Here is a 72,089-nt window from a genome sequence, read left to right as displayed (position 1 = left end):
GGGCCACTTTTGAAGAAGAGAAACGGAAGTACGGTATAAATCGGGAGATCATGCGGCATGGATATAATTTACTTTAATCATGTTAATATACTAAGCATAGGCCTATTTCGTCCTAATAATATTTTATGTATTAAAAGGCCATTAAGTTGTGCGTTGAAACATTGGTTGAAATCAGGTTGAAATTTCAACGTTGTATCAACGTTGAAGTTCAACCTGATTTCAACCTTCTTAATTTCTTGCATTGAAAGTTGGTTGAAATCAGGTTGAAATTTCAACGTTGTATCGACGTTGAATTTCAACCTGATTTCAACCAATCTCTAGGTTGAAATCAGGTTGAAATCTGGTTAGGTTAGATTTCGACGTTGTATCAACGTTGATACAACGTCGAAATCCTAACCTGTGCCCACTGGGTATGCTCTCATTGAACAGGCACGGTTCGCAAAACTAACAACGTTGTTATTTGCCAATATCAATTAACATGATCCAAGGGGTCGAACATGAATTATTCATAACGGATCGATAACTGGCCTCACTTTCTAGCTAGTAAACCAGGTTTTGCGTTGCTAATAGAACAACCTTGTTAATAGGAAGGCTTTGGGAAATCGACATAACTTATACCTGGATGATATTGTACAGGGTGTCAAAAAAAAAACCCCAAGAACCCTCATTGCGCCCTCTTTTTCTCCTATTTTTGAAAAGTTTATCAAATACATTTTGGTATGTAAAGAAATCTTGATTCATTAGCTTGAATAAACCGAAAGAAATTATTTCAATCGGCTCATAAATTTTGAAAATATGCTCTTTTAAAGAAATGTACCCGTTTTTCACTCTGTCCACGGAGGAGGGTTGGCTACTTCAAAGATCGAAAAGGAGTACACACGTACCATGCATGAATATCAAGCATTCCTCAATGATAACTTTATAAAATAACAAACTTTATTTATGGAATGGGCTTTACCGGTGGGCCTATGGACTATGGATTGTGTGTTCAGTGTCATTAACTTGTCGGCAATTATATTTCTTACTCTCTTACTTTGCTGTTTCTTACTTTTTTTACAACATGAGTCATGATCATTTTGGGATGAAAGGTAGCCCTGAAAAGGGCGGTTTTGTTTTTCTTTTGTTCTTCTGAAGTGAGTTTGCTGTACGTGCTGTTCTACCCTCTACCTGGTTGCCTCCTTGACGAATACAGGTTTCAGCCCTGGTCCTCATTGCATCGATTGCATTGTGTACCCTCCTTGTGCGCCGGATACTTGCGAATGCAGCAGTAATACGGTTGCGAAGATGTTGGAGGCTAGCTGGTGATCCTCGCTCATAGTGAATGCGTTCCAAAGCCTAATGTTATTATCTTTCTATGTCATTAACTGTGTGTTAATCGTTAATCGTTGATGTAGCCAAACCTCATCCGTGGACAGAGTGAAAAACGGGTTCATTTCTTAAAGAGGGCATATCTTCAGAAATAGGAGAAAAAGAGGACTCAACGAGGGTTCTGTTTTTATTGGGACACCCTGTATTAATAATGATCCTTTCCCTATACTGCCGTATGTGACTCTAGCAGCCAATTCGCTATCGTAGTCCGATGTCACTTCCTGCCGAGATCACAGCTATTTCCTTGGTGATGGATCACGCCGTTTGCATAGCAACGCTATATACGCTGTACTGAACAAAACGACACGAGACGGTCCATAAATCACCTCTGAATTCAACATTTTAGAATCCCGATTGAAAGCCCAATATGGGCTGATGTTATCCATATAATGTTCCCACACTAGTAAACGCTGTGATTGCATATTCTTTCGTTTCCCAAGTCACAGCAAACCAGAGTATATAAATGTGGGTTTTGATGACTCGATCAGAGAATCGCCATTGGTTTGTATGTATAATTCGTAATATCGACTCACCAAAACACCGTTGATGTTCATCTGTTTGAAAGTCAAGTTTTAGCCATTTTATGAGTTTCACTGCCTTGCCAGCTTTTGCAAGATGTTTTTCCTTTGAAATCATGAGGTTACAGGTCTTAAATATGACTGGTAAGCAAAAAATTACGGTCGAAGACGCCATACCGCCCGCCACAGTGAGAGGCAAGACAGGGGAATTCCCTGGTGACGTATGCCGACTGGCTTGTGTACCATGCGTATAGTTGGCCCGTTATAGCAATGAATAGCGATTGTGGCCAATCACGACGGTTAATAAAATGATTTAATTAATTGGAAATATCTTACAATTCGTACAACATTTATCTTTAAAATACAACTTGATATTAGGGTTGAATTTGTTGGCTGTTTTGAACTGATACAACGAATTTCATGAAAATATGTGCTAAATACCATTATATTTATTATATTAATTAATGAAAATCATCTTACCTTTTCGAATAAAACTTTTATTTAAATATTGATTGATTGATTTATGGATTTACTTATTAATGTATTCAATCATTTATTCATTTAATTACTTATTAACTTATTAATTTAGTTATATAATTATTTACATGCTACTGCATGCTGCCAAGTAAAACTACACACGGCATGCAGGAATCCCTGCGAATTCGACGAGTGCTGAGTCGATGAGCACGGCGAAACATTGATACACATCTTATCGTTCTTTTGGCTTGCTTTTACTTTGCTTGTTATTTTGCCACATTTTGGATCAATGTAGGAAACTAGAGCGGTTACCGCACCATAGCTGAACCATGTGACTTCGACAGCATATTGTGGTATAGGCCTAGGCCGATCGGAGCAACTTCAAATCTGACCTGACCTTTCACCTCAGATGACCTTTGCAGTTTTATACTTGTGGAAGTGTCAGGGATTGTTTGCCCTGAGTTACAGCATGATCAGATCAATTTTAAATTTGACCTGACCTTTGACCTTGGATGACCTTTGCAGTTTCATACTCGCTAAGTGTCAGGGATCATTTTCCCTGAGTTACAGCCCAATCGGAGCAACTAAAAATTTGACCTGACCTTTGACCTCAGATGACCTTTGCAGTTTCATACTCCCCAAATGCCGCGGATTGTTTTCCCCCAGTTACAGGCACATCGGAGTGACTTTAAATTTGACCTGACCTTTGACCTCAGATGACCTTTGCTGTTTCATGCTCCCCAAGTGCCGGGGATTGTTTTTCCAGAGTTACAACCTCATCGGAGCAGTTTTAAACTTTGACCTTGGATGACCTCAGATGATGTTTCATGATCCCCTTATATCAAGGATTATTTGTACTAAGTTGTAGCTCAATCGGACATATTTCAAAATGTTGGTAGCAACTATATAGCATTTACCTTGTAGCCTTAGTGTGTATGTATTGATTTTCATAAATGCATCATGGGAAGGAATAACATTTGACCACCAAACCCCTACCACACAAGTATTCACCATTATTGCGCAATCAGAGGCAACTATAGCATTTACCACATACCCTTAGTGTGTATTTTCATAAATGCATCATGAGACACTGTAATTTCCTGTGATCTAAATACTAACCACAAAATGGGCTGAAGTGGGCGATCTTAGACACGTCCAGTTTGGTCCATACTGTGGTTAAGATACTGTTTTAATAATACTTTGGGAATTTCACAATATTTACTTCACTTTCTTGGAAACAATATGCTTGTTATCAAAATAGCAGACAAGCTGTCTCCCAGTGCAAACCTGTGATTTAGTAGCCCAATTGGGCGACTTCTGAATAAAAATGGACCACAACTTTAAAACTATTAGCAGTAGCACCCCCTGTGTTTCTTTATTATATTCTTTAATGTTTTCTCTTCCATTTAACACCACTCGGGGGTTACACCTTCGTGGCATTTCGAGATATGTCCATTTCAGACCAAATGGTTAGTCAGTTCGTAAGCTAGTAAGCTAGTAAGTAAGCTAGTAAGTAACATTCACTCATATAGGCTGATACCATTTCATGGTTCAGCAAAAATACATGATAGAATTCACGTCAATTTCCCCTCGTCAAACAGTTTTTGTGTTTTTGTCGGCGAAATGCTGCATGATTCCATACATTGAAACGGCAATTTGGCTGTGCATGAAAGCGTGATCCAGTCGCTATGGTAACGCTCCGAGGTCACCGATATGACGTGTTTATTAGATTTTTATTATGAGAAAAACAATTATCAACAAATTACAATAATCACAAAAAAAATAAAATAAAAAAAATAAAATAAAAAACAACAACAGCAGACAACAAATTTTAACATGAAAGTACATTTGTGTACATCCACATCAAAAGGATGCACCCGTCGGCCGCCACATGACGTGTTTGTTTTACTAAATGGCAAACACATGCCATCCACACGATCAGGGGCTATATTCAGCGGTGTTTCGTTTCATTTTAGAGGACTACATGCTCAAGTTTTGACAAATTTATACACTCTTTGCACACAATATCCTGACCGTCTGTCAGTATAATATTAATATGATATATGTTTCTTTCTTTCTTTCTTTCTTTCTTTCTTTCTTTCTTTCTTTCTTTCTTTCTTTCTTTCTTTCTTTCTTTCTTTCTTAATTAGCAACAAATAGTTAACAATTGAAAATCCAAAATTTAAGGAGTTCATTTTATATACATTTTAACTGCACGTCCAAGCTTTTCTCAACTTATGGCAACTGGAATTCCAGTCGTTTTCAGGAAGCAAACTTGGATGTCCAGACATTTTAAATCGAATATTTACTCCTTTTAGGTGTGCACTTATTTGCTGGAATAGTAAATTTCTCGAAACGACTATATAAACCAGTGGCACTTCCCTGTATAAACATAGAATAGAGTGATATATGACCCATGGTTGATTGAATTCTGAATTTTGTCATTCAAGTTTGTTGTTTTGTTTACTTCCCTGGTTTAAGGTCGATAGGTATATGCATACAAGAAAAGACAGAAACTTTGACCCCATTAGGCCAAAAAAAAAGTTTGTTTGTCCATAGAGGCTTATGAAACAGTTGGGTCGGTAGGTCGGATTTTTTAAATATTTTTTTACAGATATTGCACTTGAAACTGACAATTTGAAGACTGGTAAATAAGTCAAAACACACAGCACTTTACTGGTTTAACTCTTGAGATGGTTCTGCATGTTATACTGTTCATTTTCTTTACATTTTCTTTCTTTAAATTTATACTAACCACTGTTTTACTAGCACATTCAACGCAAATTAAAAAAAAAAAAAAAAAACACGATCGGGACCAGGGTACACGGTCGGTCGGACGTGAACAAACAATTTTTTTTGGCCTTAGGGTCGTGCGATATTTATGCCAAGGGGAAGTGGGAGTTTTAAGGTGGAATCCGATTTTTTAATTTAATTTTTTACTTGAACCATGAGGGGGAATGTTAAGTTTAAAATGGAGAAATAGGGGAAAACGAGGGAATCTTAAAATTTTGAGCGGACGCGTGAGGGTGGGGGAGCACGAAATATTTTGTCGCTATTCTTGTCAAAACTCCCACTCCCTTGGCATAAATATTGAATCGTCCCTCACGCCCCAGGAAAAAAATCCTGGTTCCGCCACCTGCTCAATTATCAGAACAAATATTGGTAGTACTTAAGCACTAAATTGTTGATTGAGCAGAGACTATTGCATTTTATCATGTTTAATTTTCAGAGGGGGACTTATTTCTTTTGATGTGTTTATTTTATTCTCAGTACTGTATATCTACTAATCTGCTATAGTGATAATATTGCAAATTAATATAATACACCCAATACCAGAAATTATGTAAAATATAGGATATACCCAACGTCTTCTAGAATACAGATACAAACAAAATTTCTAACCAAAAACCTTATTTTTAGGTTAAAATTGCTTGTCACATGTTCTTGACAGAGGCTAGTATTGTTATAGTCCTATAGTAGTAGAAGTAGTAGTAGTAGTAGTAGTAGTAGTAGTAGTAGTAGTAGTAGTAGTAGTAGTAGTAGTAGTAGTAGTAGTAGTACTCCCTATTCCAGAAAAATACAGAACTAATTTTTTTGAATAAAAAAATATTATCCTGTTTTGCCAAATAAAACATAGCTAAATTTTAATATTTAGCCAATTTTTGGAAATAAGGGCCAAAAACATGCGTTTTTAGGGTGTTTTTCGTATGCTGTGACAATCAAGCCCAAAGACTTGTACTAAGACTAATTTCAGTTTATGCATTCTAATTTTTGGAAAAGACATGTTTCATTCTTATAACCAACCATTTAATTAAAGTAACACAGAAAAGTGAAAACTAGAGCAAAATTTCGATTTTTGTGACTCGATTGTCAGAAAACATGCTGAAAATGCATGTTTTTGGCTCTTTTTTCAGAACATTAGTAAAATAGTGAACTTTTTCTTTTATCTCCAGTTAGGACTAAATGAATGATTAGGATTGAGCTATGTTTCATTTGGTAGAACTTGATAATAATTTTTTAATCCCAAAAAGTTAGTGCTGTATTTTTCTGGAATTGGGAGTAGTTAGGCGCACAGGGCAATTTGAAAAAGTTAAACGTTCACAACAAAGTACAAATAAAACACCAAAATAGAACTATGATAATTCATAACAACATTTTTTTTTTTTTTTTTGCCAGTGTGGTCTGTGGAAGCAGGTGCACTGTGGAAAAGAACTGTTCGTCACTCCGGGGCAAACGTATCACACATCCAAAACACGACACTAAAATCTACAGGATCAAACGATGGATGTCCAGGATCCCTTTGTTAATTTTACACGGCAAAAACAGCTGGTTTAATCCATGATTCAAATCCACTGGTCCAAACACTACGCTAAAAAGTACATGATTAAACTAATTACTAATTCTACACGGCAAAAACAGTCCGATTCATTTCAACTGGTAACGAACACAAATGTGATGCGATCAAGCAAAATCAGTCGGAACTCGGCAATAATAAATTTTCAGTTTCTTATAGGATAGTAAAAAGGATTTACAAAGCTGGATTTTGCAGAAACCCCCATTGAAATTGAACATCCAGTTCCAAAGATTATGAGCAATTAAAGCGCTTCCAAAACAGTAGGAAACAAAAGGAAATATTGCCTTTGTTTGGCTATATCTCAAAATCAATATTTCCGAGTTCCGACGGATTTTGCTTGATCGCATCACAAATGACCCTTGAACTCGACCGTGTGCATGTACATTGAATCTGTGCATGCACAATTAGGTTTAATTCACTACTCATTTTACCGATACGCATGGACATTTTGTTACCACATGTTTGCTAGTTTCGAGAGCGGAGGCGGGAGACTTAGGCTAGTAGATGCATAGGTGCTAATCGTTACGCAGCTTCGATAAGCAATGCATTTTCATTTACCAGAAAAAGTTGCTGCATGCCGTCAAAATATAAACAAATGAACGGACTTCGTCTGCTGCCCAAAACAGTGACGTAACCGCCATTTTAAACATATAAAAACATGGTTTATAATAGTAAATAGCTAGTGTATTAAATGTAATAATACATGCTTACGTTTGTATAATACTTTTTCTATGTGTTCTCCATTATTGACCAGCATATTTAAAAATATAGACCATGGGGGGGGGCACAATGACCATTATTATATTATTAGTCATTGATAGATCGGCGCAACAGCGCCGCGACCTCGCGCCTGAGGCTGCACGGCGTAGGGGTGTCTGAGGGTGTTGTGACGAAGATGTAGCCACCCCCTTGGTTCCAAGGGGGTCAGGAGGTTGTCCCAGACAGGGTCGATGTCTATCCCTTTGTCACGGTTCAGTCTGGGTCTTCAACTTTGACGTCATCAACATCTGTGACGTCATCGGAGGTGTCCTAGTACTACATCACTACACTGTAAAAATCGGTGACGTATGACGCGTTTAGAAACTAAATATGTGACATGTGACGCGTTTAGAAACTGAACACAGTGTTTAGCTGGAAAACTAAGTGGTTAGCTGGTAAACACATAAATAAAGATTGATATACTAAACATAGTGTTTAAAATAGGTAACGTGTGACGCGTTTAGAAACTACACATGTGACATGTGACGAGCCTGCACGTGTTCTGTTCAGCTAAAAGACACGTGTTTCGTACATCTACCTTGAAGTTACATCTTTCAGAGGGTAGTTGTTCTGGTTGTAGCTCATAGGTGAATAACTACTTTGCTAGTGATTGCTACTAGGTGAATTGTTACTAAGGTAACTGTAAATAAACATGTTCTGCATGACAATACTTCATCAATAAGCTTATAGAGCAGCCTGATGAATTCTGCAACCTTGTCTTGATAGCCTGGGCTACACGAACTGAGAATTTTGGTTAGGAAAACCGTGTAGTGGCATAGTGCTCCTTATTTAATGACATTCATATTTGATGCATTGTAACTATTTGTTTACCACTGTTTTATTTTATTTTTTAAATTTTTTTTTGTAGACAGCTGTCTTTATTAAAAGTTTCTTAATACATAGTACTGTCACTTAATCAGTGACCTTAAAATACATTAAATTTTATTTATAGTGACATAGTCATTTCAAGTTATAAGAGGATTGAAAAACAAGCAACGAAAAATAAGGGAAAAGAGCAACAGAATGAGCGAATAGAACTAACTGCTGATTATTTTGTACTCAAATTGAGTAGATAACAAAAAACAAACAATCAACAATGAGCTCCACCTGACCCACCCTGCCGACCCCTCCACCACACATTGAGCATGTTGAGCATATTTTACTTTCTTTACTATGGATTAAAAAATACACAGGAATGAAAAATTATATCATAACATTAATAGTTGCCAGGATTGCCACTCATTATTAAACTTTTGTAACTTTAGGCTACATACTGCTTGGTATTTCAAAACATTATAATAACATTTAAGTTCCCTTTTTAAAACATCTAAGTTTGGTCGTTTCTCTGTCATCTTTACTCTATACATATGAAATTTTGCAATAGTCAAAATCAGTGTTAGAATTAAATCATATTTAGATCCAAAAAAAATTAACTGAGGGGTCATAGCTAGATCTATACTGATCTTGTCTTTTATCCAGTCTTTGAGATCTTCCCAAAAATTTCTAGAAAAAGGGCAATCCACAAAGAGATGCTTGATTGTTTCTGGATTTATCTTACAAAAAGTACATAAGTCATCATCACTTATGTTCATTCTTAACAACAATGTACGAGGGGCAGTCAGTATGTTTTAAGAGTGGACTCGTGACATCATATGTGGATTGTTTTCATGGCATTTCTCAATGATTACATAAACACTATACCTTTGTCTTTCAAACAACACATGTAAAAATTATATCATACACATGATTACGTAACAGCATTAGCATAAAATCAGTATACTAGGGACAGTGCCAAATCACGCAAAAAGGCGGGCCTTTTAAATTACAGCAAAGACACGTGTTTACAATGTCCGAGAACAGAAAAAGTACAAGGGGCATAAGGCTAGTTTTTGGCAGGAATAAACATTAGGTCCTCACTTTGCATTTGGTAAAATATGAACCTTGTCATTAAACTGTGGTGGAAATGGGACGTCTGGAAACTTCAACAACTTTAGGGATTGAATGGAAGCAAAATTATTCTGCAAAAATGGCGTTAATGAAAAAGCAGTTATTACAAATGACATTAATTATCTCCAAAATGAAACAGACTAAAATATAATGACTGGTCACGTGTGAGAGCTAGTACTCAGTGCGATGATAACTGGTGCAAATCAAACAATAATCTGCGCATGCGTAGGTAGGATGACCGATACAACATGGTGGAAATGCACGAAAATGGCAAAAATCCATGTAAATAGGGCCTAAAATATTACAAAATGCTATGAAAATTTTAATTTAAATATTTATATGAATTTTTATGGATGATCTCAACCTGAAATGAACAGAAAAGTTTTAAACATAAATTTCTTATTAAAACGATGGACTCTCTCTCTGTACCACTACTTTTTGTATAAATGTAACAATGGTAGAATAACAGTTATATTTTAATCACGGATTCAAATATTATCTAGGGAGACTCCCGTTTTAATATTTGGAGATTAGTCAACAGAACTGGCCAAAAAAAATAAATTTCCACGTTTGCTATTTCTGGCAATATCAAGATTTGTATAGAAAAGAAAAGCCTTGTTTTTGTCAACACTAAGACATATTTGACCATGCATTTTAAACAAACTAAAACTTTACAGCCCAACAAACATGGTTTAATGAACTGGTAGTTTGTGTTCTATTACTGTTCCAAAAGGCAGCATTCTCCATTCTTTAATTCCCAAGAAAATATAAAAAAATACAACAATACCTCATTTCAGCCTCTTATTTCACTTAACAAAAACGACTCAATTTCACCAGTGACTCTAGACCATTGATTTTATGCTAATGCTGTTACGTAATCATGTGTGTGATATAATTTTTGCATGTGTTGTTTGAAAGACAAAGGTAGAGTGTTGATGTAATCATTGAGAAATACCATGAAAACAATCCACATAATAACGTCACGAGTCCATTCTTAAAACATACTGACCGCCCCTCGTATTTGTGCCTATGATACTCTGATTAATTCTGTATTGAAACCATCTCAGTTTAATATCAGTGGAAAATTTGAAATTTAAGGTACATATTTTTTTCCAATCATCATTCTCCATTCCAAATTCCATTTGCCACTTTGACTTACTCATTGTATTCTTCATCTTTGATTCAATAGAAATATCATAGAACATTTTGCACCCTTTTCGTTGCTTAAAAAGTAGTTCCATATTATACGGCTGAAAAGGGGAGGCTAGTTTGGAGCCTATAGTACCATTGTAATTCAAATTTGACTGAATTGCCCTAATAATACCATTGTACTCTAAGAAATTGGTCTTCACTTTATAAAGTTTTGTAAATTCGGCAATCGACAAAAAGGATCCGTTTGCATTTAAGAGATCATTTATAAACAGCACACCCCTTTTTTTCCAATGGGCATAACAAACTGATTTACCACCAATCTTTATTTTATCGTTCCACCACAAATATTGTTTTGCAATACGGTTGAAATCCAGATTATTATTATTTACAATGTTTATAAGTGAGGACCAAGAAAACAGAGTATCATACCAGAACTTATTATCTATCATGTTTTTCATGTCATTAAAACGATACATACCAAGGCAACAAATATCATCACTTATTACATTAAAACAAAGACGAAATAGCTTAACCCATTTTTGATCACCACAGGCAACCCTCCGAATCCAATTTACCTTTAAAGCATTTATATGCATTTCTACATTTGGCATCTTTACTCCACCATTCTCATAATTTTGCACAAATTGTATTCTTTTAACTCGATCTGGCTTGCCGTTCCAAATATATTTATATATCTCATCATTTACCGTTTTGATAAATTCCTTGCTTGGGTTTGGTAGCATTTGAGCAATATAACTTATTTTTGGCAAAGCTAATGATTTCACAACTACAACCCGTCCCAACACCGTTAAATTTCTTTTTTTCCAACTTGATAACAGTTTTCGTATCAAATGAAGTGCTTTATCATAATTATCATTTACCATTTGAGCAAGGTTTGTACTAAATGAAGAAATGCCTAGAAACTCAAAGCTACCATTGAAATTCCATTGTATTTTTAAATTTTTACTAATTATAGTATTTCTGAGACCCAATCCATACTGCAACCGTTTTATCAATATTAATTTTCAAACCAGACATCTCATAAAATGATTGCAATGTTTTAAAGGCACTTTCCAGTGATTTTTCTGTACCATCAAGAATTAATGTAGTGTCATCTGCATACTGTGCAATTTTAAAATTCATATCATTGATGCAAATTCCTGTTATATCCTTATTTTGTCTAATCATTGTAGATAATACCTCCGCACATAAAACGAAAATATATGGCGACAGAGGATCGCCTTGTCTACAACTGCGCTGAATTTGGAACGGTTTAGATATATGTCCATTTATGATTACGGAAGAAGATGCGTTCTTATACAAAGCCATAAACCATCTGCAAATGTCTGATCCGAAATTAAATACCCTTAAAGTTTCAAGAATAAAATCATGCGAAACCGTGTCAAAAGCTTTTTCAAAATCTATTAGTAAAAGCATCCCCGGAATTTCATTAACCTCTGTATAACTTAACAAATCATAAATAAGGCGAATACTTTCACCAATGAATCTATTTGGGACAAAACCTGTTTGATCTTCTGAAATTAAATATGGCAAAACCGATTTTATACGGTTTGCAATACATGCAGAGGCCAATTTATAAGAAACATTTAGAAGCGAAATAGGCCTCCAGTTTTAAGAACTGACGGGGTTTATCTCCTTTTGGCAGAAGAGTAACGTGACCCCTTTTTTGAACTTGAGTAAGAGACCCAATTCTAAAACCTTCATTTAATGATCGAAGAAGAAAACAAGATATTTCCAACCAGAAGCATTTGTAAAATTCCGCTGTAAAACCATCAGGTCCGGGTGTCTTGTTGTTTTTCATGTTTTTCAAAGCATATGTGAGCTCAGAAAGAGTAATTTCACCCTCTAAGGTATTTGATTGCATTTGCGTTAATTTGTTTATGGAAGCATAATCATCAATTTTAACATTATTATTTCCACCTTTTTCTTTATACAGATTTTCATAAAAAGATACTACCTCCTTCTCAATCTCATCTTGAGATGTTGCTTCTGTGTTGTTACCTCTCACAATTCTAACTATTTGTTTGTTTACAAAGTTTCTTTTTTTCAAGATTAAGAAAATATTTGGTGGGTTTCTCTCCCTCCTCTATCCATCGGACCTTTGTTCGAATAAAACATCCTTTAATCTTTCTACTACGAATATCCTCAAGTTCATGTTTAGCATTATCTAACTCATTCTTTAAAATTTCAACATTAGGGCTGTTTTTCAATGATGCCTCCTCGTATGACGTATTTAAGTTTTCTATTAATTTGTCAAGTACTTCTTCTGACTTGTCCATCTCTCTCTTTCTTTTTGAGGAGAATGCTATAGTAGCGCCTCTGATTTCCAAAAGCAGTGCTTCAAAAAAACAGTTGGTCATTAATAGTTAGTTCTAACTCATTTGGATCAATATTGTTTATATTTTCTCTGTCATACGGCGAAGCAGCATAGATTTGTTTTACTTTAGTTATCGAATCCTTAACTACTTTTACATATTCATCATCTTCAATTAAATCGTTATTCAACTTCCACGAACCTCGTCCCCTTTGTATATTATTGCTCTTACTTAGGCCAATGACTACCATGGAATGGTCAGTCCTATATCCTGGTAGAATGTCTGTTTGACCAATTATATTCAAAATTTCAGAAGAAATCAAGAAAAAATCCAGCCTAGCTTGTTTTATGGGATTGTTTCTTCTCCAGGTAAAACGTTTTATATCTGGGTTCATAATTCTCCAAGGGTCACACAGACTCAAATCTTCTTTTATTTTTAAAACAGCTTCTTTTGCCTTTGGATTATTAATATTCAAATAATTAAATGTATCTAAATTTTGATCCTGGACTAAGTTAAAATCACCACATACAATACAATGTGGGTTACCAACGTTTTCGATAACATTTTTAACACGATTATAAAAATCTGGATTATCCTCATTTGGACCATACAGACAAACTATCGTGATATCCATTGACATCATCGTAATATCAAGTACAATCCAATTACCTGTTTGATCCCGCTGAATACTACGCACTTTGAAGTCAAAATTGTTATTCATTAACACTGCCACGCCCCTGGCATTTGTCTTATAACCTGCTGTATAACATTCATATCCCCATTCTGATCTGATCATATTTTCCCATTTCTGGTCCCAGTGTACATCCTGAAGGCAATAAATTGAACATTTCTTTTTCCTTAAATAATTTAAAACATCTCTTCTCTTAGATTTATCACTCAATCCTCTACAGTTTACAGAACATATATTTATATTCTTTAACCATGTAAACATGTTTAACAGAAACCTTCATTTGGTTTTTGATTACAACATACATAACTTGATTCACAGCTGTCTTTTTATGAAAAATATAATACATACCACACACAAAACTATATAAAAGAAGAAAAGGAAAGTTGCAAAAACAAAAAAAAAGCAAGAAAGAGAAAAAAAATCCACTGTTTTATGGTAAAATTCTGAAGAAATGTGTTAAAACATGGAAATGGTTGAAGAAAGTAATGTGTTTCTGAAATTTGGTTAATTAATAAAATGACAAGGAAAATGAAAGTTTTTTGTATGTTTGTATACAACAATTGTAGCACTAGGCAGTGCATCAATGACATGATCATATTTTACGAGAAATGGTGTAGGAATGAGAAACTATCATGTTTTGGTTGAAATCACATTAAACATATTACAAGAATAGGTATGTGATTGAAAATCCTAAACACTTCTTGGCTAAACACATTGTCCTAAACATACCATGTGTTGATTGTGTTCAGTTTGAACAGTCATGATTGTTTTAGAAACTAAACACTATAATGTCCAGGTCAACTAAACATTATATTGTTTAGTTTCTAAACATGGTGTTGATTGATGTAAAAACTAAATGTGTCATAGTGTCTAATAAGTGTTAAAAAAAAAAGGTGTTTAGAATCTAAACACTTGAATTTTGCAGTGTAGCAACAACAATCTTCAGCTTGTGACTTTATAACTAAAATGGGGAGTGGGGGGGGGTGGGTGGTCATTTGATATTTTGTCCACCCTCACTTTGAAGTGGGAGGGGGCGTGTTCCCCTGTCCCCCACCCGATTTACGCCCTCGGGTTATCGCATGCGCGTAATTTGGGGGGCTTTAGCGCCAGCCCCCGGGGTAAAATTAGGGGGCGGCAAAAAAAGAAGGGGCGGCGGAAGATAAAAGGGGCGGCAAAAAGAGTAACAAAAGAAAAAAAGGCGGTATTTAAGGGGCGGCAAGAATAATTATGAAGAAAAAAGGGCGAAAAATTATCGAAAATTAATGAAAGTTTACATTTTTGACTGTCAACATGGTCAACAGGGCGACAGCTCTAAGCTGTGCGGCTGATAGGGGGTGTAACACTTGTGAAATGTAACTTGGTGAAAATTTTTTTAGCTCCTACCATGAACACAAGGAAAGCCCAAATGCAATAGTGGTTAATGGTTCAAAACGTAGACGGGTCTTCAACAATGATCAAGGCTCAGTGGCGTGACCGTTTTAATGACTAACGGTCATGATGCAGTCATGTCTACAGTAGAATTCGTGATCGTGATGTATCATGGGAAAAGGTCGACATCAAAGTCCGCGCAATACGAATATTACCATGCTATTACATAGGAACACGTGACAATATTTTTTAGTTTGTCAATATAACGGTATTACACGCAAATCGATAGAGAAAAAATTAATTGTGCACATTTCAAATCACATTATTAAGTATTATTGAGTATCGATTCGCGTGTAACACCTTTATTTTGACAAACTAAAAAAATATTGTCACGTGTTCCTATGTAATAGCATGGTAATATTCGTATTGCGCGGACTTAGATGTCGACCTTTTCCCATGATACATCACGATTACATCGCAAACTGCTGGCGGCGCCCTTATTGCGAATAGCGAGAATTATATTCCCATATTCACCGGGATAGGGTACTTCCATAAGTAGCTATGGGGAGTGCACCGTTACTGGGTCCTTCAAATGTTTGATATAAATATTACAAAGATATAAATTTCATGGTTTAGTCCATAGCGTCAACCGTCATTTATAAATTCAACTCTTATAAATTCAAATTTGTATTATTTATTAACCATTTGGAAAACAATGTTCACGAGTGAATACACGCCAGTGAATAACTAATTTTAATTAAAATTACTTCGCCGAGTTGGGCGGTGTAATGTATGAAGATATGTGCGCCACACACGGAGCCTTGTGGTACTCCATATAGCTTAATATTAGGAAATTTTCGATTTCCACGACGGATGGTTCTGCGACGGTAAAACATCAAACGTTGTCGTCGTCGCCACGATGCGTCGTGACGGCTGTCAGACTCTTCGCGTGTTGTAGAATTTGGACGACGATGCATTACAAAGTCGACGACGACAAAGTTTGGTGTTTTACCGTCGCGTCGTAGAACCATCCATCGTGCAAATCGAAAACTCCCTATTGATGTCACGACGACAGATAACCAAAAACAGCTGAATACCACCATTACATTATTTGATATATTTCATAAACTCCGAGACACGATAATTTTTCGTTTCAATGTTCAGCTTGCCGCACACTTCGCTCAGTTTCTGTCGGCACTCGTCGACATTGCAACCCTTGACACCGATGTGCGCAAACGGCTTTCCATATTGCTCGGTCTTCGCATCGTTTCTGAGTTTAGCTTCATCCTCCATCATTATGAAGTTCACGTCACCGCTAGCTTGCAGATCGTCAAGAACCTTACGCAGGTTGCTGTTGGTCATGATACAAAAGTGTTCTGACGGAATCAGAAAAACGCCCAAAAGAAACTCAGTCGGGGGCAGTTTTGGTACGTAGGGCTTGATGCCGCATGAGATCATCATAGCGCACTTCACGAGATCTACGCCATACAGACGTTTGATCCAGATGGGGATGTAAGCGCCGGCCATCCGGGCGTTGATTTCAATCAGTTTGGGTCCAGTGGGAGTCATCTTCATCTCAACATTGTACACACCGTTGGAGAGATCTAGAAGAAAATACAAATTGATTTGTAGTTTAGTCGAGAATATCAATGTAAGTTTGTACGTGCTGGTGAATTTATACTGATTTTCAGAACAACAAAATTCAACTAACCTTGAATATTTCGACGTGTGACACACATTTTTATCAGAAGTAGTCCTATGATGTTGAAATGAACTTGCCCTTACACAACGCCCCCATTCGACCAATAGTCGCCATTGGTCAACAAAGGGGTAATTCCAGTTAATATTATTGGACTACTTACGATGTAGAAATGTATCACACATCAAAATTCAAGGTTAGGTGAAATTAGTTGTGCTGTAAGTCAGTTAAAACTTTTGGAAACGAGCTTTAGTATTATTTGAAAAAAAAGTGGGGTTCAACATTGATCGGGGTAGCTTTGCTCCAAAGCCGACCTATTTTCCATTCAATTGAAAGAAAAAATGAAAAACCATGCCATATGCCCCCTGAAACTATAGTAAAACCGGCCGTGAGCCTCGGTGAGTGGACTTGAGCGGTTGGTGGGTGGGGTAGACCAATATATGTGGGTAGACAGTAATACTGCATAGTAAAGACCGTCCGTAGCTTTGCTCCAAAGCCGACCTATTTTCCATCCAATTGAAAGAAAAAATGAAAAACCATGCCATATGCCCTCTGAAACTATAGTAAAACCGGTCGTGAGCCTCGGTGAGTGGACATGAGCGGTTGGTGGGTGGGTAGACCAATATCTGTGGGTAGACAGTAATACTGCATCTATGGTCCTACTTGTTGGTGACAGGGAAGTGCTGCAGCTGGTTGGTGACTTATGTAGCTTGCCTAGTGATAAGCAAGCTATGTACTAGGAGTGGTATTGATTTTTTTACAGAAAATTGGGATTGGCCTTACATTTTCTTTACTAGTCACTTGCTTGGGTTTATTTTACTCAAGGATCACTGGATCTTCTAGGGTACTGCGAGGGCTCTGATCAAGAGCTGTGATCGGGGAGTGGGTATCATGGTTATGGCTTTTTTACAATGCCCTATCAAAGGTATCCCAAGACTTTCGGCTAGGATTGTATTTCGCTTGAACAGCGCCACGGGGGAACCTGTCTTTAGGGCGACCAGACTCGGTCTGATCTAAATAGGCATTGCTGGCATGATTCATGATTCATAATATTTTACTACTACAGACCATTCTCAACCAGTCAAAATCCACGTGTTTTGTATGCTGTGAATTCTCGCATATTCATGAGGGCCGATTTTTCCATTGTGCCGTGTCTAAAAATCACGACAGCGTTGCGTGCCTTCACGCATACGTGATAGAGCTTCGTGTGTCTTCGCCTTTACGCGAAAGACCGTAAAAATACTCGGTACGTGTGTAGCAGTTTCGCCTGTCGAATTTCATGGAACAATCGGCCCTCATTATCGGGTGATGCTGAGACTGTGACTGGTTGCGAATGGTCTGTATTAAAGTTTGTTCGGCTTATATAAGGCGGGAATTATTCGGCTTTTGTTACTGCGCGCGTCAATAAAGTCCCAACTCACGCTGGCGTAAATTCACATAAGCGGGCGCCAGACACGCATTACACAACGCACAACTAGCGTAAGCACTGCGCCAACAGCGTGCACGCCATTCTATATCAATACACAATGTTATGAGTCTTATTTTTTCCGCCTTATATAAACCGAACAAACTTTAGTCTGTGGCCATAATAGAATAGTATCAGACTGCGCATCGCGTGCGCTTTCGATATTGATCGCAAATGACCAATGACACGCTTTTTGATTTAAGCAAGGTGTGGCTCAATATTAGCCTGGGGACGTGTTAAATGTTGAATAATAATTGTTTCAATGGAATATACTGAACTTATACCTATCTCGTTACAGCACTGGTAAGCAGCTGTCACCAGCTGGGCCTGTTTATCCGAGGGCAAGTTTGAGGGCATCAAGGCTACCGTGTCTGTAAAATGTATAATTTAGTACGTAGTAAGTACATTGACAAATGACAACTATAAAATTACAAATCATGTAAAAATTATGTTCACATGGTGACGGGGTTTTTGTCCAGAGAGTGCGTTTGCTGCACCACTTGCACTTTGGAGTTCATGACCCCGGTTCATGACCCTCAATGATTAGGTAAAACACAATGCCTCATTTTTCGTTTGTTTTGTTTTGTTTTTGTTCTCTTAATATGACTTCTCCGGAAATACTCTAGTTGGTTGGACCGGTAGCTACAGTGTTCTGAGTGGTATACTGATAGCACTTAAGCATTATACCTTAAGGTTAGCAACTATTTTAAACTGTTACGATTTGGTAGTTTACAGCATCACGCGAATGTGTTACGAGTCGTACTTGACTCAAGGGCAAAATCACCTTTTACCCGAACTCACACGAATGCACAACACAAATACACTGTTTGATTAAGCTAACAAAATCTAAGTCTGTAATTGAAAACAAAGTATGCTTGGTACACATAACAACAATTACAATAAAATCACACAATCAGTTTTATTCTATCGGTACTTAACCAGCGGTCTTCTTGTTGGTGATTCTAGAGTTCTTGCAATGGTAATGTTCTGGACGACTGATGTAATATATCCTTATTCACTTGTCCTGCGAAAATCAGCGAAGTCCAGTGTACACTTGCGTTTATAAATATCCTTGCGTATGAAATCCTAACACGAAAATGATGCTGCTTTCTCCAATCACTTTTCTTCTTGCGCTGTTTTCTCCACAAATATATTTCCTTGCGCTGCTTTCTCCAAATATTAAATCTCCTTGCGCTGCTTTCTCCAAAAATGGTGTTTCTTTCACCAATCACTCTTTCTCCAGGGAACAGGTTTTTTAACACAGCTCCGCTGTATTTGACAGATGTGTGGTTTTCATAAACCCAGCAAACTCCAGCAATTCGACAGAAGAACTTTAATCCTTTGATGAGGAAGAGCACATTTTGTGTGCTCGCAATCTCCTTCGTTGCTGTATTAAAATAGCTCAATTATTGGCTATGTAAACTGGTTAAAATGTACTTCTTTTTTGAAGCACGAAGACCATCACACACATGTGGAGTTTACAAACTCCCACGATATTCTGTAAATTCCAAACTCAAGCCTCCAGCTTTTTATACCAGTGCAAAAACCCATCATCTATTAATAAACCATCATTTCATTCACATCTTCACAGATGATGCAAGCTTGGGATTTCCCAAGATTAATCATACACATTAACCTTTCTCATTACATCACTTCCTGGGGGTTTCCTGATGATGCAATAATGCACAGAATATTGAGTAATAATTTATGGAAAATCCCCTATGACATTAATAACCATAACACACAAACTAATGCATGATTGCTTCCAAGGTGTTTTCCCTTGTCTCACACTTCTCATGACATACATTCAGCTTGTAAACAAAGTTAAATAATTAAATTAAATTACTGAGGGCACATCACAAATGGTAGTGAGCTTTGGCTAAAATTGCATTGACCATTTCATAGCGAGTGTGTAAAAAAATTCAAATATCTTAGATATACTTTTTGTAGGTCTTGTGGTTCTTGAGTTACGTTGTAAGGAGGGCTGAAACAACAACACTTTTGTAAAACGTACCTCACTCATTAACAACAAATCAAGTAAGTTTTCAAAGTATATGATTTGTAGAATGAATTTTTGTAAAACATCAAAGTGTTTTTATTTTCAATATATTTATTGATTTAGATAATGAAAATCGATTTTTTTGGCTACTTTGAGTGTGGACATGATCATCATAGATCAATATTATAAGCCCAGAGACCCAAATGTTTAATCAATAAGCAGCTTCGGGACACTTATAACATAGCCGTATTTGTTTGCAAAAAGGCCTCTAGTTATTCATTCTATCCTATAGCAGTACTCGCCGTACGCCAGAGTGTCTAGAATGCTGCTAAAATAAAAGAATGTATGTATGGCGAAGAGCGGTGTGATTCTATCCCTTCAGCCGTCATATCCTGGTGAAGCTATTCAATCTCTGTTCGAATTTCTATCCAGAGGCCTATCAAAAATACTATTCACTTGTTAAATGCTTGGTGTGGATGAACACGGAGTGTCAGTTAAGTTTACAACTGTGATCTTGATCGATCGAGAACAAAAGCTATACCTGTACAGTATTGCCAACGCCGCGATTAAGCCACCTACTTGCGTTAATTCACTTTACTAATATAGCATCAGATCGTTTACCACAGCTTCACTCCGGGCTTCACCAAAATATATTTAACACTAGATCCCGGTTTTGGATATTTATTGAATTGTTTTTCAACGAAGTGTTCCTCCGTTGGTAAAACACAACATTTTTTTGTAAAACTCGGGGACATTTGGCGCGGACTGGGAGGTCGATTGTTGATTCACTACGCCTTTATGCTTATAGGGTATCGGCAACACTGACTGATATTGAAATGGGTTCAAATAAGGTTTTATTGAGAGCCCGGATTGCGAGGTCAAACAGACGTGGTCAGGCCCGTACGCAGGATTTTTTTGGGGGCTGATTTTGAAAAAGTGGACGTTTTTCCAGGGGGTGCGATTTTGTGAAAAGTGGACTTTCTTCACAAAATTTGGACCTTTTTTGACCAAAAAAAGCGTAAAAACCTGATATTGGGGGGGCGCACCCCTGCGTTCGGGCCTGGACGTGGTTTATAGCACATCCCCGTATGGTCGTATGAGTAACCCCCTCCTGAAGCTTAAGTCATACTCATTTTTATCATTAATTAAATTGTTCATTTTATACGAATCCAGGTATTTAATGTTAACGTAAGTTATCACTTATTTATGGCACGTACCATTATAAGCTGGATAGTTAGTCAGGCCGTTGTCGGTGACAAAGGCTGCGACCAGTTTCCTTTCGAAGATGATGACGTCAATATCATGCTCCGAGCCGTCGAGGTATTCCATTAGTAGCATGGTGCTGCCATCATGATAACCGAGTCCGATATTACGGTACTCTGCTTCCATTGTGGCGAGACTATTCTTGAGAGCGGTGTACGCGTTACGTACGTCGTCCTCGTTTTTGCACATGTTCACACCGACGGCCTCGCAAGCGTACTCAAGTTTGAGGATCGCTGGGAAGCTGACACTGTGGATAAAGAACAAAAATTATATGATAATGTCTTCATTTGCTAACAAACAAATTAGTTAACTAAAGTATGTAAGTGACAAAATATAGACAAAAATATAGTCAGGCGCGAATGACTATAATGGTGATATCTTATCAAGAAAAGTGCAAGTGAAGTACTGGTGGCCTGCGACCAATGCCAACTGATGTTAAATTTGGTGGTAGCGGGAAATTGGCTTATCTGACCGGAATTTAACCTTTGGTCAAATGAATGGATTAGCGGGTCAGAGGTTATTGGAATTTGGGACGGGGTAAAAATCTTGGTCCGGGAGGACAATTGTTTACGCAAAGGTATCAAGGGAGCCATCCATACAAAAGACAAGTGATGGATATGAACACAGACATCGTGCGCCACCAGAGTCCATCCACATAATGATTCACTAATCCATTCGTGTGACCATCGTGGCAAGATGTTGAAGTTCTTTGCTGGCATACTCCAAGGAGACACCCTATCTCCCCAGCAAACACAAACACGTTTTAAAAACGTTTTAAATAAGTTATATTTTGGCTTTTGGTTCAGGTAAAAACGTTTTAATAACATTAAAATGTCGGGTTATATAAAGGTCATGATAACGTTTTAAAACGTTTTGTATGAAAACACACTACAACAATATTTTTAAATGTTTTCAAAAAATGTTATTGTAAACTATTTTTGCAAACATTTTTGCCAAATATTGTGTCAATACTTAAATAACATTATGTTAAAATATTTGAACCCAGCAAACACAGAAATGTTCTTAAAATGTTTTTTCAAAACCTTTTAATAACATTTAAATGTCGGGTTATATAAAGGTCATGAAAACGTTTTTAAAACGTTATTGAAAATATTTTAGGCAAACATTTTCGCAAAATATTTTTCAACCCCAAAATAACATTTTGTTTAGAATGTTTTGTATCAAGTTTTCAAGAATGTTTTTGGAATGTTATTAAAACGTTTTTATATTCTTTATATAACCCGACATTTAAACGTTTTCTGTAAAACATTTTTGTTTGCTGAGCAGTAGATTATCAAAAACTGTGTTTTAAGGTTATGAAAACGTTTTATACTCTTAATATACTCTTTATATAACCCGACATTTAAACGTTTTCTGACAACCTTTTATAACCTTTTGCGAATGATGTCGAAAACGTTTTGTGTTTGCTGGGTCCATAACTTGTTTGTGGTGATTCTTGATTTTGCTGTGAGAATGGCAATTGATGGGAAGGAGGAAGGGCCTGGAAAAGCAGAAGAGTTAGGCCAGTGATGGTGCCAGACTTTAACTTTGCCAACGACATTGCACTTTTATCCGAGGAAATATGGCATTCTCAGGAAATGTTCCAAAGAGTTGAAACAGCAGTAGCAAAAGTAGGGTTGAAGACGAATGCCAGCAAAAAATTCAAGTCATAAAACAATGAGGAAAACATGAGGACCAAAGATGGCAAAGAACGGGAAAGTGCAGAACTTGTACCTAGGTGCCTGGATGGAGAGTACAGAAAAGGACGTCAAGATACGAAAGGCAGCTAGCAGAGCTAATAAAATCTGGAAGTCAACTCTACCTAGGAGATTTAAGCTCCGATTTTTTGTTGCGACAGTCGAGTTGGTCCTTCTCTATAAATGCGAAGCATGGACTGTCACACCAAAAATTGCAGAAGATTTGGATGGTTGCTACACCCGCATGCTGAAAACGGTTCTTAATGTGCACTGGAAGCAATACATGATGTACTATTCCCAAAATCAGTGATAAGATAAGGGAGAGAAGAACAAGATATAAAGGACATTGCTTTAGGAGTGAAGAGTCAGCATCCAAACAGCTGAAGTCAGCTGGATACCGAAGCATGTTAGAAATCATCCTCAAGAAAGACACAGGATTGGAGGTAGAAGTTTTAAAGATTGCGATGCAGAATAGAAACCTATGGAGAGCCATTGTAATTCGGGAAAACAACCCGCCTTAGTTGTAGTAGTATATCTACCCTAGTCCGAAGAAAGTCCGAAGGCGCTCGGCTAGTGGACTTTCGCCGCTTGGGTGGGTAGACAGTGGTCTTTGCTTCTAGGCTCGCTTCGCGAGCAGATACCAGCAGTGGTCATGGAAAAATTATTACTTCAAGTCTCGCTTTGCGAGCCATATTTGGTGGTCATGCTTCTTACTTCTGTCATAGTCCTATGCTTTTCTATATAGAAGCGAGTCGTGGTCATGGTGGCTTTTGTAGAATGGTCTGCTTTGTACTTTGTAGTTCCGCTTCGCGAGCCATGCTTGCGCGTATCATATCTCTGCTCCGATTTATTTTACTCGGGTTTACTGGTCCCTCTTGAGGGCAGTTAGGAGTTAAAGATTCAAAGAAGGAAAAAAAAGTAATTAATATTACTCACGTCTTGCAAGCTTGGTCAATATCGGCCTCCGAAGCGATGTGACAGGACGCAGCGGAGTATAGATTGGCAATGGGCCAGTGCGGGATGTCCGCGTTACGTGTCCGTATGGCGGCCTGCGTGTAGCTCTTCTTCTTTCCGATACAGGCTGCCGCATAGCTTGCACCTGGAATCAGACAGATAAACATTGTATAATTAACATATGCCTAACAACAGCGCCCTACGCGCGGCGTGTATAGGCCCTATAGCGCAATTGTAAAAATAGAAATTGCGCTTTACAAAACAACAAAGAATACAGCAGCAATTTACTGGCCTTCAAGGTTGTAAGTCCTGTATTTGTGTCAAAATTAATTTTAATAAAATTATTGAACAAGCTGTTTAATTCATACGATCAAATTATAAGCCGATCTTGCGTATGTTTGTACGTACAAGGCGTACACGGTATTCATAAAACTGCTCGTAAATGCATGACACACGAGACGTTCATAACACAACAAGCGGGTCGGCCTCAATCACGAGCAACGGGCCAAAAGTTGCAAGTACGGTATAACCATCTTAACTGTATTCAAATTATGCATGGGGTATTTTTTTTCACTAAAAAGAACAAAAGAGAGGATGGACTGTAAAAAATCAAAACTTTGTTTTGCTAAGAATAAGCCCGGGGGGGGGGGGCACTCCAACTTTGGAGGTGACGCGTATGTAGGGCTGTTAAGACCCCCCTTTTCAGCATCGCTGTCACCCAAAGACCCAATATTTTTTTACGAACACATGCTCTGTCATCCGAAGACCCCTTATTTTTCCATTTGATCTGTCACCCAAAGACCATTACAAGTTCAATTTGAACAGCAACTTTCATTTATCACTGATTTTGTTACTTATTTTGAAAAAACAGAAATTTGAAGCCATTTAGAACTAGAAATTCGATTTTCGAGATTTCTGAGGCATTGTTTCGGTTCTCACCCAAAGATTTCATTTAAAAAAAGGTCATGTTCTCACCCAATGACCCCATATTTTTTACATTTTGCTCTCACCGAATGCCAAAAATCATGCTCTCACCCAATGACCCCATATTTTTTACATTTTGCTCTCACCGAATGCCCCTTAGTGCGAAAGTGCCAGCCCTACACCTATATCCATTTCAAATTGAAGTGCCCCCGGGAATAAACCCAGACTGATCATTAACAAAGGGAAGGAAAAAACCCGCTTTTATACTAAGAGGGAGAAAAGACGAACCAAGGAAAAGGAGATAAAAACATCTGACAGAACCTTGTAGGCTATAAAAAAACTGTGGAAGAGTGATAATAACCACATAATAAAGTAATACAGGGTGTCCCAGATAAAAATACCGGGCAAATGAAATTGGACGTAAGTCGAGAAATTGACATCAAAATCCACAAATCTAATTCTGCATCTTATGCGCTAATTTTACTGGAATCGGTTGACTGATTGCGAAGAAATGAGCGATTACATAACGCATGCGTCAATTCACTTCATTCCAAGTTTGAAAGAAAGATCATTCAACACAATGAATGCGCCGTAGTGGTTAACTGTCAATTGGCTTCATATTTTGTACCATGAAATCCTTTTCGCTCTTTTTAAATAATATGTTTCTTGCAAAACATTTAATTAGGTTTTGTTCATATTTGAAAACCTGCACGATATTGAAAATGAAAGCTTGCATGTAAGTTGATCCTCGGTACTTGTAAATATCTTTCTTCGTAAATGTTGACATAAATGTTGCATAAACAATTCCATCTGGCTTAACAAAATTCTCACACACATTAATGTTTTTGAAAAAAGCGCTTGATCAAACTTGGAATGAACTGCATTGATGCTCGCATTATGTAATTGTTAATTTATTCGCAACCATTCAACCGACTCAAACAAAATTTTCGTATATGATGCAGAATAAAATAGGCTATGCGCTACAGTTTAATTTTTTGATTATGATGTCTAGTTCTCGACTTACATTCAATTTTATTTACTCGGTAATTTTTTCTGGGACACCCTGTATAGGCTACATAAAAATATTAAGGTAGCTGTGTACTCTCAGGCATGCATGTAGTAAAAGTGCCATAACGTAAATATTCACGCAAGACATATAAAAGTAGACATTTTTATAAAGGCAAGACATCAATAATATAAATACAGATTTGGTGTAAAAACAACAACTATGAAGAAAGATACAATGTCGAGAGTATACATCCACGTTAAGTAAAACTATACTAGTACAGCAGAAAAATATACTAGACTTAGCTGTGGTCTAAGACCACGAACACAGCCGTGTTGTAACCCCCAATGACCTTTGACCCCAAAATATATGAAAACCCCATAGACATTGGCTAATGTCAATGTATGGGTGCACGTGGCATCACTTTGCTATGTTATTTGTTGCAGAAGGGGCATTTTGAAGGTTTTTCGTCTCAGGCCGGAAGTGACCCCTTAATGACCTTTGACCGGAAAAAAATACCACATATGAATTGGGTAACCACAATTCATGTGTGAACATACCGTTACTGTCCTATGTTTTTCTTAGCAAATAAGACATTTTGAAGGTTTTTCGTTTTATACCGGAAGTGACCCCTTAATGACCTTTGACCCCAAATCTGTGAGGACCCCATAGACACTGGGTAATAACAATGCATGTGTGCAAGTGGTGTCACTGTCTTACGTAATTTGTGGGAGAAGAAGCATTTTAAAGGTATTTCGTTTTATACCGGAAGTGGCCCCTTAATGACCTTTGACCCTAAATAAAAAATACCACATATACACAGGGTAACTACAATTTATGTGTGAACATACCGTTACTGTCCTATGTTTTTCTTAGCAAATAAAAAATTTGACGGTTTTTCGTTTTATACCGGAAGTGACCCCTTAATGACCTTTGACCCCAAATCTGTGAGGACCCCATAGACACTGGATAATAACAATGCATGTGTGCAAGTGGTGTCACTGTCCTACGTAATCTGTGAGAGAATAAGCATTTTGAGTTGAAATCACGATTTTGACCCCTATGACCCCTGCGTGACCTTTGACCCCACAAGTTTCATATGACATGTAGGGGCATGGTCAATGATGGTTGTGACCAAGTTAGGTCAAAATCGGTGTAAGCATGTAAGTGCTAGAGCAAATGTAGTGGTCGGCAGAAGAAAGAACTAGACTTAGCTGTGGTCTAAGACCACGAACACAGCCGTGTTGTGACCCCTTAATCACATTTGACCCCAAAATATATGAAAACCCCGTAGACATTGGCTAATGTCAATGCACGTGTCCATGTGGTATCACTTTGCTATGCTTTTTGTGGCAGAAGGGGTATTTTGAAGGTATATCGTTTTATACCGGAAGTGACCCCTTACTGACCTTTGACCCCAAACGTGTGTACACCATATATACACTGAGTTATAACAATGCATGTGTGCAAGTGGCGTCACTGTCCTATGTAATTTGTGGAAGAAGAAGCATTTTAAAGATATTTCGTTTTATACCGGAAGTGACCCCTTAATGACCTTTGACCCCAAATAAAATAATACCACATATAAACTGGATAACCACAATTCATGTGTGAACATACCGTTACTGTCCTACGTTTTTCTTAGCAAATAAAATTTTTTGAAGGTTTTTCGTTTTAAACCGGAGGTGACCCCTTAATGACATTTGACCCCATAGACACTGGGTAATAACAATGCATGTGTGCAAGTGGCGTCACTGTCCTACAGAATCTGTGGAAGAAGATGCATTTTAAATGTATTTCGTTTTATACCGGAAGTGACCCCTTAATGAGATTTGACCCCAAATAACAAAATACCACATATACATTGGGTGACTGCAGATCATGTGTGAACATACCGTTACTGCCCTATGTTTTACTTAGCTAATAAAAAAATTTTGAAGGTATTTTATTTTATACCGGAATTGACCCCTTAATGACCTTTCACCCCGAATCCGTGTACACCCCATAGACACTGGGTAATAACAATGCATGTGTGCAAGTGGCGTCTCTGTCCCACATAATTTGTGGAAGAAGATGCATTTTAAAGGTATTTCTTTTTATACCGGAAGTGACCCCTTAATGAGCTTTGACCCCAAATAAAAAAATACCACATATACATTGGGTGACTGCTGATCATATGTGAACATACCGTTACTGTGCTATGTTTTACTTAGCTAATAAAATAAATTGAAGGTTTTTCGTTTTATACCGGAAGTGACCCCTTAAGGACATTTGACCCCAAATCTGTGTACACCACATAGACACTGGGTAATAACAATGCATGTGTGCAAGTGGGGTCGCTGTCCTACGTAAGTTGTGGGAGAAGATGCATTTTAGTTGAAATCACGTTTTTGACCCTGTGACCCCTGCGTGACCTTTGACCCCGCGAGTTTCATGTGACATGTAGGGGCATGGTCAATGATCATTGTGACTAAGTTAGGTCAAAATCGATGTAAGCATGTGAGTGCTAGAGCAAATGTAATGGTTGACAGAAGAAGAAGAAAGAAAGAAAGAAGAACCTGTAAGAAAAAAGACACAGCCGTGACGTTAACGTCACGGCTGTGTAAAGAAGAAAGAACCTGTAAGAAAAAAGACACAGCCGTGACTAATGTCACGGCTGTGTAAAAATAAAGAGATATAAGTGTTAGAGTTGCTGATAAGCCTCCAGGATGAACTGTGCCGAGCTTAAACATGAGTCCGTGGTGCGGTTCCATTGATTCATACTGCAGTCACTGTCCGTTTTCCTATACACAATACACAGGGATTCAATCATGTTTCACCGTTGTTCATCACCGATTAACAACGATGCGTCCGCGTCGTCTGCGTGGTTAAACCACGCAGACGCGCCGGACGCGAGTTGTTAACCACCGATTAACAACGATGCGTCCGCCGGACGCGAGTTGTTAATCGGTGATGAATGACGATTGAATCCCTTTTAACAACGAAAAGAAGCTAAAGATCGTATAATTCACGATTATTTTACGAGGAATGTCAGTTAATAATTGCCACTCAGCCTTACAAAAACTTAGATGATTACTCTTTTGATATCAGCAATAAAACTACAGAATAAAACGGCAATGTTTAGCCGCTACCTGAAAAATACTGAATTCAGCGCGTAAAGTCCAGTTCTTACTCCACATCGCAGCGCGATGCGATGCTGCGATGCTATAAAAACTGTAATCTGAGCCAGGTTTTTACGAGCTCAGCAGTGAAAATTCTCATCGCGCGATGGAAATTTCGGTCCGCGATGGAGTTGGATTTTGTTCAACTTTATAGCCTCGCGCTGCGATATCGCAGCCTTGCATGCTTGTGATTGGCTGCTGGAAAATCAAGGTCGGCAGAATGACCATAAATGGAGATGCAGACCCCACATGCTTTTAAAACATCGCAGCATCGCGCGATGAAATTATAATGTACATTTTAATTTCATCGCACGATGCTGCGATGTTCTAAAATCATCGCAGCATCGTATCGCGCTGCGCTCGCGTTCGCCTAAACGCTACAGTAAAAGTGTGGATTCATCACGGATTAACAACGGTTGGCTCCTGTACAAAGGTATATGAAGAGTTGTTGAAAGTGGCTATTGAAGAAAAAGAAAAACTATCATGAAAGCTCAAACAGACGGTCATCATGGTCCTAAAGGCTACGAGCCGATGTCTGAAGCATACCGTCAAAACTTGGGTCAAAGGAAGCAATTTAGTCAGTGAAATCAAGAAACATGAATTCCCACAAAAGGGATGTGATACAAAAAAGTGTGTACAGAATTTGAACCTTAGTGTTCGAGAGATTAGTTTCACTTGGTGATAAGAGTAGTCTACAGCCCATAAAGATTGTGCGAGATACGTATTTTGCACGGTCTATGATTCTGGAAGGAACTTTGTCCTTTAATGAGGATAGTTCAGCAGGAAATGCATTGATCCAGTGTATTTGGATGAAATTTCCCGGGGGGGTGTTCTTCCTAGTTGAAGGTATAGAGGGATGTGCCACGGTTAAAAAGCGAAAAGTAGGTATAGAGAAAGTCAGCATCCGTAAGTCTGCGTGGCACGTCCCCGTACACAATTTTTCGAGGACCCCACTCACAAGGGAAATACTTGATGTACCGCTCCACCAAGGTAACTTGAAATCTCGGTTTCTGGCCCTGTAACCATGTGAGTTCCAACTTAATTGCCAGTGAAAGGAGTTTCCCTGCTGTTATAGGAAATGATGGGGGGGGATTTTCCTGACCTAATTGTCACAGATACTCAGGAAAGTGAGATATTTGCTTGCACAGTAACACGGGCAATGAGTAAGGCCTCCTTCAAACAATTGAGGACAATCAAAACTAATATTGATGACGGCTACAATTTGGAAGACACATTTGTGTTGAATGAAAAAGGAGATATACTTTACTTCCTCCTTGCATTGATATCAACCAAAGGTATTGAGCAGTATACCTTAAGTGCTTATCCAGACTCACAAGATGCACCAGAAAGGTTCTATCAAACTTTAAAAAACATGATCAGGACATACTGTTTGGAATTTCAGAAAGTTTGGGACGAGCGAGTACACCCCGGGGGAGTACACCTGTTATTGTTTGCTCCTAGGGAGGGAAGTTTTTCAGGAAACTTTAGTCCTTTTGAGTTAGTATTTGGACACATAGTAAGATTAAACTTAAAAGAAAGTTCTTGAAAGAAAAGTGGCTCAATGAACAATCAGATATCAATTGGATATGTCTCCAATTTTAAGCAAAGACTTAACAGAGCAACTGATATCGCTATAGAAAACTTGAAACAGGGTCAGGCAAAAATGAAATAATGGTTTGACAAACATGCAAGAGAAAGAATATTCTACCCAGGTGATAAAGTTCTAGTACTTTTTCAATTCCAGGACACTCATTACAAGCCAGATATCGTGGCCCATTACATGTGAGATACCGTCAAAAGTGGGTGAAGTGGATTATATTATCACAACTCCGGGTTGACGATAGAGCAGGCAGTTGTGCCACGTATGCTCAATGAGTATTTCCAAAACTCGTGTGTACAGTAAAACATGCTGATAAGGCAAACAAAAATGTTGTGTTGCCCTCAACCGTTCGACCCTAAATCCTGAAAAATCAGGGTCGGCATTTTTTTTTGAATGATGATTTTTACAGATTTGTTCAAAAAGTCAATGTTTGTCACTTAAAATTAATATTTTATTGAAAGAAGAGTTTTTAATTGATGTCTAACAGGTATCCAGAAGTCAAAATTGACAATGTTTCCTAATTGAAGAAGCATTATTTAATATTTGAGGGGATTTAAAAAAAACTGAAGGTTTGGAAAAAAAAAATCCGACCGTCCGACCCAACTTTCCCACTTAAGGGCAACACAACAATATTTTTTGGGCCTAATGTAGACACATGGCAATTCTAATGTCACATTTGAGCAGGATAATGACGTGTAGCACAAATAGAGTACAATATAAAGCTTAACAATTCTGTGATGTACTTACTAACTTAGATCAAAAGCTAGGTCATCTTTCTCAAGACCAACAAATATGACAATATATTTCAAATGATACGCCAAGTAAAATAAATGCTGCATTTCATGATGTTGGTGATACAAAATCAATCAAGCAGCATACACACAGAGTCAATCCATTTATAAATGAAAAATGAGATAAATTACATGGTAGAAAATGATATCATAGAACTAAGTAGTAGTGAATGGAATTCACCATGTATCCTTGTTCTTAAGCCTGATGGTTTATACCGCTTAGTCGCGGATATGCGAGCTGTAAATGTTCATTCAAAGACAGACTCGGACTCGTATCCTGTTCCAAGAATAAGCCCAATCGCTATTGTAACTTCCGGTTTTTTTGGGACACTTTGACCTCTGACATATCGGGGAAATTGTTGTAATTATTATTAATTAATTTATTATTGTCATAATATTATCTTTAAAAATATTTATATAATTAATTTATTCAATAATAATGTTTTTTGGGTTTGTTTTTATTCTTGTAAAACATTTTAGATTATATTTTGTAAGCACAAAAACCAATTTTTCTGAATTTTCCCGATAGGTCAAAGGACAAAGTGTCCCAAAACTGTAAAAACTGTCCCACAATGCATTGCAAACTTCCAATGCCGATTGGCATAGACAAAATTGGGAACGCAAAATTTGTTAGCAAATTTTACTTCTGAAAGGTTCTTCACAGAGACCGTGTCAAAGATAGTTTTGCTTTTTGTAAACCATTTGGTCTTTCCCAGTACAAAGTTATGCCATTTGGTTTGACGAATGCACCTGCAACATGAAGAATGAATGAAGCAACTCCATCAATTATTGTTCAAAAAGCAGGCTGAGGCACATTTGTCAGAATTGGTTGCGAGGCTTATGTTGATGATTGGATTGTTTACAGTCAAACGTGGGAACAACACATGGGACAGTTCCATCAATTGTTTCAATTAAGCAAAAAGTAATTAAAAAGGAACATGCGTGTGACAAGTAGTTACTTAATAATATAACGAGTTTTAACTCGTTGATACTCCAGGTTAATATTATTGAAGTTGGTGTTGCATTCAAACTTTCTTTTTTAAAGGGAGATGGTGTGATTTGTATTTTGTTGTGTATTTTGAAGTGAATTCGGCTAGAAGGTGATTTTGGCCTTGAGTCTTTCCGACTCGCAATATAAGAAACAACTGCAAATTGACTAAATTTCTTCATGCTTTGTTAGTCTACCAGAGGATGTTTTAAGCACTTCCCAGCAAGTCTTGCGGTTAGCACAGCTGTGTGAGTGAACATGACACCACTGCCCGCCCACTGCATACACACGTGCATGGTGAAATTTGAATTTTGACAGATATATTTACAATAAAAACTCCTTCAAAAGGTTGGTCGATTTCACATTTTATGTTATCTACAGAAGGTGTGAACTATCCTTCATGCATACATCACTTTAGATCTGAAATCGACCAAGAAATAATGACACACGGGCAATTCTAAAACAACATCTTTTGCACAGAGTTCAATGGGATTTGAAAAGTAAAGTGGCAGTTGAAACTCTAGTGATAACACTTTTACAGTGCATGATGGGGCTTCCTTAAATCATCCTCTGTTAGTCTACCGAGACCCCTAGACTATACCTTTCGTCTTCAAGAGCTCAGCACACAATGCGGCCAGCGGTCCAAAATACTCCCAGAATGTGAGACAACCATCGACTGTGATTCCTTCGTTCCGTAAAATCTTCACGATTTCCTGGGCGTTGGCGTGATCCTGGGTGTGATCCTCGTTGTCCAGGTTGATAAACTTGTAAACCTGTATTTTTGATTTCATCTTTATGAAGGTATACACCAGTACCCGATAAATAATTTACCAACTGGACTCCTTCGGGTAAATATGTTTATTTTTTTATTTGGAAGGCATCAATCACCAGCACCCATTTACTAATTAACCAGTATTACAACCCCGGGTCAATATGTTTGTTTTAGTAAGGTACCATCCCCAGTGCCGATGAATAATTTACCAGTTTTACTCCTTTAGGTCAATATTTTTATTTTTAAAAAGGCATCTATCATCAGTAACCGATGAATAATTGACCAATTTTACCCCTTCGTGGTAATAAAATAAATTGACTGACATAATCATTTATTATTGTTTGGAATGAGGAATATTAGTGTGCATTAATTTTGTTAAGTTGACTGACATAACCATAAAATGAAATTGTTTGGAAGAAAATAGCAATATTAGTGAGTGTTAATTGTGTGATACAATTTCGTACGAGTCGCAGACTTGTGATGGTGCTGTGATCATGGTGACTCGCGTTGACAATACAATATTCAAAACAATATTGCACTGCATCCAGGTACTTTGTAAAAGATGTACAATACTCAGGTTTGATGTATCGCTCACAAGCTTGATATAATTGGTAATATAAATTACTGCATTCGAAAGGGATTTTCTGTTCATCAGAATTGGTGAAAAAACTTTTTTGGATTGGCTTCTTAAGGGCTCGGATAGCAACGTTTGCAAAGTATTTTCTGTGGAACATGAGAGCACATCAGACACATCAAATTGCATTCTGAATACGAGGAATGTTCTTCTGATATCAAATAATGGTAATTTTTAAAATTCGCGATATAATATAAATTTTTATGGCAAATTAAAAAATTGATATTTTTCAATAATACATGTATATATGGGCAATTCCAAGCAAAAGTGGACACGACTCAAAAAAAATAAAATTGCCTCTATGTATTTCTTTTAACTTTCATATTATTCCAAACAGATGTAATGTTCAAGTTCTAAACTTTTTTCGGCATTTTTCTAACATTTTGTTAAAATTTTTTTTCGGAGAGTGTATTTTTAGTGGAAAAATCCTGTTCAACTTAGATATTTTCCAAGTGGGCCTATTTTATTACACAGGGGCACTTTTCTTTTTTAATTTGATACATTTTATATCTATGAAATATGGTCTTCAAGAAATATCCATCACATTTTGAATAGTCCCCCGCTAATTCTTTCCTTTCATTGTGTTTTCATAGCACTAAATATGGTGTATCACGAGTTACCGAGAGATGCATTTTTTAAAAATATATTTACAAAATGTTGGCAATTTAATTGATACCACTTATTATTTACCTTCTACTAGTAGTACCTTGAGTAGAAATAAGAAATCGAAATACAAAACACTATCCACCACATAATAATGACCCATTAAAAACTGTAGCACGAGTTACCAGTAGCACGAGTTACCGATGTAGCACGAGTTACCATAGCCCACTTCCCCCTGTGCCAGCAAAGGTAATGCAATTACCACTTGGCAGCAATAGAGGTTTATTTAATTTTGTTTTATTTTATTTCAGACATATTTAAAGAGGGTAGCCAAGATCAGTGTCCAGCACTGCTTTACACAAGGGCCCTCTGTACAATGACATCAAGAAAATACAAGTACAAATTAGGTTACAAGATACAAAATTACAGTTTAAAGATAAAATATACATTATAAATAGGCATTAAAAGATACAGAAAATGTTTAAAAGCACAGAACAAATTAAGTAGCACCAAAGGTATACAACAATACACAAATCATTAAAAAAAATATTATTACACCCAGACAAAGATAAAACAGAAACAATCATTCTTCACTTCACACCCCTTGAATACACATGCACCCTGACACATACCAACCTCTCTAACCCCCCAACAACCACAGAACAGAGCACCAAATATACACCTAACACACACCTTGCACACAACTGCCACAACCACCCCCCATTAGAGCTCCAAATACACACCGCTGTCCAACACACCAAGCCGAAAAAGACATACAATATCCGCACACAAACACAAAACTTTGCAACACACCCCACGACATACCTGACACACCTACATGGACACCCCACTGCCGTTCATCACACACCGCCAAGGCTCAACACATACTAAAAATATGCACACAAGTCCTTCATCCCTCCGCAAATATACGCGCATACAGACATCACCTGCTCACACACACCCCCACACAGGTATCTCCCAACTGCATGAATATGCACTTAAATGTGACCATGGTAACAACTTTCTAGCAGTAGTGTAGCCAGAGGAGGGGAGGGGCAGGTGGCAAACTACAATTACGCGGTTCGTAATTAAGGTGGCGCCCACTCAAAAGTGTGTAAATAACAAAGTTTTGTAAATACGAATAATATGTAATATGCAAATAAGCTCATTAATATTCATTTATATGCAAATAACATGTATGACACAAACATCAGGTCACAATATCCAATCACCAAACCAAGTTTGAAGTTGATTGGTTATTGCATTTTAAGCTGCAGAGTGAATGAATGAAAATGTAGACAAAATATACAAATAAGCTCATTAATATTCATAAATATGCAAATAACATAACACAAAACTATACAGCACATCAAGCCACCATATCCTATCACCATACCAAGTATGTAGTTAATCGATTATTGCGTTGAAGCTGCACAGTGGATTAATTAATTTGCTTCCGCCTGAGCAGCCAAACAAAGAAACAAAGAACCAGGCAACCACACACATGTGTGGGATCCAAAATTTAAAGATAAAAGTGCCCTTCTGACAGAAAATTGAAAGCAAAAATATGGAAGGCAAAGATAGAGAATAGGTTCAAGGAGCTAGTTTCCACCCTGATCATGTGCCAAAATAGTGTGAATATACCAAATTTTTGTGCACACATACCAATAAAGTCCCCTTTTTGAAGCTCAAAGACTTTACCTTACTACAGTCTCTCTAAAAAAATGCTCTAGTACATATCCCATTATCTCATTTTCCAGGTGAAGTGATCAGGCAAACTGTATTTCAGTAATGCAACAAGCAGGAAATCACAGGAAATGGTCTCAACCAAAAGATGACCAAACATTCTATACCGGTACCTCAGAAAGCAATTTTTAAATAAACTTACACTTTTACAGAGCCGATCATTGTAAAGAACCACAAACATTACAAGTTTTGTGAACTAATTTAGGGTGAAATAACCTGGAAGTAAAAGTCTATCAATTGTTGACCGTTCAATTTAACTGTTGAAATTTAAACCCTTAGCTAGTAGTACATGTATGACATATCCAAACAGGGTGGAGCATAGCATTTTAATGGCTTTTAAAATTTTAAGGCATTTTAATGCATTTTAATGCCATTTTAAAAGTACCTAATATAATGCTGGGATGTAAATGTAATGTGTGTGGTACATGTACATTGTACATTCTATGCTGATACATACACTGTGTTGGTGTCAGGCGCGTAGCAAACGGGGGGACAGGGTGTACGAAGTCCATGGGCCCCGAGGGTTCAGGGCCCCGAGCACAAAAGCAAAAATTAAATAAGGGCTGATAATGGAGAGCAGGGCCGGATTTCTATACCATTGGGCCAGATGGGCCCGGGTCCAGGGCCCCAAAAATTGCCCTATGCCTCTTTCTTTAAACCCCAATAACGGCATGTTTTTTGGTCAAAATAGGGCAAAATTGTAAAATTCAAATAGCAAAATTCATGTTGATCTGGGGCCAAAATAGTCTGAAATTGAATTGAACAAAATATGTTAGCCCCCTTAGTCCCCGTTTAGTTAAACCAAAACTTGGCCACTTGAGTTCGGGGCCTCCAAATTTTGGCCTGGCCCAGGGCCCCCATCAGGTAGGCTAAATCACGCATGGTTAAAAGGGCCCGTACTGCTCCTTGTCCATGGGCCCCCGATGCTCTTGCTACGCCCCTGGTTGGTGTTATTTGTACATATATTTGTACATACATTATCAATTAGGCTTTACTGTTTTCTGTTTTAGGACACGATCAAAATAAAAATGAGTGATTTTTTAGCATGTCACAGCTCGTAGCACGAGTTACCGTTTTTTGCAGCTGTCCCATAGTTGATATATTCATTTAGCAGTACTATGAGGATCTAGCCTTGAATGTTGGGTATTAAATACAAAAAATAAAGATTCCAATCAAATGAGTTTAAAAAGCTGGAGCACAAAGTATGTAAAAGGGCGCCCAAAAGTGTAACACGAGTTACCGTGGAATTGCCCATATATAGGATTGGGACGCTGCCAGTTAACACCGTGATATAGTATGCCTATTAAATATGGCCGTCATTTTGATTTTTTCACTGTGTTAGGTTGATACATCCGGTCTCGTATGACCAAGGCATATCATGAAGAAATGCTTTCATTAATATGTTGATATTAATATGTCAAATGTCATGCATTTAGTAGAGGTACAGCGGTAATGTTCCATGACCAAATCATTGTAACAAAGGGTTGAAAGTGTTTCAGTGCCCTGAACAAAACTGGGAAGCCCTCTTCAATATTCTGGCAATTATAGGTAGGGGTCAAAATAAAAACACCCCAATCCTGTTGAAAAGTATGTACAATTATTTTTGTGGTCATAAGGAGTCCAAAATGTATAGTTCGTTGTATTTGCAAAGTTTACTTATTCAAAGGTCTTTGAATATGTTGAAGAGGGCAAATCATGCCAAATTTGTTTTGCATCCTTCAGATAAGTCAAAAACAAACACTTTCGAACCCAAATGATTTGGTCACGGAACCTTACCGCTGTTCCTCTACTAAATAATACAACATCATGCAAAATCAGCAAATGTAAATGAACCTCAATGGCACCCGGTGTATATAAGCACCACCACCATGGCATCTTAGTATACCACGATTCTGTCACGGTCGAAACGTGAAGAACTACTCCTTTTCATAGCAACTAGATCCTCATGCTGCACCGGTTGATAGGATTTACGCGCACGTACGTTCTATGGGGCACACCTCTCATCAGATCTCCAGCTCTCCCATGCGTTTGCTTTGTTTGGACCTTTATGGCACGGGATATACGGAAGTAACTAAGGGCCATGTGGGTTCGCTTTGTAACGCAAGAAGTCAGGATCTTGTGATCACAAATCCCGACTTCTTGTGTTCCTGACTTAGCCAGTTTGAAATAAAGAGATAGTAAAGATATAAAAATAAAGAAATAGTTAAGACAACTCAGGATCTCAAGAACTCATGAAATCTGTTCAATTTTCACGGCGTTAGTATTTTAATTGTAAGCCCATCCACTTCAGTTATCTCGAGATCCTATTTTCATGACTTGAAGTCAGGAACTCGTGAACTCAAGCCACGCTTGAGTTCCTGACTTCCTGACTTCAAGTCAGGAACACAGGATCACGAGATCCTGACTTCATGACTTTAAAGTCAGGAACTCGTGAACACCAGCCGCGCTTGAGTTCTTGAGTTCCTGACTTCATGACTTTAAAGTAAAACAACTCGTAAACACAAGCCGCGCTTGAGATCCTGACTTCACGACTTTAAAGTCAGGAACTCGTGAACACAAGCCGCGCTTGAGTTCTTGACTTCCTGACTTTAGCATGTGTGTTACAAGCGCCATCATTTATGCATTCAGGCTCTCTCAGCTGGTAGGCGACACCGAACTAAACTTGTCATATACTCGGATACCACTTAGAACAATATTTATTTAATCTATTTTTTCATTTCAGTTTAATCATTGTTAATTTAGCAGTTTTGTTTGTAATTGCAATTAGAAACGTTGTAATAAAACATGATTTTAAATATTATAAATTAATTTTCTCTGAGGACTGGTGGCGTGTCTAGTAATCAGGTAATGATGATGATGATGATGATGATGATGATGACGATGACGACGACGACGACGACGACGACGACGACGACGACGATGTTTTTGATACTGAGACAGGGACGGACAATTAGTCTAGTGTTGGCTCTAACATTAATTGGGGAGGAGGGGGTTGTAAGCAATATGAAACGCCAATGTTTGCCAATCATGTTACTTATAATATTTTAACAAATAGTAGGGTCCAGAATGGAAGTCCCGTTCTCGAATTGAGTACAAGAAGTTTTGAAGGTGTTTTTAATAGATTTGAGGACGCTGAATAAAATGAGAGGGGTCTGATCCATCGAAAAGTGTGGGGAAATCTCACTAGAGGGTGTTTTTCAAAATGGCCACCAAAATCACTTAAAATCACCATAACTTGGTCAGAGAAGCATCCAGCAGCACGATTCTGATGTCTATACCCATGTTTTCAGGGTCCAGGAATCCAATAGAGTCATTTACAACAGCATAGGACCTATCATTCCAAGATGGCTGCCAAAATTTGAAAATGGCCGCCAGTGAATATTAATTTGGCTATATCTCGGGTGTTAAAAGTCCTAGAAGTACAATTCTGGTTTGTCTATACCCATGTTTACAGGGTCTAGAAATCCATTGGAATAATCTAGAACAGCACAGGACCTTTAAATCCCAAGATGGCCGCCAAAAGTAAAAAATAACCACCACTAAAATGCAGAATTTTGCTTATATCTTATCATATCTGTGGTTTAGACGCCCTTATGCAATCCTTACCTGGGGCTAAGATGCCTTAACCTTAGCATAACGCAGTATAAACCCCAGATAAGGTATCTAAACCCCAGATAAGGCGCTGTAACCCAAGATTAAGGGATGTAGACCACAGATAAAGCAATCCAAACCCCAAATAAGGCGCCTTAACCCTTAATAAGGAACATAAACCACAGATAAGGCCTCTAAACTCCACGTAAGGTACCTTAACTCTAGTTTTAAGTAAACATACATTACTGATAGACCAGCACACTAAAGAGTAAAGAACAATAAACATTGAATTCTTTCATTTCGGATGTAATTTTATCCAGTTTTTTTTTAAACTTCAAAGAAATTCACTTTGTTTGGCAATTATGATTTTGAATTTCCAAATCGTACACATACGCACAAACATCTCCAGTACATTTTACTAGTAATGTTTAAACGCCCAAAACGCATTGCGCATTATACGCATACTATTCAAAATGCGATACGTGTGCGAACACAGTACACGTATATGACAAACAAGTGTGCTTACGCACAAACATGCGTAGCACATAATTAGCCTCTCGTTATAAAAGGTCAGCAGACCTTGCTCGTCCTTCAACATGTTTGAGGGGAGTATGCCGATTTAATTTGGTTACATAAGGTATCCTTTCAAAGCAAACACTATGGACCACAAGAGCCTCGTCCAATGGCACAGTCCAATAACCTCAATTACATAATCATAGTGCAAAATTTGACCTCAAGTTGCAGAGTATGAGTTTTGTACCCAAATCTTCAAAGGTCATTCAATGAATGTACACATGTATTGGGGTATAAGAACTTCCCTGATAGATGAGAATGTTGTGGATCTTAATGAAATGAACTGGGAATTGTTTCATTGTAAAAGTTCTAATGTTGTCCTCGAGAGAGACAGTTATATATGCTTCGCTATGCATCTGTGTGTTAAAACAGGCTACAATTGCAAAATATTATGAAGCGAGAAAAACGTGCGTCTGGTTGTACATAACACGCGGGCAAGACAGGCAAAACAATAATGTAACATTAATGTTTCACATTCCTTCCCCCTCCATATCAATGTTTAAGCAAACACTTGACTAAACGTCATTTAATTTGAAGGTTACTACTTGTTTATAAAGAATGCAAATGAAGTGCTCAAACCTAAACATTTTCCTAACACCCCACCCCTCCCCTTCCCCACCAATCAATGTTGGGTTCTATTAGGCTCCCGTGACCAAACAAATTAGGATTCAAAATTGCAGAGTCCGAACACGGAGGCTATTTATAAGACCCAAATCAACATTGTTACGGGGAGGAGGGGTCGAATATGGTGCGTGGTCCTCAAGTGTCCCAAGACTAGTTTCCGTACTTTGCGTTTTGTTTACAATTTCCTTTCCGATGGTAATGACATTTTAAAATAAATAAAAAAAATTGACAGTGATTCGTCGTCATCATTAACATTATCACCATCATCATCATCATTATCATCACCATCATCACCATAATCATCATCATCACTACCATTGTCAAAGGAATACATTTCTTAAATCACGTTTTTAAACTTCGAGCCTAGTTTGCCACCAAAAAATATCAACTACCAGATCAAATAAAAATAAAGTGAACTATTTACAGTCCAAAAACAAATTTGTTTTAGATAATGATTTGGAAATTCAAAATCATATTTCCAACACAAAGTGAATTTCTTTGAAGTTTTTAAAAAAAGTGGATTTAATTACACGAAATGAAAGAATTCGGTGTTAATAACATTTTATTGTAATATTGAATGCCTATCTTGGTATACCCTACACAACCGCCACATGGGCACAATGATACATAATAACAGCATAATATAATGAGATAAAGTCAACATGTAAAACACAATACGAAGTTAAATGTCGTGTCAAAGGTCACGACACGACGTGCAAACCCCGGAGGGCCTTGGTCTATTGTAATTACTGATAAGGGTCGTAAACCCCAGATAAGGGTCGTAAACCCCAGATAAGGCATCTAAGCCCCAGATAAGGCGCCTTAACCCCAGATAAGAGACGTAAACCCAAATAAGAGACGTAAACCCAGATAAGAGACGTAAACCCAGATAAGAGACGTAAACCGCAGATAAGGCGCCTTAACCCCAGATAAGGAACGTAAACACCAGATATGGCATCTAAATCCCAGATAAGGTGCCTTAATTTCAGATGAGAAACGTAAACCTAGGATAACACAGTCTAAACCCCAGATATGGCATTTAAACCCCATAAGGCGCCTTAACCCCAAATAAGGGATGTAAACCCTAGATAAGGCAGTCTAAATCCCAGATCCATTCTTTAGGCCTCTAAACCCAGATAAGGCGCCTTAACCCCAGATAAGGGATGTATAGGATAATGCAGTCTAAACCCAAAATAAGCTGCCTTAACTCCTGATAAGGGACGTTAACTGGGGATAACAGAGTCTAAACCCCAGATAAGGCATCTAAACCCCAGATAAGGCGCCGTAACCCCAGATAAGGAACGTAAGCTCCAGATAAGGCAGTTTAAACTCCAAATAAGACACCTTAAACCCTAAATAACGAACACAGACCCCAGATAATGCAGTCTAAATCCCAAATAAGGCATCTAAACCAAGATAAGGCACCCTAACCCCAGATAAGTGATGTGAATCTAGGATAATGCAGTCTAAACCCCAGGTAAGGCGCCCTAACCCCAGATAAGGCCAGGGACGTGAATCTAGGATAATGCAGTCTAAACCCCAGATAAGGCGCCCTAACCCCAGATAAGGGACGTGAATCTAGGATAATGCAGTCTAACCCCCAGATAAGGTGCCTTAACCCCAGATAAGGGACGTTAACTGGAGATAACGTAGTCTAAACCCAAGGCGCCGTAACCCCAGATAAGGGATGTAAACATATGATAACACAATCTTAACCCCAGATAGGGCACCTTAACTGCAGATAAGGAACGTAAACCCCAGATAAGGTGCCTTAACCTCAGATAAGGGACATAAGCCAAGGATAACACAGTCTAAACCCCAGACAAGGCATCTTAACCCCACACAAGGCGCCTTAACCCCAGCAAGGGACGTAAGCCCAGAAAAGGCAGTCCAACCAGCAGATAAGGCGCCTTCCCTCAGATAAGGAGCGTAAACCCCAGATAAGGCATTTAAACCCTGGGTAAGGTGCCTTATCCCTAGGTAAGGGACGCAATCTGGGGGTTAAGGGGCCTTATCTGGAGTTCAGATGCCTTATCTGGGGTTTAGATTGTTTAGGTGGGGTTTAGGTGCCTTTATTATCTGTGGTTTAGACTGCCTTATCTGGGGTTAAGCAACCTTATCTGGGGTTTAGATGCTTTATCTAGGGTTTAGATGCCGTATCTGGGGTTTACGTTCCTTTTCTAGGGTTTAAGGTGCCTTATTTGGGGTTTAAACTGCCTTATCTTGAGCTTACGTCCCTTATCTGGGGTTAATGCGCCTAATCTGGGATTCAGATGTCTTATCTGGGATTTAGACTGTGTTATCCCCAGTTAACGTTTATGTTCCTTATTTAGAGTTAAGGCGCCTTATTTGGGGTTTGGACTGCTTTATCTGGGGTCTTCGTCCCTTAATCTGGGGCCCCGATCTGGGGTTTAGACTGCGTTATGCTAAGGTTAAGGTATCTTAGCCCCAGGTAAGGAACGTAAACCCTGGATAAGGCCGTCTAAACCACAGATAAGATAAGATATAGGCAAAATTCTGCACTTTAGTGGTGGTTATTTTGAAATTTTGGCGGCCATCTTGGGATTTGAAGGTCCTGTGCTGTTCTAGATTATTCCAATGGATTTCTAGACACTGTAAACATGGGTATAGACACCAGAATCATACTTCTTGGACTTTCTGTACCCGAGATAAAGCCAAATTAATTTTCACTGGCGGCCATTTTGACATTTTGGCAGCCATCTTGGAATGATAGGTCCTAGGCTGTTGTAAATGACTCTATTGGATTCCTTGACCCTGAAAACATGGGTATAGACATCAGAATCGTGCTGCTGGGTGCTTCTCTGACCAAGTTATGGTGATTTTAAGGGATTTTGGCGGCCATTTTGAAAAAACGCCCTCTAGCGAGAGTTCCCCACACTTTTCGATGGGTCAGACCCCTCTCATTTTATTCAGCGTCCTCATATCTATAAAAAAAAACACCTTCAAAACTTCTTGTACTCAACCCGAGAACGGGACTTCCATTCTGGACCCTACTAAAAGAGCACGTGTCGTCTACCCTGCTCACCTGTGATTTTGCATACACATTATACTATCATTTGCTCCGAGCCAAAAAAGACATAATTTCCAAAGACACAGTTCAGTGACCTCGAGGCCTCCATTCAACAAGAAAGTTAACCTGACGTTGTGGAGTATGATGTGTTTATATCCAATGCGTTCAGAGGTCAATTTATGAGTGCACAAACATTGTAAGGTCAACCCGAACAGCATGTAACATATTTTCTTCAAGGCCAACTCGACTTTTACAATGCATAGAGGTCAAATGTGTCCATGTTAAAAATAGAATAATATTACTACATGTAGTGTGAGCCAGGCATAAATATCGTTTTGTATTAATTATCATCATCATCATCTGTCATCATCATCATCATCATCATCATCATCATCATCATCACCTGATTACTAGACCCCGACACACCACCAGTCCTCAGAGAAAATTAATTTATAAATATTTAAAATCATGTTTTATTACAACGTTTCTAATCGTAATTACAAACACAACTGCTAAATTAACAATGATTAAGCTGAAATGAAAAAATAGATGTAAATATTGTTTTAAGTGGTATCCGAGTATATGACAAGTTTAGTTCGGTGTCGCCTACCAGCTGAGAGAGCCTGAATGCATAAATGATGGCGCTTGTAACACACATGCTAAAGTCAGGAAGTCAATACCTCAAGCGCGGCTTGTGTTCACGAGTTCCTGACTTTAAAGTCGTGAAGTCAGGAACTCAAGCGCGGCTTGTGTTCACGAGTTCCTGACTTTAAAGTCGTGAATTCAGGATCTCAAGCGTGGCTTGTGTTCACGAGTTCCTGACTTTAAAGTCATGAAGTCAGGAACTCAAGAACTCAAGCGCGGCTTGAGTTCGCGAGTTCCTGACTTTAAAGTCGTGAAGTCAGGATCTCAAGCGCGGCTTGTGTTTACGAGTTCCTGACTTTAAAGTCATGAAGCATATACTCAAGAACTCAAGCGCGGCTTGTGTTCACGAGTTCCTGACTTTAAAGTCATGAAGTCAGGAACTCAAAAACTCAAGCGCGGCTTGAGTTCGCGAGTTCCTGACTTTAAAGTCGTGAAGTCAGGATCTCAAGCGCGGCTTGTGTTCACGAGTTCCTGACTTTAAAATCATGAAGCATATACTCAAGAACTCAAGCGCGGCTTGTGTTCACGAGTTCCTGACTTTAAGTCATGAAAATAGGATCTCGAGATAACTAAAGTGGATGGGCTTACAATTAAAATACTAACGCCGTGAAAATTGAACAGATTTCATGAGTTCTTGAGATCCTGAGTTGTCTTAACTATTTATTTTTATATCTTTACTATCTCTTTATTTCAAGCTGGCTAAGTCAGGAACACAAGAAGTCGGGATTTGTGATCACAAGATCCTGACTTCTTGCGTTACAAAGCGAACCCACATGGCCCTTAGTTACTTCCGTAGGGATAAGAAAGAAAGAACAGTTCACCAACCCAAGGTGTTACATTTAAACAAGACAACGATTTTGTTGTCTTGTTTAATTGTAACACTTTGGGTTGGTAAACTGTTCTTTCTTTCTTATTAATTATATACAGTTTCCTCTTCTTGCTCAGGATAACCCACAAAAGCTGTATGAAGCTTATTTCCATTGGGGTTCTTTTTGGGTAGGATGTACAGACAGCCAGGCGTTACCCTGATCGGAATTGGTTGCGAGATCTTTGTTATACACTGCATCTGCCCCACAATACAGTAATTTTGATATTTTTGCTACCACCGGGAACTGAACTGGGGATCTCTTTCATCAGAGTCAAAGACCTTAAGTGCAGGGCCACGCTGATCTCATATTAGTAGAGAGAAACACACCATCAATAATAAAGAAACACAACACTGACCTGGTCCTTTACGCAGTCATTTGGGTCCGACTCGACCAGAATTACCTTGACACCCATAGCGGCTGCATCAGTCCAGATGAACCCCTTGCTGTATCCACCCGCGCCAATAATCAGGATATGTTTCCCGTCAAGAACTTGGTCCTGGGATCTCTGGACCATGGATCGAACCCATGGTCGGACACTGCGGCCGAGGATCGAGTCTTGTTTTTGCGGTGTATCACTGTCGTACTCTTTATCAGATCGACGCACCTGGTAGCTGAGTTGTGTATCGATCGTTGTACATTGTTGGGTCAGGTGATACATGAAATCGAACACCTGGCAGTTGACCCGGCAGTCGTGGCTGTTCAATTCAATGGCCACGGGAATGATATTACCATCCTCGTTGGTAAGGAGGAAATCAACGCCTGAAATAATGAATGTAAATTAACAACTTTACTTAATCACATTTGTTAAATTTCATTTCTATCCTTTAGTTTTAAAAATAAGGAGCGTGAACCAAAATGCAACATAATACAAGCCTATTTGTGAATTTAATGAGCTTACAAAAGAGATCAAGCTAAAATATTAATCTTTACACTTTCCTCATTCACAATTTTGTACCTGCTAGCCAAAAACGCATGGCAGATCCGTCAAATGTCTGGTCAAATTTTTTGCAAAAGTAGCCCATCCCTTAATGTGCGCTCTATAACATACTCGACTACTCACAGATTTAGACAAAATTTGATAACATCTGAAAAATGGGTCAATTGAGTACATTCAGCTCATACACCAGAGGAGAAAGCAGCAATGCTTGAGCAATTGTTGTTGTTGAAGAGTAATCTCTTCACATCCTTTTCATGACGCGTATAAAGAATAAGAAATGGGAATGCTTGAGCAATTGTTGTTGTTGAAGAGTAATCTCTTCACATCCTTTTCATGACGCGTATAAAGAATAAGAAATGGGAATCGGAGTTGCAGATCCTTTAACTGGATTAGCTTCAATTTTTGTTTTGTTTAAAATTTTGTTTTTGGCATTCTCCTTTTATTAAGTAAATCCATTGTCTCTGGTTGTAACATACTTCTTAGTGTGCTTACTCAACATGCTCAATTGAATAGTAATAATTAATAATAGATTAATTTTGATGCTAACGGTGCCAATATAGCCCAAATTAATCTACCGCCAACATTCGTATCCGTACCAATAATATCGGTGTAACCACCGAGACCACCTCTCTGTTCTTCATCCAGTTTATGTTCCTCCTCACTGAAGATTCTCATCAGGTCCTCGCCTTTCTTGCGGATGTCACGATCCACGGCACGCCTCATGGCGGGGTCGGTCAAGCCATAGGCCAGTAGTGTGGAGTCCAGGCCCTGTGGGACAGTGTTGTTTCTGCTGATTGAAGAGTCCTTGGACGATAGCCCACAGTTTATCTGTAAAGGACATAAATAAGTATGTTTAAAAATGGTAATGATGATTTTAATTTTATTTGAAACAACGTTTTTGATATATCAAGTTCAAATCCTTCACATCTGTTTTTCTCCGATACGGAAATGTATTTTGCATATATCATTTGTATCTTTTATAAACAGGATTAACACATTAATCAAACATATGCTATTACATTTTAATCGTAATTATCTGTGATGCATGTTTTATTTTTCTTGGTTTTTTTTTGATAAACTTATTTTATTTAAAAGTTATTGTGACCCAAAATGCTATGCAGTTTAAAGATTGTGTTAGTGCAGATATATATTTGTTCAATTTGATGATGTGTAATTACCGAAGTTGTGATAGGCTTGCCGTCAAAATCTCTGCAGACGGTCGAGCGGGCACGAAAACTGAGTTTCTCAGTAGCCTTCCACAACTCCACCGCTTGGCTCCCATTGACGATATGCAGTGGAGAAATGGGTTCCACGAACGTCTCGACGAGGACGGTATCCCCACCGTCCATTTTCTCAAGTAGATCTTCGACAGCGTTGGAGATGGATTCGAGGTCGCCAGCCTGATGAATGGTCACACCGATACTGGCGTGAAACTCGGAGCCCGACGGCTTCACAACAATCTGGCAACAAAATAGCAAGAGTTATAATAAAATCCAGAAATCCAGAAACTAGATCGCACCTGACGACCCTGTCAATCAAACTCACACATCCCGTGATTGGTTAGTTATCTAGGAAAGGCACCGCCCTATACGCGATAGTAACCAATAACGAGATTATTGCAACAGCATTTTGACGGGCATTAGCAAACCTCTCATCTCCAGACTTCAAAATGTTCAACGCACTTCAGCCAGGATAATTGCCAAGCGTAGAAAATTTGACTCGATCACTCATGAACTCGTTTCGCTCCACTGGTTCCCCATACAGCAAGGCATCATATTGAAAATATGCTGATGGCTTAATATTTTAGTCATGTGAGATGAAAAACCCCTCTCAGGCATTCATAACGATGGGCAACAATACATTTGGTATTGAGAAAAATTTTGGCCCCGAAAACACCCTAGAAACTCACCTTCTTGCCATTGATGCTAGGTTTGCCAAGGAACGTAGCGATCTCCTGCTCCACGGAAATGGCATGTTTACATACACTGCCATATTCGATCTTTTTCCAGATATACACGCACGAGTTGTCAGCGTTCACCAGGTCGGTGTTCTCGGCTTTCACACACTTGCCCAGCACACACACTCGAATGGCATCGGAGTTGGGCACCTGAGAGAGGTACATGCATAGCAAACGGTGAATTATTTGACCAGCGTGAGTACTACGCTAATAATGTTGTTTAATTGTGTTATTTGCGACTAATAATGAACCATATCGGCCTATTTACAGGTTCCAACACTGAATGCCAATTCGACTTAAGGCACATTTTCTTTTGCGAAGGATACACATTCGGATAATCGAATATTTTAACTCATGAAAAGGTTTATTTGGCAAGCATACATATACATGAGCATTTCGTTTGAGCCTGGTCCCATCAGGACCCAACAAACAATCACAAAACTATACATGTAATTTAATGCCAGTTTTAATGCTATGATGTACCTTGCGCTTGTCTTCGATCTTAAAAGCCAGTGTCTCCGGTACGGCAATCCCAACTTTGGACATGAGGTAGCGATTCCAGAGTTTGTCGTGTATCATATCACACAGTGGTAGCGAGCTGCTCAACGGACAGTCCAAGTTCCTCTGCAAGAAACAGGGATGTACATTTTTGTAAATATACCCTAGAAGTCAGGGAGACTTGGAGAAATCTCACCAATTTGGTTAATCTTGGTATATTAAGTATATGAATTATATGAATTATATGAATTACAACTACCGTGGGGGGGCTTTTACCCGGCAAACACAAAAACGTTTTAAAAACTTTTTCAGTTATATTTTGGCTTTTGGTTTAGGTAAAAACGTTTTAATAACATTAAAATGTCGGGTTATATAAAGGTCATGATAACGTTTTAAAACGTTTTGTATGAAAACACACTACAACAATATTTTTAAATGTTTTCAAACAATGCTATTGTAAGCTATTTTTGCAAACATTTTTGCCAAATATTGTGTCAATAATTAAATAACATTATGTTAAAATATTTGAACCCAGCAAACACAGAAATGTTCTTTAAATGTTTTTTCAAAACCTTTTAATAACATTTAAATGTCGGGTTATATAAAGGTCATGAAAACTATTTTAAAACGTTTTTGAAAATATTTTGGGCAAACATTTTTCGCAAAATATTTTTTCAACCCCAAAATAACATTCTGTTTAGAACGTTTTGTATCAAGTTTTCAAGAATGTTTTTGGAATGTTATAAAAACATTTTTATACCCTTTATATAACCCGACATTGAAACGTTTTTTGTAAAACATTTTTGTTTGCTGAGCAATAGATTATCAAAAAATGTTTTTTAAGGTTATGAAAACGTTTTATACTCTTAATATACCCTTTAAACTCGACATTTAAACGTTTTCTGACAACCTTTTATAACCTTTTGCGAATGATGTCGAAAACGTTTTGTGTTTGCTGGGTATATAGCGTCGTGTACGTATATTAATCGGTTTTAATAGCAAAATGAAAATAACAAAAGAACAGACCACCTTTTATCAATTGGATAAAAACAGAGAAGCACAAGATAAAATTGCCTTGGGGAAAATACAAAATTAAAGGCCATTTGCTTTATTTTGAGCATCTGGGGTCTTGACCTTGGACATCTAGGGCCACATGTCAAATATAGAGGGTATGGCTCTTAATATGCCACACATGGGGCCATGGAGCCTTGGTAGTTATAGGGCTATCAATGTCAACAGTCAATGAAATGACCCTTACTTTGAATATTTGAGGCCCATACTATAGATGACACATGGGGCTAAATATGTATATTTGTGAACGTAGGCCTATAGTTCAAAACGACATGTTCCGTATATTTAGAATTGAATATATTTAATGTTGGTGCAATTTTCGAATTATTTGAGAATTTTGATTAATTGTGAATGCAGTTATTGGCTTCCTTGACTCATTTACTACAAGATTAATGTATTAATATTGATAAGAATGAAAACTGTAGCTCTTTAGTTAAATAGCAAAAAATGCAAAAATATGGCTCTTGCCATAAATCATATGTATTGCAAGTTATATTGAATTTTGACGACCGTTTTTGGATAGGCCTACATTTGTTAGGCCTTTTGAGTAAGTTTGGATCACTAATGTTGACCCATTTTGACCTATCCATTCATTGTGACGTATATCCCTTTCACTATTTACAAACACCCTTCTTACCTCCATCTCTGAGCCCCAATCCAAGAGGCCATGGGTGATGGCACTCGTGAAAAAGTTCACCAGGTAGGTCACACGTCTGGGTGGCGAGAACTCGTCAATGTACGTGAACCCGCCCCTGTGGAACGTGATGGCCTTGTGTACGTACATGCTATAAATGCCTGGGTGGTCCTTGGAGGGTTCCTTGGACACACAGGATTGTGAGAATATTAGGTGGATGCTGTCAGACACCTGCTGTCCACCTGTAAAATAGAGTTTTAGGTAGTCCCATTTTAAGACCTCAGTGATTTGCTCATCTGGAGGATCGTACAAATCATCAAAATTCAGATTAATTAGCATTATTGTTATAGATGTGCTAACATAGCCTGCTAGTGGTTAAGCTGAAAACATTTTACATGAATATATAATTTCTCTACGTAAGTACAGAAATTAGCTTCATGTATCTGAATGGGGCATCAACTTTGCCAAAACTGCTGTTTTCCTCGTTTTTATAATTTGGTGAACTTGTCAACAACATTTGAGCAGTTTTGAATTTGACCCACTGTATGACACTCCATATCTCAAAATGCGCAATGCTGAGAGAGGTCCAGTAAACATATTTTTGAAAGCGGTGGACTTGAAAATCTAAATTCATCGCAAACAAAACTATTTACACCAAAACAAACTTCTTGGCATAAATTACGATTGGCAACCGGACTATAGTGAAGTCAACTTACATTCCAGTAACATTCCAATGCATTCATAGGGTGTCGAGAGTACTGCTACGACGACTTGCTCTTTGTTAATGTTCCCTCTTGGCGTAGACGTCCGGTCGACTGTCTCTGGAAATCCTGTCTCGTAGAGGGTGTATTGAAGAGAGTTGTAAAACATCTCAACCTCTTGTTCAGGATTCTGTACCTATGTATTGTAAAACAAGTCACAATGTATGAAAGTTCTATGTAAGATTTGTAAGACAAACTTCCCAAAGCATTTGGCTTCGTTATGTGAATGATACTTTCATGTTAATCAATTAAGAGACTTGCTAGCAGTAGACCAGCTCTTGAACGCTTCGGCTATGTACGATACGAGGAGTGGAGTTTTAAACGTGCTCAAAGCAAAAACCAACATGTTAAAAACAGTGCGTTTATTATAAAACATTTTAGACTTAGTCTTTCGCAGGGTTACTACTACTGGGTATTACAATCATGCAAAAAGTAGAAATTCGAGAAAAACCGAGGGTGCCGCTGTGAGTAAATGGCAAATTATTGCTTCAGAGTAGATAAATTTAAAATTGTACTTGTTAATATTACATGTTGCAACTTTTTTGCAACATAAATTTCAAAGTCAGTCGCTTTAATACTATAGTAAATTAAACAAACCTGCTGTTTCTTTGTACTTGTGAAAGGGACGCCTAAGTTTACATGGGTTTCCCAGGCAATGTACGGTACATGGGTCACGGAGGCGGCACTCTGTTCGTCATCGCTCGTCTTGGTCTCTGGTGCGAGCACCGCTAGTTCCTTCACACCAAGCAGACTATCCTCCACCTAGGAAAAGATTAATATATACATTATCTAGCTTGAGAGAAACTTCTGGTTTAATATCTTTTTCCATTTGTTGTGTTGCGAAAATTGATAAAACATGTCCATATATCGACAAAGAAGACATAAGTAGACCAAATTAAAGTGACCATAACATACAGTTTTGTCACTTTAGATGGCTGAAATTGAAGCTGACAATAAAGAAAAATATTGAAAACTATGTTAAATGACAAAAAAGCTGCTTCAATCTAACAAAAACTGCTGCTTGTTAGCAAAGAAAAGATTAGACCAGATAAGAACTGTAATAAAATTGAATGTTTTTCTTTAAAATGCCCTATATGCAGAAATTGTCTGTATTAGAAAAAATGGCTTACTGAAAACGTAAAAACATGTTATGGAAATGGCATTTGGTAATTGAACATCAAGTGACAAAAAGTGGTTGGGTGTATGAGACAGAACTTAAAATTCAATTGATACAGATGAATTTTTTAAAGTTAAGATACATTTTTATTATTGGTCATCTTGCTTTGCACATTTGGTGTTGTTTACACATTTGGTGTTGTTTCAGTTACAATCTGTTAGCATAATCATATCGAGCTAATCTCCTAGGACGGATAAATACATAATTATTCTACACTTTTTTTTACCGTTTCTGTTTTATCAAATCTTATTTTGGTTCCGCGGTCCCCTACAAAAATCTTGAAAAGGTATCAATATACGATTTACCTTTAGTTATAGGTGACATGTCAATGTATAATGCCAAGTTTGAAGAAGCTACCATCTACAGAACCAATTTAGTTATAAGAGCAGAGGTAGGAACTTATTGAACGACCCCGCGCGTATTGTCCTTTTTTGCATGAAAATTACCAAAGTTCATGCATAATTAAGGTAACCACCCCTATTTCACCCAACATGCCCAAATCAGGGACATAGCCGGTTGTGGTGGAAATTCATGTAAATAAAAGCATCCAATATACCTTGTTAACGGTAGTCAGCATGTTGTCCTGAAAACCTTCCATTTTCAGCGATCGCGGTCGATGGGGATAATTCGTATGAACTGCTGCACGCACTACCACGATGTTCTCAATGCTCAGTATTATTCTGGAAAAACAACAACATTGCAAGTCCGTGACTCGGTCGACAGCTTCATCTCCGAGATTTACCTAATTGTTAATGAGATGTTGGTAATCTCCATGGTTGGTATCATATAATAGAAATTTGACATTCCAAACATTTCCGAAGAAATCGTGAAAAAACAATCGATTTGTGGTTACTACGCTATCGAAATTTCACACGTCCTTGGCAATTGTGGGTAACCTGGAAATTCACTTCGATGGAATCAGAACACTGCACAAACATTCTGTATGTTGTACTAACTCAACCCAGAAAGTATCGAAACGATTATAGATGGTCAGATATATCGGGAACTGAAATATATAGCAAAAACTTATTTCATGTATATAAAGCGCAGCTTTCTCCTGCGCATTTTGATACATCCTTTGTTGCTCTACGATATCATTTGGTCGAGTTATGGGCGCTTGAGTGGCTTCAAGTCGGATTTTGAAAGTTGCACTTAGCTCCTATTCAAGCGCCCATAACTCGACCAAATGATATCGTAGAGCAACAAAAGAGGTATCAAAATGCGCAGGAGAAAGCTGCGCTTTATATACATTAAATAAGTTTTTGCTATATATTTCAGTTCCCGATATATCTGACCATCTATAATCGTTTTGACTGCTAGTATGTATTTTGCTTGCTGTGTTTAAATATAGATTGATTGAACAATCAACGACTCATGGATACAGCATGGTCAATCATCTTTCTGATACAGACAGTATGGAGTATTACATGACATAGCAAATATATATAATAAATAATACAATAATACGCACCGTATTTATTATGCGCTAACAAGAATCTCGAAGCGCTGTACAAATCATTAACATGAAAACGATATGCAGCATCGCTATCGACAAAACATTAAGCGTTGCATGCATGCTTGAACTCGACCGTGTGCATGTACATTGAATCTGTGCATGCACAATTAGTATTAATTCACTACTCATTTTACCAATACGCATGGACATTTTGTTACGCCATTTTGATAGTTTTGAGAGCGGAGGCGGGAGACTTAGGCTAATGGATGTCTAGGTGCTAATCGTTACGAAGCTTCGATAAGCAATGCATTTCATTTACCAGAAAAAGTTGCTGCATGCCGTCAAAAATACAGTACCCAATACAGTGACGTATTACTAAACATAAAAACATGGTTTGGCAAATAACTAGTGTATTAAAATGTAATAAAACATGCCTTACGTTTGTATAATACTTTTTCTGCGTGTTCTCCATTATTGACCAGCATATTTAAAAATATTAAAATGGTAACTAGGTCAAAGACAGACCCCTGTGGTTTTATGGGGTAGGGTGGGGGCTTGGGGGGGGCACAATGACCATTATTCATCATTATATTATTAGTCATTGATAGATCGGCGCAACAGCGCCGTGACCTCGTGCCTGCAAGGCTGCACGACGTAGGGGTGTCTGAGGGGTGATGAGACCCCCTTTCGAAGTTAGAAACTTTTGCGAAATGATGACCTAATTGCAGTCATTAATCGGTGTACCATTGCACTGTTATATTTTAGTTTGAAAATCCTAAAATGGGTTAAATGAAAGCTCAAAGTCACGGTTGTTTGATGGGAGCATTTATTAGTTTTTCAAACAAAACATCACGTACAACCAAATTTTAGGCTAAAACAGCTAAAACCGATATCATGCTAATGTATACAGATGCTTTTGAGTCAATTTCAACCTTAATTTTCCCTCTTTTACAAAATAATTTACTTTTACAGCATTTTTAAAAGCTTTTTTGGATATAAAATGTATCTATTAATTACAAAATTGGTGGCGCTATTTAGTTTCTGGAAATTACTCTTCCAAGCTTAATACAAATAATTCCTTTTATTGTTTGATAAAACATGTTTATAAAATTTCCTTGTTGCTTGTTTCACCTATTCCAGCTATTTTAATGGCAGTATGAATCACTGCACGTACCCCTTGCAAATAAATAAATATGTACTTGACAGGGACTCAAACGCATTCACCAGAAGAATAAGGGAAGCCATCCAAATCCGCAAAAAGGGGCCAAAAGCAATCAACCGCGACGAAGGTATCGTCTCTCTCGATCACGTATACGATCCACTGCTCAAAACAAAAACAACATCACTTCCGGGAAATGTCAACAAGCCGTTTCGCGGGAAAAGCAGTGGACCAAGACACTTGTGATCAAGCCATCAGCCCAGATAGCGAAAGCTAAAGAAGTGTGTTTCTTTTTATTGGATTTGCCTAGCAAAATGTTTAATTATTTAATCTACAATCCTACAAAATGCATCTATTTACTGAAGCGCCATCTATAGTTTGTATTTAGTTAATAATGAAACCAATTCTATATACATCAAACAACCGTGAAGTGAAGCCATTCCTGGACAAGTTTTCACTCTATTATATATAGTGTTGGGTGTCCAAAGCAGAAGCAAAAAGGGATTTGGTTATCTATACACAGGGGATTGGAAAATATTGCAAAATGAAGGTCCAATTGAAGCCATTTGGTGCATCAATTTTGCACATTCTCTCAATGTCTATAATATATAGAGAAGTGATTATTTTTGTCGAAAAGGTGCCGCCCCGGTTCCGCCGCAGTTTATTCAGCAATGGGTGGCGTATTGACACGGTTGTTTGATGTGATCATTTATTACATTTTCTAACAAAACATTATATAATGTTGAATTCTAGACCTGGACAATACCAACAGGTATCACTTAGTAATATATACATATCATGTTCATCTTTTTTTGCTTTTTTGTGGTACTTTTTATTCTATAAACTGTATATTTGTGTGCAAATTGAGGGCGCTATTTACATCAGTCAAATAGTATAAGTTATTCCTTACATTTCATGATAAAAGGTTTGTTGAAAAATTCCTTGCTATTTGTTACTCTTTTTCCGATGTTGTAAAGATAAAAACACGATTTAAGATAAATAGCGTAATCAGGGTTCACCTTTTCTGACGTAGTTTTACATGCCATCAAACAACCGTGTTGACCGTCGACTCTGAAGACTATAGCTCCGTAACCGCTAAAATAGAAATCATATTTGGCACATCCAACATGTCCAAATTCAACATAAATCAAGAGAATAGAATAGAAAGCAAAATTATACTTCTACGCTACTCAAATTTGGTACACTCACCGGAGCGCTTTCATCGGGTCAACCGGCGTCTTCGGCGGATGTTATTGCTCTGAAGATTGTTGTTGCTAAAAGGTTTCAGTTAGATGAATTGGTCAGTGCATCGTGGTATGATAAATGTTTATAAATGTGTTTTTATTGTTATCATGGTTATCACCCATTTGCTGTTTTCTGTAATCATGGTGATCTTGAATGAGAAATACTAACAAGGTAAGACTGATCATAGTTTAATTAATTTATGGGTATTGGAATAATTCTGGTAGACCCTGCGCACAAGTATAACCCTAACTCTAAGCAACCCCAATTATAACCCTAACCCTAATCCTACCGTTTATAAACCTAACCCTAATCCTAACCCTAATTTAAATTTCAATTATAAGGGGCTGTCATTTTCTTTGGAGGGGGGGGGGTCATAAATATACTGGGGAGTGGGGGTCATAGAATTTTTAGACCAATTATAGGGGGTTATAATTTTTCAACACCCAAAATAGGGGGTATAGAATTATTAAGGGCTGGTGACTCAAACGTTTCGCGCGCTGTGCATGTATTCTTTTAATTTAACAATCAAAATGTGCACACAATCTTTCATTATATAATGCAAATATTTTGCGCGCCTTCTTTACACACACAATCAAATTTTAACGCACACCCCACACTTTCTTCGCTGTAAAGTTTTGATGCGCTCCACGCCTTTGTTCCGGCAATGAATAATTTGTCTTGAGTCTGTGTAGGTGGGGGTGGGTGGGTTGGGGGGGGGGGTCATAAAAAATTTCGACCAAAGATAGGGGGGTCTCAAAAAAAAAATTTGCCCGCGATAGGGGGGTCATAAATTTTTTTACTCCGGTCACCGACATATTCATGACCCCCCGCCGATGAAAATGACATCCCCCTAACCAAACCCTAACCCTAAAACACAGGGTGCACAGGGTAAACCAGAATTATACCTGGGTAATAATAATAATTCCTATTCATATTTTAGTCCAAGACACTATGTTTATCATCACCGTTCACCATCTTTATTAACCACTCCCGTTTACTAACTGCTCCTGTTTACTCTACTAGCTCCCGCTAGTTTTGAATAAAATAAACACACTATCTGTGGTCATCTTGTGACTCCCTACATTTTGGTCATCAAAAGTATTATGCCCCCATATTGTTCTTTCCGAAACTTTATGACCCCCCTGTATATTTGGGACCCCCCTTCCGAAGAAAATGATAGCCCCCTGAGGGGTATTTATGGGGCTCAAACTCAGTGACAACAAACCTCACAACCAGGGAAACATTTTGCAGGGGTCATGTCAAATCTTAGAAATGCTGCATTTTCTGGCCATATGTAAGGGGTACGGAGCTCAAACTCAGTGACAATAAACTTGATGACAAGAGTAACATTTTGGAATATTTTGCATGGATTAGGTCAAAGGTCAGCTGGGGTCAAATCTTCGAATTTCAATATCTGGACATCTGTAAGGGGTACGGGGCTCAATCTCGGTGACAACCTCATGAACAGGGGAACATGTTGGAACATTTTGCATGGGTCAGGTCAAAGGATATCATTCTGGGGCCAAATCTTAGAATTGCGTTATCTGGACATCTGTAAGAGGTACAGGGCTTCAAACTCGGTGACAACTCATGACCAGGGGGGAATTATTGAACATCTTGCAGGGGTCCGGTCAAGGTCATCTGGGTCAAATCTTAGATTTTCTGGACATCTGTGAGGAGTACAGGACTCAAAACTCGGTGACAACAAACCTCATGACCAGAGGAACATTTTTGGAACATTTTGCAGGGGTCAGATACCTCCACAACACCAACATGCCCCAGCTAGGTTTGTGGTCTATGACCACCATTTGCCACTAGTTTAAAGTTATTTTCTGTTTACCATTCACAAAGTGTTTGTGGCCGGTAGAGTGTTAATGTAGCTGGTCTATCAGAGTCACTATTCTGACATATTCTCAATATCAAATTTAAGGAAGTAGTATGGTGGTAAAGACTGTAGCCTCTTCATACTCTTGCCACAGGCCTCAGGTTTGAATTTCTCCCGGGAATAATTTCTTCAAATAATGATGTATATTTATACGTAGCGGTAAATGTAAATAGAAAGCAAAATTAAGGGACCGTTCACAAACACTTGTTAGTGGGGGCCTGATACAAAAATATTTAATCGCAAAAAAATTTCGGGCCCCCCTTTACAGACCTTAAAAATTTCAGGGCCCCCTTTTTGACATGAAAATTATGGGTCAACCCCATAGAAAAGCATATAAACTCAATTTTCCCAGGAAAAATTGTGGTCATTTTTTTCAGGGCCCCCTTAGGAGGGTCAAAACTTTTCAGCCCCCCCTTTTTTTGGAATCAGGCCCCCTAACAAGTGTTTGTGAACGGTCCTTAAACTTCTACGATTCTCAAATTTGGTACACTCACCGCTTTCTTCTTATTTTTGTGGTGGCAAAGAAGTATGTGGTGGAGCTAAAGTACTAATAGTACTATATTGTGACATCCCGGGTACATAAATTTTAATTGTGATATGTACACAACATATAGAGCGGGACTGGATGGTGTAAAATACATAGCCGATCCGGTATGGGTTCTTGCCTAAGGTTACCGGGTTGGCCTTCGTCATCTGATACGATCAAAGGGTGATAAACATTATAATAATTATAACACCTGCGTAGATCCTTGTCACTTGATTGGAGGAGTATGGGTCACGTGCCACTGGTTCAATAAATGATCCTGCATTGCTTATATCCCATACCATGAATTTTGTTCCATTCCATTCATACTGCAGTTACTGTCCGTTTTCCTATACACAATACACAGTGCTCTCATCATTGACGCGTGACCTTTACAAATGATGTATGTTGGGAGAATGGACACTTGCCTAGTTAACATGAAAAATAACCAGCCAATATTTTATTTATTCTCCAAAACTTCTAGCAAATATATTTCTCTAACATGACCTAAAATTACAGCTAGGTTAGATGTTCAGAAATGGTCGCACTTTTGTAAAATATGAGTGAGGGCAAGGCATAGCTAGCCAACTCCCCGTGTTAATTAAATGGAGATTTGACCGAAAATATTGGTATCGGACCGCTCACTTCTGAAGGATGCCACAAAAAAACGGTAAAAGCTACATTTAAATTATTCTAAATAGGTTCTAGAAAATAAAGTTTTGTAACATGTCCTAAATTTTTAGCTAATTTAGATGTTTGGAGAGGGTCGCACTTTTGTGTTTTAGGAAGGATATGTAAACGACAGATAACACCAAAAATATGGAGAAATTATTTCCAAACCGTGTTAAGTCAACAATCATTATGTTGCTCATTTTGAAGAATGCTGGTTAACAAAAAGCAGGTCTTTGTCTCATTTCGTGAACAATGGTACACATACCATTGTTTCCTTTTTCCTTTATAATCGGTTACCCAACTGAAGCTATAATACCAGCATTATTGCGATGTCGCACATTGAAAACAGACACTCGTGCACAACCAGAGAAGATCTGATTTAATCAGTTGAGCTGCTTCAATGAGTGTTATCTTGGTTTAATAGCTTTTAATGGGGTTTAAGTCCTGCAAAGGTCGAGATGAATTCTACTGTAGACATGACTGCATCATGTTTTGTATTTTGGCATACGTTTTGTTCCATTGCGCGACATATCATGCGTTCTCACAAGGCGACCGCCCTCTCTGGTCCAACAGCGTACAAGCTTTTCCGTCTGACATTTTCTCTTTTGTGACAACTTCATGGCCTTCCCTGTGTGACCATATGTTTTCGTACTTGAAAGTGGATATTTGATTTGTTTGATCTGCCAAAGAGCCTGGGCACAGATCTGTTGCAGATGGTGGTTGTCGGACATTGCCAATTTTTCTAGTGCTGAAATTGAATAAATATAGATGCTACGTTAAATAAATTAGCATTTCCACAAGAATACTTTCAATCAAATTAATAATGCTGATTCCATCTGATCTAAATACTGATTACGTTTTATTACCTGGAGAGATTTGATCATGTCTCACCTCCTTTTTCAACCAAATCGACGGTAATAACTCTTGTAGTGAGGGATCAACATTTAACCACAAATTGCCTCAGGCAAAACTCACTCCGGAACCAAATACCACACAAGGTCATTTTTATGTAACTCATTGACCCATTTGTGTTATATATTGCCTCTACCTTAATGACATCCTTGTGATCTGGTCAACTCATTGACAGATACGAACCTCAGGAGGGAATTCAATTTTTGATCAATTGTCAGCAGGTAGTGAAACATTTCACAATACCTACCTTTAAACGACGTCTGCAATATTAGACCTAGTTCCTTGGATATCTTTGTTTCTTCTATTAATGGCAAAGTCCACTGCAGCGCTTGCACAGCTTCACACTGCTCGTCTTCAGAGAAATCATTACCTAGCATTTGAGTGAACACAGGAATTGCGGTCGCGGCAGCGGGCAGTTTTGAGATTTGTATTTTGTTGGCATCATTGACGGCAAGCTTATTCAGTCCTCGTAGTAAGTCTAGTGCTGACAACTGTGTACCTGTTATTTCTAGTTCGCGATTATCTTCGTTGAAGATGGCATCTTGCAATAGTAAGAACAAATCAACGATTCCATCATCAGTGGTTTGAAGAAGGCTACTCTCCTCCTCCTCAATTATATAAGCGAGGATGAGAAGGGAATTTACTTTTATGACAATGTCTTCACTAATCAGATATCTTTTGAAGATGGAGATTGCGTTTGCTTCTCGATAAACACTGATGTTTTCGATACAATTGTGAATAGCGTTCAATAACATGACATGTATTGTTCTGATTGGCCCTGGGCATAGCTCTGAGTCCTGCCCGTACGTTTCCAGAGCTTGCAGCATCAATCCTATGCAGCTGACTTCTCCCAGCTCTTTCGAAACTTCAGGAGAAATATTTGTGATGTTGAGATACATTACAACGATGGAATAAATACACTCATATCCTTGGCCCTGTTTCTTTGTAATAAACCCCGACAGTGCTTCCCACAACTTTAGGAAAAGCGTACCCAAATTCAGTTTAGCAACATGTTTGGCAAGACCTTTCTCTTTATCAGGTACATTCCAAATGCTTAACAATATATCTGAAATATCGTCAGCAGCTTGTTCTGCGCCATCAGATGTCGTATAATCAGTACATTGTTGCAGGTACTGAATGTTTTTCGTTATTTTTGCTTTCAGCTCTTCTATAGACATTTTGCGGCTGGACTTGATAACCTGTCATATAAAATACAACATGACAAAAATGTTGTTAGTGTTAGAAGTATGCAAGGCTATTGAAGCACTTTCATTTTGATTGAGAACATATACTAATTTAATATTTTAAATATCTTCAGTTCGCAAACCCGAGAGCCATGTAATGTTAAACTGACGTTATTATGTATCCCGGACCCAAAATACAAGCAGTCATTTAACCACACCTATAATAACTGCACTTTGCGAATCGTAGTTTCAATGTAATATGGCTCACTTCTTACATTAGGTCCGGTATCATATATGTACAGTAGTAAATACTTCACAGATCTATAGTTATATACACGAAAGAGTGCCGGCTAAAAGATACATCGAAATCATAAAATATCTAAAACCAATTTAATATCTGCTTGCAATCAACCGCATTTTACATAAATGATCCTTTATCAAAGGGAAAACGGTGCTTTCATTATAAATAGACATCATATCTGATGAGAATATCGATATGAAATAATGATATCAATCAAAGTATTGAAGGTTATACGATGCAAAGGGCATGATCGAAAATCTGTAGGATCTATAGCTATACACGAAAGAGTGCAAAAAGAGACAACTAAATTGTAAAAGAAATTTTGATATCTGCTTGTAATCAACTGCATTTGGCATTTGGCTGAGCTGGGCACTAAAAATTATGAGAACAAAATAATAAACGCAATCAATTTAAGTTACAGGCACCATCAGTGATCCCCAAAAGGAGTAAAAATATTTATTTTTAAGAAACGTGAGGAAGCCATAACATTTTTTAAAATATGAAAAATATTGGCAAAAAGGAAGAAAACGGCAGTGTTGATAAATATGAAGCTCCATTCAGTTGTGTTTTAGCTACAAGTGTCCGTACGGACAAACTACTACAATTATGAATAAAATGTCGTGTTAGGAATATTTGCTTGCAGGGTATGTTAGCTGCACATCTATACTTACAAGAAATGAAAAAAGAATCTAATTTTCGATATTTTCCCACCTCGATTTTCACAAATCACTAATAATCACTCTAATTTTCAAGCCTCCGGTTTTATAAGATCACTTTCGTTGAAACCTTAATCAGTGGCGTAATTGAAATGATCAAAAACCTTCTACAGGTGTCATTTTCTTTGGGACTGGTGATGAATAATAGGCCAACTTGCCATTACCCCCACATGCGTCCACTGCTCGGTATGCCACTGATGATCTGATTTGATAATGTCCAACACTCCTTGGTTTCTTGGCAAAGGTAGAAATAAGCCGGACAGGGTTGTGAGTGCGCAATGCTATTTCTTACTCTCTTAGGTGCTAGTGAAGTTTTGATTTGAAGGTTGCTTTCTTGTCTGTTGAAATTATGTTATATGGAAGATCATTCCAGTCGACCACCGTCCGCGGATAAAAATGAGTACTTGGAGCAGTCTTTTCTGGTTTGTATTCTGTGAAATGTGAATTCATTGGTATAGCGGGATGGACGTGTCATCCAGCGCAGGATTTTGTATACCGGGATGGACAGGTGACCACGCAGAGCTTGATGTAACACCAACCAGCAGTCTTCTCCTTTTTCGTGTAAAGCTATTTCATGAGATAAAGTGGATCAGTGGCTGGGAAGTGACATGTCACGCATCCCCCAGATAGCAAAGCATAGTTGGCCCAACATATTGCTGGATGTCGGGCCAACGTTTGCGTGATGATGGTAATTTTACCTTTAGCCAACCATTTGCCAACGTTGATCCAATTATTGGCAAATAAGCCAAATGAGACAAAAATCGTGAAGAAAAAAAATCAAAAATATTAGTAGTGTATACTGTCCTTGGAATGAGTCTGATATTGCGTGGCTTTCTATTTTACAACGAACACAAATTGCCTAGGTTCATTTACTACTTGTCACTTACCTTAGTGTATCTACCGCCGGGACCGGTATTCGAACCAGGGACCTGAAGCTTTACCAATTGAGCTAACGGGGTTTCTATTTTTAAGTTAATGTAAGCAATATATTATCAGTATTATGATGGTCCAATGTCGGCATTCCGACCGTCATATTAAGGTTGGCATAACAACGTTGATTCAACCTCGGCGTATCGACCATCATTTTAAGGTTGGCAAGTAGATAGCTACTTCATCAATACCAATATCAGCAGAATGTATCTACTTCAGCAATGCCAACATGCCAATATCAGCAGTAGTTAGCTACTTCATCAATACCAATATCAGCAGTAGATATCCCAGCAAACACAAAACGTTTTCGACATCATTCGCAAAAGGTTAGAAAAGGTTGCCAGAAAACGTTTAAATGTCGGGTTATATAAAGGATACATAAAGGGTATAAAACGTTTTCATAACATTCAAAAACATTTGTCGATAACCTACTGCAAATATTCTAACATGATGTTATTTAAGTGTTGACAAAATATTCGGCAAAAATGTTTCCAAAAAATATTTTATAATAAAATTTTGAAAACATTTTGAAAATATTGTTGTAGTGTGTTTTCATACGTTATCTCAAGGACAATATTGTTCAAGGTTGCGCCGCAGGCTTACAAAGAAACAATAGCAATCAAGGTTGCGCCGCAGGCTTACAAAGAAACAATAGCAATCAAGGTTAAACTTTAAATTAACACCCGATAGAGGGCAGGGCCTGAAGAATGAGGGAAATTATGGGGTAAATATTTAACGGAATAAACTGCATAATCATATTATTTAGATTTATTCCGTTAAAAATCTTATTTTAACTTATCAAATTACTAGTTTTTATATTCTATGGTGTCAAATATTTATTCACAACGTTGTAAATACGTATTAAATACGATTAATAACAACAGAGGGCGCTATCACTTTTTCTCATAAACTGCCGCATATGATCAGTTTAAGATCATTTGTAAACTGACTATATACGGCAGTTTAGTTGGGAGACCACGTTGAGATAACAGTATATAGCTACTTCATCAATATCTATATCAACATTAGATAGCTACTTCATCAATACCCCTATCAGCAATATATAGTTATTTCATCAATACCATTATCAGCAGTAGATATCTACTTTATAAATACGAACATCAGCAGGAGATATCTTTTTCATCAATACCAATTTCAGCAGTAGATAGCTACTTCATCAATGCCAATATCGGCAGTAGATATCTACTTCATCAATACCAATATCAGCAGTAGATATCTATTTCATCAGTACAAATATCAGCGGTAGATATCTACTTCAACAGTGCCAAGATTAAGAGTAGATAGCTACTTCATAATAAGCAATACCAGCAGTATAAGCTACTTCATCAATACCACTATCAGCAGTATACAGGGTGTCCCAGAAAAAATTACCGGGCAAATAAATTTGGTCGTAAGTCGAAAAATAGACATCAGAATCCAAAAGTTTAAAAATCAGCATGTAGCCCATCTTATTTTGCATCTTATATGCCAATTTTACTGGAATCGGTTGACTAATCGCGAAGAACTAAGCGATTACATAACGCATGTGTCAATTCACTTCATTCCAAGTTTGAGAGAAAGATAATTCAGCACAATGCACACTAGTGGTTAAATTGTCAACGGGCTTCATATTTTGTTCTATTAAATCCTTTTCGTTCTTTTTAAACAACATGTTTCTTGAAAAACATTTAATTAGGTTTTGTTCAAATTTGAAAACCTGCTCGATATTGAAAATGAAAGCTTGCATGTAAGATAATGCTCGGTTGTAAATATCTTTTTTCGTTAATGTTAATATAAATGTTGCATAAAGAATTACTACATAAAGAATTCCAGCTGGCTTAACAATAATGTTTTCAGAATATTTCCAAGAAATTGTAATGCAAAGTTAAAATCTTTTAAAACTTCAACATTAACGTTGCGTGGTATCAAAAATCACACGTAAAGCTGTAAGCACTTGATCATTGTCATTCATTGTCATTCAGAAGACAGCTACTTCATCAATACCACTATTAGCAGTATATAGCTACTTAGCAGTAGATAGCTATTTCATCAATAACACTATCAGCAGTATATAGCTACCTCATCAATACAAATATCAGCATTAGATAGCTACTTTATCAATACCAATCTCAGCAGTAGATAACTACATTATCAATACCAATATCAGCAGTAAATATCTCCTTCATCAATACTAATTTCAGCACTAGATATCTACTTCATCAATATCAATCGTACCAATTAAAATACGACGATTTTGCACAAACTTAAGGGATGGGGTATGAGCGTTTGGACAGTATTTATTGTGGGACATTAGAGCACATCAGACATATCGAATTGCATTCTGAATACGAAGAATGTCCTTCTGATATCAAATAATTTAGATTTTTGAAATTCGCAATGAAATACACATTTGATTGCAAATGATTAAAAATTGATATTTTTAATATTTAACAGTATAAATAAACTTTTTAAATCTGATGATATGTACTTAAAATGTATGTAGGTGGGATGAAAAGCCGACGATCAATTGAAAATTTTTACCTTTCGTATTGAAGATATGGATTCCCCCCAAAACACCAAAAAAAATAAGGTCTTTTGGGGAAAAAATCCATATCTTCAATATAAAAGTTCAAAAGTTTCAATTGATCGTCGGCTTTTCCTCCCAGCTACATACACTTTCAGAATATATCATTAGATTGATAAAATTTACTGTTATATATCAAAAATGTGAAAAATATCAAATGTTAATAATTTGTCATGAAATTTGAATTATATCGTGAATTTCAAAAATGAAAATTATTTGATATCAGAAAGACATTCTTCGTATTCAGAATGCAATTCGATATGTCTCATGTCCCACAAAAAATACTGTCGAAACGCTCAAAACGCTCATTCCAGACTATGTGATGCGATCAAGCAAAATCAGTCGGAAATCGGAAATATTGATTTTGAGATATAGTCAAACAAAGGAAAAATTTCTTTTTGTTTCCTATTGTTTTAGAAACTCTTTAATTGCTCATATATTTGGAACTGGTTGTTCAATTTCAATGGGGTTTCTGCAAAATGCAGCTTTGTAAATGCTTTTTACTATCCTGTAAGAAACTGAAAATTTAATATTTCAGAGTTCTGACTATTTTTGCTTGATCGCATTGGGGCTGATTAAGGTAAGACGTAACAAAACAAAATTTCAGAATTACGACAGTTCCAGGTTTCTGACGCAGCCTGTCAAAAACTTGGAACTGTCAAAATTCCGGCAATGCGATAGTGGACACTGTCGTAATTCTTGAATTCCAAGACAATTTCAATGACAGGCTGCGTCAGAAACATGAACTGTCGAATTCCAGAATTTTGACAAATTCCTAGTTTTTGACAGGCTGCGTCAGAAACCTGGAATTATCAAAATTCCAGAATTTCGACAATTCCAAGATTCTGATGCAGCAAGCTACTACGCGGCAGAAAAGAGAAAAGTTCATAACGCAATTCAACAAATTCATTCCAAGTTCAAGACTTTATTACCTGATTATAATGCAATGGGAGAAAAATTGACGGACAATACAGATTTTTCGGGTGCTCATAATCATATTAAACACAAACGAATGATTAAACCAGTCCATGAATAAGTACGTCTGAAGGAGAGTTTTGAATTGTTGAATGTAAGCAGAGTTTCTGATGGCGAGAAAATTCCACATTCATGGAGCAACAACAGAGCTCTCTGTCCGTATGTATACAGTCACGGTCCGAGAAGGCAGAGAAACTTGAAAAAAAGGTTGCAAGTTAAGGATCGAATGCGACGCGGCATACTGCAGTTACTGTCCGTTTTCTTATACACAATACACAGTGCTCTCACCATTGAAGCGTGACCTCTACAAATAGTGTATGTTAGAAGTATAGGATATTGCCTAGTTAACGTCACTGTGTGAAAAATAACCGGCCAATATTTAAAACAGAAACATGTGTAGTGTGGATTTAACCAGAGAAGATCTGATTTAATCAGTTGAGCTGTTTTCAATGAATGTTAAGTCCTGCAAAGGTCGTGGTGAATTCTACTGTAGACATGACTGCATCATGGAGGCTCATATGGCTTGATAAGACCTTTTAAAGAGTTTTGAATCTGATTCGGTGAATACCGGGCCGATATGTGGCATATGCAGTCACTGGAGTTTATGAAGATCATGGAGTTCGACGAGCAGATTGTTGCAGCTGTCGATGCGTGAGGTCAAAAAAGCGAGGATTAGTCTCTCCGTGGCACTCTCAATCCAGATATTTTGTAATCTTCCCGATTTTGTGAGGGGCCAAACCGGCACGGCAAATTTTGCTGACATGAAATGAGCGATTTAGGTGGAAGTTAATGAATTATTTCTCCGAGAAAGTTTAATCTGTGAAGACATGTGCGCCACGCGCTTTACGTCACGACGACAGAGAGTCAAAACTCTCAAAATTGGACAACATCGTTACAAATATTTCGTAAACTCCGAGACACGATAGTTTTTCGTTTCAATATTCAGCTTGCCACAAACTTCGCCCAGCTTCTGTCGACAGTCGTCGACATTACGGCCCTTGACAGTGATCTTTGCGAACGGCTGTTCATATTGCGTGCTCTCCGCATCTTCATCCCCCACCATCATGAGAATCACGTCACCGCTAGCTTGAAGATCGTTAAGAACCATACGCAGGTTGTTGTTGGTCATTATACGTCCGTGTTCTGACGGAATCAGATTCACACCCAAAAGAAATTCAACCGGGGGCAGTTTTGGGACGTAGGGCTTGATGCCGCATGAGATGAGCATAGCGCACTTCATGAGATCTACGCCATACAGACGTTTGATCCAGTTGCGTGTGAAGCCACAGCCCATCCGGGCGTTAATTTCAAGCAGTTTGGGTCCAGTGGAAGTCATCTTCATCTCAACATTGAACACACCGTTGGAGAGACCTAGTATATAATACAATTGATTGTAAATAAATATAATGTTAACAAGAAGTTTAGTCGAATATAAGTGCTGATAATAATTAATTTACTAACATTCAGCACAACAAATTTCAACTAACCTTGAAATTTCTATGTGCGGGTGATGTCCACGCCTAAGTAGGCATGAGAAGCAGTCGCTTGTAGAATAGACTACCCCGTAGTCCACTTGCCCATTGTGCATATGGATATTGTATTTAAGCTTAAAACTCTGATTTAATTAATGTGTGCACAATTGATACATTTTCACATCTGATCTTCTCAGTCACCCTACTCCCTCTGTTTGTTAACTTCCCAAGTGGACTACTGACTTTGTATTGCGGTTTACATGCTTAACACGGCTGTCTATGATCTTCTATGGATGAGATTGTCGGAAATCTGGCCTACTAAAATTGGCCATGATGTAATGCATCTTTAAATGGATCTGGCTTGTGATTGGTCGCTCCGATCTCGTTATGGTTTAAATCCTCCGGGTACCTGTCATTACCATTAATAACTTCATGGTACACAAGTATGCGGCCTTTGTGTTGTGTAATTGCATGAACGCGTCAGTAAGTGCATGAGCGCGTCTTGTATTTGCTTGCGGTTAAATTTGATTGATAACCAAGTATGATTGACAGTGTGAGTGTTAGGGACTTTGCCCGTTCAAAATCGCGTTTAAAATTGAAAGTCCATAGTCGATTTTAACCTGGAATTTCGCAATTAATAAACTGGCAGATTCTAAAATCAGAATTGTTCAGCATTGAAGTGCCAATACAATTATGACATTATGACATATTGCATTCAATAATATAAGCCTACGTACACTTTACTTTTACTGTCACTAATATAATTATATAAACTTTTTCATAACAATTTTATACTAGTATTTTGATGTAATAAATATCAGTATAATTTCGAGTTCAACTGAATGCTTTCATCATGATTAACATTAATAACATGCTAAATCGACTACGGCATAGTCTACTTGTAGAACTGAGCAGTACCGCCGAGAGTCATTACGGGCCCGGGGTAATTTTTTTATATTTTTCACGGGCCCCCTAGGACCTCTAGCCAAGAGAGTACTGAATATATACTATGCTTGACTTTGAAGCCGGTATGCGAAGGTTGCAAATGGTCAACAAAAGGGCAATGCTGGTTAACATGATAACATCCGATGAAGAAATGTATTGCACATCAAAAATTCAAGGTTACTTTTAAGGGTGACCAGACTCAGTCTAATCTGAGTCCACTTTGCTGACATGATTTTCTATCAGAATAGCGAACAGTGTAGGATAGGATCAGAATGTGCACGACGTGCAAGCTTATTTGAAATGTATTGCAAATAATTATTAATGGCACACTTTCTGAATGTATGCAGGCGCGGTCTAATAATAGACAGGGCACATGTTTAATCGTCGGATTCATTGATTTTTGGTCATTAGTTTTTAAATTCATATTAAGTTTTATATTAAGTTACGATGTTCTCTTTGATTTTGTCTCAGCTTATTCGTCTCAGGTCTCAGCAGCCAAATTTGTCTAATTAACTAATTTTTAATTATTTAAATTTGACATATGTTTAAAAAGTGAATCTGGCAGAAGATTAGGATTTTTGCGTGTTTTCCAATATGCCATTAGGGACCGTTCACAAACACTTGTGGGGGGGGCTGATGCAAAAGGGGGCCCTGAAAGTTTTTGACCCTCCTAAGGGGGGGGCTGAAAAAAATGACCTCAAATTTTCCTGGAAAAATTGAGTTTATATGATTTTCTATGGGGTTGACCCATAATTTTCATGTCAAAAAAGGGGGGGGGCTGAAATGTTCGCGATGATTTTTTTTTTTTTTCAGTTCCCCTTACAAGTGTTTGTGAACGGTCCCTTAATAATATAAGTTTATTTTTAATGGCATAAGGATAAAGTCTATTTAATTTACTACAGAAATTACACAACAAGTATAAAACATAATGAGTATCTGATTTACACAACTCGATTTTATATCGACATTTCAAATAATTAGTTCCAACGGAAGTATGGTGAATAGTGAACTCATACCTATCTCGTTACAGCACTGGTAAGCAGCTGTCACCAGCTGGGCTTGTTTGTCCGAGGGCAGGTTTGAAGGCATCAGGGTTACCGTCCCTATAATAATACATTGACATTTTGATAATATTGATTATAATTATTATAAAAATAAATATTTTTATAGTAGAATGCGTTTTCATCACTTCTTTCTAATTTCTTCATAATCTACAGACATAATATGCTAACCCTCAACTATTTAATAACATCTTGGACAACACAATGCTTCATTTGATATTATTAAGTTTGCTTTTAGTTTTTCCCCGGGTACTCAACTCAAGTTAGGTATGGATGCCGGTTGTGCCACTTAAAATTTGAATTTGGACCTACAACTGTACCAGAAGTCACATTTTCCCCAAAATATTTGGCAAATTTCAATAAATTTGGCTACAATTAGGAAATATTAGGCTAGCTTTCAGAAATATTGGGACAATTGTGATAAAATGACCCCCATACCAATATTTGCCCCACTAAGAAGTCATTCATTCATTCAATCTATCTTTATTCTGGTAAGCTCTTTCAATACATAAGTACTGATCTCACAAGAGGTCCAGATCAGAAAATATCAATATATAATTAGACACTAATTAAGCAATCAAAATGCAAAGAATACTATAATACAAATGAGGATATGAAAATAATACAGTAATGTATAATATACACAGGCATGAAAATAAGATGGAAATAATAGGAACTACATCATTACCATTATTACTAATTCTATTACCCCAACGACCCATTATGCAAAATCGCGCACTTTGCGTTGTTGGAACGCGTCACGTGACAGACCATTAATTAGCGATAAAGTGTCAAGGGCAACGAACTTTATGTTCTTCTATCATCACAGCGCACAGCAGAGCGCACAGCAGTAACACCTGCTTATGTAGGGGAGAATGGAATGTCAGGGGTGTGTTATTGTATGTACATACCTGCTTATGGGGGAGAATGGAATGTTAGGTTGTGTTATCATGATAGGCTACATACGCTTTGGCTACGCTTATGCGCTCCACCTTGAGGTAAACAACTTGAAATATTTGGGCAAACATTTTTATATTTTCTCTTTAAATCACACTATTTTGTGGTAATAGAATAGAAATAAAGGGTGTAGCATTATCTTTACACGCAAATAATGTGTCCTCGGCAGTAAAACGTTTAAATAATGGGTTCGGCTGCGCCTCACCCATTATTTACGTTTTACTGCCTCGGACACATTATTTTCGTGTAAAGGATTATGCTGCACCCTTTATTTCTTAAATATATACACACTCATGGACATAAAGTTTGAACGAATTTTCAGTGGAAGATTATTCCAGAGTACCGCAGCTCTGTAATTGAAAGTTCTTTTACCATCAAAAATATTCCACGTAGGAACAATCAGAGCATTATGAGTTTGACTTCGAGTACATTTATCATGAGTTGAGTGTGTAAAAGTGAATATAGATGAAAG

General features: G+C 37.8%; 2 protein-coding genes across 2 annotated transcripts in view; both read right to left on the bottom strand.

Annotated features, from left to right (window-relative positions):
• Window positions 1-14,938: 14,938 nt before the first annotated feature.
• Window positions 14,939-61,670, bottom strand: LOC140161829 (carnosine synthase 1-like). Its single transcript, XM_072185125.1, has 15 exons — window positions 60,740-61,670; window positions 60,126-60,328; window positions 52,061-52,225; window positions 51,419-51,599; window positions 50,706-50,944; window positions 48,983-49,123; window positions 48,452-48,649; window positions 47,721-48,002; window positions 47,139-47,370; window positions 45,961-46,364; window positions 33,119-33,290; window positions 24,030-24,192; window positions 21,351-21,643; window positions 18,419-18,505; window positions 14,939-16,574 (listed from the first exon to the last, which is right to left on the bottom strand). The coding sequence occupies exons 1-15, from the start codon at window positions 61,668-61,670 to the stop codon at window positions 16,078-16,080; spliced, it is 4,188 nt and encodes a 1,395-aa protein (XP_072041226.1). The 3' UTR covers window positions 14,939-16,077.
• Window positions 61,671-67,018: 5,348 nt separating this feature from the next.
• The window catches only part of LOC140162804 (carnosine synthase 1-like), a 28,324-nt gene continuing 23,253 nt past the window's right edge, over window positions 67,019-72,089 (bottom strand). The window contains exons 13-14 of the mRNA XM_072186108.1: window positions 70,616-70,702; window positions 67,019-68,553 (exon numbers count right to left, since the gene is read on the bottom strand). Coding sequence (XP_072042209.1) covers window positions 68,075-68,553; window positions 70,616-70,702 — 566 coding nt within the window. The 3' untranslated portion in view covers window positions 67,019-68,074. The remainder of the gene's footprint in view (window positions 68,554-70,615; window positions 70,703-72,089) is intronic.

This window comes from Amphiura filiformis, chromosome 10 (assembly GCF_039555335.1).
Source record: "Amphiura filiformis chromosome 10, Afil_fr2py, whole genome shotgun sequence".
Taxonomy (NCBI): domain Eukaryota; kingdom Metazoa; phylum Echinodermata; class Ophiuroidea; order Amphilepidida; family Amphiuridae; genus Amphiura; species Amphiura filiformis.
The sequence above is the reverse complement of the archived record's forward strand: the minus strand, read 5'-3'. Positions and strand labels throughout refer to the sequence as shown.

Coding starts and splice junctions, on each gene's coding strand:
- LOC140161829 (XM_072185125.1), bottom strand. CDS start 61,670: ATGTCTATAGAAGAGCTGAAAGCAAAAATAACGAAAAACATTCAGTAC. Junction 52,226..60,125: donor CCAGAGAGGGCGGTCGCCTT/GTGAGAACGCAT, acceptor ATCTTTTCCTAG/GTGGAGGATAGTCTGCTTGG. Junction 46,365..47,138: donor TGGTTACACCGATATTATTG/GTACGGATACGA, acceptor TCATTATTTCAG/GCGTTGATTTCCTCCTTACC.